Source organism: Cervus canadensis, chromosome 22 (assembly GCF_019320065.1).
Source record: "Cervus canadensis isolate Bull #8, Minnesota chromosome 22, ASM1932006v1, whole genome shotgun sequence".
Taxonomy (NCBI): Eukaryota; Metazoa; Chordata; class Mammalia; order Artiodactyla; family Cervidae; genus Cervus; species Cervus canadensis.
This window is the reverse complement of record NC_057407.1, coordinates 12,661,360-12,731,705: the sequence shown is the minus strand read 5'-3', so window position 1 is coordinate 12,731,705 and position 70,346 is coordinate 12,661,360. Positions and strand designations below refer to the sequence as shown.

General features: G+C 46.1%; 1 protein-coding gene and 1 long non-coding RNA gene across 2 annotated transcripts; one reads left to right on the top strand and one right to left on the bottom strand.

Annotated features, from left to right (window-relative positions):
- The first annotated feature begins 9,815 nt into the window (after nt 1-9,815).
- Nucleotides 9,816-48,734, top strand: RFT1 (RFT1 homolog). Its single transcript, XM_043442933.1, has 13 exons — nt 9,816-9,922; nt 13,307-13,392; nt 15,107-15,223; nt 16,405-16,594; nt 17,830-17,931; nt 21,918-22,055; nt 27,632-27,710; nt 33,414-33,464; nt 34,356-34,486; nt 35,641-35,785; nt 41,565-41,670; nt 46,611-46,860; nt 47,185-48,734. Exons 1-13 carry the CDS (start codon nt 9,860-9,862, stop codon nt 47,350-47,352), a joined length of 1,626 nt encoding a protein of 541 aa, XP_043298868.1. The 5' UTR covers nt 9,816-9,859; the 3' UTR covers nt 47,353-48,734.
- Nucleotides 48,735-57,869: 9,135 nt separating this feature from the next.
- Nucleotides 57,870-59,870, bottom strand: LOC122424764. Its single transcript, XR_006264526.1, has 3 exons — nt 59,726-59,870; nt 58,884-58,983; nt 57,870-58,033 (listed from the first exon to the last, which is right to left on the bottom strand). It is a non-coding gene; the product is annotated as an uncharacterized LOC122424764 (long non-coding RNA).
- Nucleotides 59,871-70,346: the final 10,476 nt, after the last annotated feature.

The following is a 70,346-nucleotide window of genomic DNA, read 5'->3' as shown; positions in this document are numbered from 1 at the left end:
CATGTGTGCACACCATACAACACAAGTGAGCATACACACGTACTCATACACACATTCTCACTCAGACACACTCACACACACATACACAGATGCTTACTCACACATGCACACATATGCACTGGTAAACACATGCATGCAGTCATACACTTTCACACTCCTACATGCTCACACTCATTTGCACGCTCTCACATGCACATAGACTCACAATGCTTACGTATTCAGTCACATGCTTGCACGTGCTCACAGACTTCACCTTATACACAAATGCACCCACAGACTCAGCCTGCATATACTCACACATACACTCGCACACATTCATGCATATCCACTCTCATACTCACACATACTCACAATTACTATCACACATGCTCAGTCATGCTTAAACTCAGTCATACACACATGCACACACTCACACACATGCACACACACCATTCGGTTGCACAAGCCCAACCTCCACCCAACTGTAGCTTGCCTTTCCAGACCCGCCCAGGCCTGGCCCCATCTGATGGCTGCTCACTGCTCTCTCTTTTTCTTCTTGGTTCTATTTATTTTTCTTAGCCACAATGAGCATATTTGGAGAAGGATCTATTTTCACCGTATCTGGAAACATACTTCCCCTCGGCCATGAGCTTGTCAGATCGGTGAGACGGCGCCTGGCTGCCATGGCACAGGCTGAGGAGAAACCGGGATGGAGACCAAGAGCCCCAGAGGCCAGACAGCTTCCTAGGATGGTCTGGCTTTCCATGAGGCTGAGGCCACTGCCTCTGAAATTCTTTTTGCGTAACCCTGAGCTCAGGGTGGCTCCTCCCCACAGCGGCAGCTGTGGCTGGGAGTCTGGCCCACCTCTTTGCTCCTTTCATATGACATGAGGGTGCCCCTGGCTCCTTATGACCTCTCTTTTCTAGGAAGGAGTCAAGCATGTGTAGATCATCTTGTCCCTCTCAGTTTTCAGATGACATGGGTTATATCTAGTAAACATTTCCTCTTTCCCAATCTGTGTAAACCCCTTTGCATACCACATTTCATTTCAGCTTCGTAAGGGACTCAAGAGACTGTGCTGTCTCCCATTTCACAGATGAGAAAACTGAGGCTCAGTTTTCTGTCATGTGCTTTAGGCTTGTCAAGAGACATGCCTAAAGCACACAGCAGTCTGGGCCAGAGCAGGGTCCATTTATCTTCCTATTGCTTAGGCTCCAGCAGCCTTGCTGTCCCCAGCACTCTCCCTGCAGAGCTGCTTGGAGATGACCAGGGTCTGTGTGGGAGCTCTGGCTGGGTGGTCACGGGTTTAAACTGGGACTCCCTGTGGGTGCTTACCCAGAGGGTGCCTCCTCTGTTGGTGACCTGGGTGGCTGCCATGCCCAGTCAGCTTCTGACTGCCAGGTATCAGTCACACTGGTGTTGAATGTGGCAGGGCAGCCAATGGGCCAGGCAGGCCCCTGGAAGGGTGCATGGCACAGACAGAGCCTCTGAAACCCGAGGCCATTCTCCAGCCTGTGCTTCCTTCCCTTCTGGATCAGAGTCCCTTCTATCACACACATGCTCCAGTGGGACAGTCCTGGGAGGGGAGCAGGGTAAGCCTTCACGCCCCAAGCAGAGTTCATGGTTCTGTGTGTCCCTGCCCATCCCAGTAAGGCAGTACACAGTAGGTGCTCAGTAAATGTTAGCTAAAGTCAAAAGAATTTTTAAATGGCAAAGGATTTTAAGAGACATGTCTCTAAAAAATATATACAGATGGTCAACAAGCACATGAAAATTTGCTCAACATCATAAGCCATTAGGGGAATGCAAATCAAAACCACAATGACATATCACTTTACAACCCAAGAGGATGACTGTGATCAAAAACATGGACAATCAAATGTACTGGTGAGGATGTGGAGAAATTAGAACCCTCATACACCGCCATTGGAAACGTAAAATGCTACAGCCACCATGAGAAACAGGTTCACCACAAGACCTCAGGTAACACATGGTCACCACAAGACCGCAGCAATTCTGTTCCTAGGTACATAACCAACAGAACTGAAAGCATACGTCCACACAACTGTCTGTACACCAATGTTTACAGCAGCGTTACTCATAATAACCAAAACGTGGAAACAACTCAAATATCCATCAACTAATGAATAAACAAAAGATAGCATACCTGTAAAAGGGAATACTATTCAGCCACAAAAAGGAATGAAAAATGATACCTGCCACAGCATGGATGACTCTACAAAACATTACTGCTAAGTGAAAGAGTCCAGGTGCAAAATATCTCACTCTATATGATTCCACTTATAGGAAATGTCCAGAACAGGCAAATCCAAGGAGACACAAAGTAGATTGGTGGTTGCCAGGAGCTGAGGAGAAGGGGTAAAGAGGAGGGTCTGCTAATGAATAGGGGGTTTTGGGGTTTCTTTTGGGAGTGATGAGAATGTTCTGGAATGAGATAGTAGTGAAGGTTGGACAATGCCGTCCAACCATGAAAATGCTAACACTCACTGAATTGTAAACCGTATTTTTTATTTTTTAATATTATGATGTTTTACTTTATTTCATTATTTTCTTAGTTTTTATTGAAATATAGTTCATTTACAATTACATTGTACACTTTATTTTTATTTATTTATTTATTTTTTACATTGTACACTTTAAAAGGGGTGAATTTTATGGTACAGAATTATGAAAATAAGTTATCTTTTAAAATACTCAAATGAGCTTAACCAAAGAAAACTCAAGATAATCTCTATGGTGGGGAGGATGAAGGTCCAAATGCTTTTCCAAGGTCACAGGGAGAAATGATGTCAGTGCTGTCGATGCAAATGCAATGAAAATGATACTCCTAGCAATTTGTTGAGCATGCTCAGGCTATGTGCCTGGCAGTTTGGAAACCTCTGCATTCATTATCTCATTTAACTCTCATCATAATTCATGTGGAAATATTATTATCATCCTCATTTTATAGATGGGAAAACAGAGGCTCAGATAAATGAACTGTCTTGCCTATGAATTTAGGCAATTTAGGCAATATGAATTTAGATCAGTCATCTCCAAATGGTTGAGAAAAATGATTCTATGTGACTTATTTTTTAAAAAATTATTATTGTCTGTTTTGGTTTTTATGTGGCACTTGTACCCTCAATGCAAGAAAAAAAGACAAGAATGCAAGTTGGTGCCACTGTCACCAACAGGCTGTCAGGGCCAAGAAGGGCCTGCCCTGGCTTCCAAGTCCATTCTGGTCCCCAGGCTCAATCCTTGCCTTTTTCAGGGACGGGTGCTGACAAGCAGCCTTCAAGAAACCATGCTAGAAAAGCCTGGGGGTAACTCTCCGTGCTGGGCTGCTGTTCCAGAGGGCAGGAAACACACCATGTGCTCAGGCTAGGGGCCTCCACTGGCTCTGGCCCAAATTCTTTGGGGTTTTGGATAAACAAAGACTGCCCCATTTCACCTCTGTGTGACCTTTCTACGTGTGTAGCTCTGGGTCTCAAGACCCAGGTCCCAGGAATAGCCCCTTCCTACCTAGCATATGAGAAGCCCTGAGTGTCTGTGCCGGGTCCAGGCCAGGGGCAGGAGGATGCCCAAGGCATTTCCTCCCTGGAGCTTTGTGAATCGCTAAGAAGCAGCTTGCAGAAAGTGAGGTCTGATAGTCTGAGCTCAATCCCAGCTCTCCTGCCTTTTGGCTGGGTGACTCTGAGTAAATCACTTTACTTTTGTAAGCCTCAGTTTCTTCATCTGTGTGTTGTTTGTTGCTGTCATATCTGGCTTTTTGCGACCCCAAGAACTGTAGTCCACCAGGCTCCTCTGTCCATGGGATTCTCCAGGCAGAAATACTGGAGTTGGTTGCCATTCGCTTTTCCAGGGGATCTTCCCCATCCAGGAAAGAACCCACATCTCCTGCATTGCAGGCAGATTCCTTACTCTCTGAGCCACTAGAGCAAGTCACTTTACTTTTCTAAGCCTCAGTTTCTTCATCTGGAAAATGGGGTAATAACTCAGAAGATGATTAAATAACTGTTATAAGCCCACCATGTAAGATTGTTGAGAAAATTAATTGAGGTGATGCATGAAAAGTGGAGGCCTGACTCAACAACATTAACCATTAATACTTATGGGGGCCATAGACCCAGAATCAGAAAGTCCAAAGGCTGACTCCCTGAGGTGGCACGCGTACATGTATACCTACATGCACGCACACCTTTGTTTCCCCATATGTTCACCGGCTGTGTACAATACATGTGATCTAACACTCAAGTTTTCACATTTGTGCTCACACATAAACACACAAGCACATGTGATGCATGTGTGTGCACAGACTTTGTCTGTGGGCAAACAGATAAAGTCTGTCTGAGGGCAGACCCTGGCAAATACATCTACACCCATGAATAGATGCCCACTCACCTCCTGTCATGCATGTGAACACATGTGCCTGAATTTCATTCACACATGCACGTTCACATCCACGAACTTGCTATTCTCAGTGCCACCAACTCTGCACCGGTCACAGACCAGTGAGGGAGGACCTCACTGGGTCCCCCAGTGGGCTTGGCAAGTCTCCTCCTCTGTATTCTCTCTGCCTGCTTATCCTTCTGTCTGACTATGCCTTCCTGCCCTTCAAGGTGCAGCTCAAAACAGGCTCCTGCAGGAAACCTTCCCTTATGCCTCGGCATAGATTAGTGGCACTGGCATAGACACTGAGTTGAAATGAAGCAGGCTGATGAGCAGACATTGCGATTTATTCTCTTATCTCTGCACAAATCAAAGCCCACAGGAGCCAACAAAGCCAGGACCCTGTGGCTGCTCACCCCCAGGCCCTGGGCAGGCCCGGGGACCCAGGGGGTGCACTGTGCACCCTTCCTGGTACAAATCTTTCCCAAGTGGGGACGTCCCCAGTGGTCCAGTTGTTAGGACTCCGTGCTGCCAATGTGGGGGGTGCAGGTTCGATCCCTAGTTAGGGAAACAAAAAGACCTCGTGGACATGCAATGTGGTCAAAATATTTAAAAATTTAAATAAGTAAGTAAAAGGTGAAAAAATATCTCCCCAAGGCCCTCACACAGGCACTACCTCCAGTCCCTGCTGCCTTGACCCCCGAACTGCACCCCAATCCTGACAGCAAGACTCCTTGTGGGCTGGACGGGCCTGGGAGCAGATCTCAGGACTCAATTTGCTTGCTTTCAGCAGACAGAATTTTCCAGCCCACCAAAGGAGGTAGATTTTCCCAAGGTGCCTGGAGATCTGCCCTCAGGCTGTGCTTCCCAGAGTTTGGTCCACTGTATCAGAACCACCTAGGTTAATGCATATTCCTAGGCCCACCCTAGTCTTTTTGACTCAGAACTGCTGAAGTGAAGCCCCAAAACTCAGCACTACAATAAACACTCTGGTTCAGTCCTGGTTAAGGGTCTGAGAGTTACACAGCCCAGTGCAAATTCTGGCGCCGCCATTTACTAGCCCTTAGGCAGGTCCTTAACCCTACTGAGCCTCAGTCTCCTGGTCTGTAAAATGGGGATAATAGCAGTGTGTACCTTGTGGGGCTGCTGTGGGAGTAAAATGAGCTCATGAAAGAGAAATGTGCAGCACAATACCTACCTGGGCTCAGCAAACATGGATTATTAGTAACACAGCTGAATCCTCACGCCCAGGGACTTCTGAGTGAGGGACTGATTCTTGAGTTTCTCTTGCAGGGAGGGCCCTGGTGGAGGTCCACTGGGCAGCAGGAAGCCTTGGCAGGGCAGGGCTAGTGGCTGGTATATGGGACCATGCCCTGCTGTCCTGCCTACACCCAGCTGAGGTCCAGGGCTCCACTTGCTGTACCTTCTGTCCTGCTTCCCCACCCAGCAGCCACCTCCCTCTCTGTTCCGATGCCCCAGGAGTCTAACTGGCTTGGCGACAGCCCTGGCACTCCCTCTAGCTTTGTAATAAAATAGCCAGCTCAGGTCAACTTTCCCTGGCAGGGAGGCTACCTGGCACGAAGAGCAAAAAGGAGGGGGGAACCCTGGGGAAAGCTCCTTCAATGACAACTAATTACAGCCTAGTGTTCTGCCAGGGGTCACTTGTCCCCCAAACCAAAGGACCCCCAGGAAAGGACTCTTATCATCATTATCATTAATCATTTTGGACCTTGCCATGAGCTAATTAAAAAATTATTTTATGTATGCATTCATTCAGTCAGTATTGAAATGTCCACTGCATGTTGGGCACCAGAGCTCAATGTTGATCACCAAGAGTGGCAAACATTTTCTTTAAAAGGCCATATAGTAAATATTTTCAGTTTGTCAGGCCAAACTACTCTGCTACTGTAGTAGGACAGTACCTATAGACAACAAGTAAACAAATGGGTGGATGTGGTTATGTTTCTATAAAACTTTATTTGTGGGGAGGGCCAAGATAGGGGTGGAGATTAAGAGGTACAAACTACTATGTATAAAATAAATGAGCTAGGACTTCACCGGTGATCCAGTGGGTAAGAATCTGCCTTGTAATGTAGGGGACATGAGTTTGATCCCTTGTTGGGGAACTGAGGTCCCACATCCCTTGGAACAACAAAGCCTATAGGCTCTGGAGCCCATGTGCCACAACTAGAGACTCCATGGGCCACATGATGCAATGAAGGCCCTTCATGCTGCACCAAGACCTGAAACAGCCAAATAAATAAATAAATATTATAAAAATTAATGAGTTATAAGGATATATGAGAAAACAGGGAATACAGACAACATTTTATAATAATTATAAGTGAAATATAACCTTTAAAAATGTGAATCACTATGTTGTTCACCTGAAACTTATATAATATTGTACATCAACTATACCTCAATTAAAAAAATAATAATTTGAAAACAACATTGGAAATATACAACATGATACCAATTTTCTAATTAAAAAAGAACCTTTATATGTGGAGCTGAAATCTGAATTTCATGAAATTTTCATGTGTCATGAAATAGTCTTCTTTTGATTTTTCCTAACCATTTACAACTCTAAAAATTATTCTTAGCTTGCAGGTGGTATAAAATAGGCAATAGCCAACAGGTCTTAGCTCACCAGCCCTGAGCTTAGCCCTCTGCATAAGAACTATGGAGTGTGCCAGGCCCCGTTGGTGCCAATACCTTTAACAGAGGGGAGGCCTTTGGAGCAGCTCAGTGCTGAGGCCGGTGACAACTTCAAGCTCACTGCATCTCAATCTCTGCAGTTCTCCCAGAGTCCTGATCTATAACAACTACCTCACGAGCTGTTGAGAGAATGAAGGGGTTAGTACATGCATGTACAGTGCTCCCATGAGCACCTGACATGGAGTTAGTGCTCAGCGCTCACTGACTCTCATCACAGTTCTTTCTCTCCCACACACTCTTGTACCACACATGACTCTGTGCACAAAGCATCTGCTCAGTGTCTCCTTGCTAAATCCTACCCTCTGGAATGACAGAAAAGGGCCTTTGACTCCCTGCCCAGAAGTCCCTTGGAGTCTGTTCCTTGGACTCCTGGGAGACTTTGCACTTTGGACTTACCTTGGAGAATTTCCTCCTTGGCTTCTTTGCCCCCAGTGAAATGATTCCCTAGTCATTCAGCCCACCCAGATGACTAGGGTTAGAGTGTGTTGACATGAAGAGCTCTTGGCTGGTTGTGCTCCGAGGAGGAGCTGTGGAGGAAGCAGCTGCTTCGCTGGGGATAAAGGGAGCCAGGGCCTACCTCACCTGCCAGCCTAAGGTCTGAGGGGGTGGGCAGGCAGCCTAGGTCAAGGCCTTGGACATCTCAGCCCACAGGCCAGATAGCTCAACCCTTCAGCATTTTGCTCTCCTCTCTAAGTGGATGTTTAATTTGCTCTGCCTTCCAGAACAGCACTCTTCCCTTCCCTTCTAAGAGCCTCTATAACCTTATTTCATTTTTTCATAGCATTATCACTTTGTGAAATTGTATTATTCGTTTACAAGTGTTTTTTTCCCCCAGTCTTCCTTCCACTAGAATTTAAGCTGCTGAAGGGCCAGACTTTTGACTACTTTAATCCTTACAATTGCCATCACAAGACAGATAATATCCCCTATTTAATAGCTGAGCATATTGAGGTTACCTGGTTCATGAGTGGTAGAATGAGGATTCAGGGCCAGCTCTAATAGTCAAAAGCTTACATTCTGAGTCTCTGCCATAAGACGGAGCTTGATTAACCTGGCAAGATGGGAGTGAGGAGAGTGCATAGGTCTTGAGCTCCATAGTCTGTTTCCAGCAGCAGTAATAGGTCAGGAAGCATTCATGGGTGTACTAGGGACTTTCCCTGCCGCTGCTTCAGGAGGCAAAGTCAAATGCTCTTCATTCCTGCCTTCTCAGAGCCTATGGGATGTCTAGACATAGTTTAGTCTCTTCACTGCAAAGCAGACTGCGCTAAGCTGCTAAGGCAGCTGCTTCGCTGGAGATAAAGGGAGCCAGGGCCTACCTCACCTGCCAGCCTAAGGTCTGACGGGGTGGGCAGGCAGCCTAGGTCAAGGCCTAGGTTACAAAGTGCTTTACAGGTGCTATCTTAATCTGCTTAGGCTGCTGTAATAGAAAAACATAGACTGGGTGGTTTAAACAATAGGAATTTATTTTTTGCAGTTCTGAGGGCTGGGAAGTCTAAGATACAGTGCTGGCTGGTTCAGTTCTTGGTGAGAGCCCTCTTCCTGGGTTGCAGCCAGCCACCTTCTTGCTGTATCCTCACAGGGCAGGGAGAGAGTTCCTCTCTCTTCTCTTCTTGGAAGGTCACTAACCCCATGCATGAGGACTCCACTCTCATGACCTAATTGCCTGCCAAAGGCCACACCTCCAATTACAACCACATTGGAAATTAGGGCTTCAACACATGAATTTGGGGATGACACATTCAATCCACAGGAGGTGCTGTTGTACTCACAAACACTGGAGTCTGGGAGGGTAGGTGGTGCAAGGAGGGCATTTTGGGCAGAGGTAGCAGCAGAGCAAAGGCCAATTAGGGCCTGTAAGGGATCTGAAAGGATAGAGTCTAGAAAGTTTCAGGGAAAGGGCAGTGATAGTGTGAAAGGTGGTTGAAAGGTAAGTTGGGGTCAAATCATCTAGGGCCTAAAAGAGATAAATAGGACTTTCTATGGCCTGCATAGCAGATGATAGCATGGACAGAACAACTGATGACTGTGTTGGGCACTTTACATTTTCTGAAGCACTTCTCTGTTCTCACAGCTGGTAGTATGTAGATAAGAGAGGCAAGTTTAGGATCAGGAGTCTGGGGTCTGCTCTACACTGGTAGAAATTGTGTATACATGAACAAGTCACTTCACATCTCCAGGTCTCACCTTATTCCTCTCTGACAACAGGGTCCAATTTTTCAGCACTTGAGAAAGCATTACACAAAATCACACATGTGAAGATGTTGTATTTAACTTCTAGTCCTCAGTGTTTTCGCTGTAAAACTGGGACAGTCTTGTCCAGTCTGATTCAGGGGACCATGGCCGTGATGTTGTAAGCGAAGGCCAAATTATCAAGACTCTTTTTACGCAGGTCCTTGAATAGCTTGTTCCTTTTGGCACATGAAGCCAGGGAAGGTAGGGTTTCTTGGTTGATGGCTGGGAGCTTTAGAGAAGGGGCTTTGGCTACTTTAACAGCGTCTCTTAGTATGGTCACAATATTTAATTTATTTCGGACGCGTAGGGATAGATACACAAACCACCAATTACTACAAAACTGAGCGGCGAGGCGGCGCAACTACACTGACGCAGCCGTACTCCCGTCCCCTTAAAGGGCCAGATCTTCCAGTGCCCCGCCTCCGCCGTACGAAAACTGCCAATCAGCGAGCGAGTCCCTCGGTGACGCCATCTTCTCGCGACGAAGTCGGGTATCGGAGGCGTTTCATGATGACAGAGCCCGTGCGCCGAAGCTATGGGCAGCCGGGAGGTGCTGGGCCAGGCGGCCTGGTTGGCCTCCTCAGGTCTGCTCCTTCAGGTACTCTGGGGGGCCGGCCCCAGCCCGTCTTGCAGCGGGATTCACGGGGAGACCCTCAGGCCCTTGAGAACCCATTCCGGCGTGGACACAGCTAATACGGAGGGGTTTGGCGAGAGGCGGTGGCGCCTGAGAGGGGACACCTGGGCACAGAGCTGAGAGATTGCAGACAAATCACTTTCCTTTTGAGCATTCTGTTTCCCATATGGCAGTAAGGGAGGGATGCCTTGGGTGCTCTCGAATTTGTTTTTTTTAAGCCAGGGCTTTTTGTTTATTTGTTAATTTTTTATCCATGTCCCACTCCTTACCTCAAACTTTTTTTCAAACTTTGACTCCCACTGAGTTCAGAGAGACAGTATGGCATAGCTAAGAACAGGGACCTGGGTTGAGACAGGCCTGATTTGGAATCTTGGTTCTATCATGTGCTTGCTGCATGACCCAAGACTCCTCCTCATAAAATGGGAGTAATAACAGTACCTAGGTCATAAGGTTGCTGTGAGGCTGGGTTGGGCTTATCTGTATAATTGTTACTTAACACAGTAGTATATTGACTACATCTTCCTTCTGGCAGCGTGACCATGGACAAATCACTTACTCCTCTTGGCACTAATTTTTATCATCTGTCAGATGTGGTACATGCCAGTTGATCCAAATGTCATCATTAAGATTCTTTTAACCCTAGAGCCAGGTCATTCTAAGTCATTTAGCCATGAAGCCAGGTGTTTCATGTTTTCTCTGTCTTGCTCCTGAGCCTTTCAACCCTTACTCACAAAAGCCCTGAATCTACTCTCCGCCTTATTTTAGAGAGGCAGCTTTTCACATGGAAGTTGAGAGAAAGAATCAGGCAGACCAGGGCTCACGTTAGGGCTTTGTCACTTGCTAAGTGCCTGCCTTTGGTGAAAATCTCTTGACTTCTACAGTCATCAGTCTGTCCTCTTAAATGAGAATGATAGTGCAACCTCACAATGTCATTAGGCATATTGTAAATACTTACTAAATGTTAGCTGTTTTTATTATGGTAATATGAACTTTTTAAATGATCATTGTAGGAATGAAATGAGATGAGCTACGTAAGGCACGTAGAAGAATTCCTTGCACAAATATACACTTAGTTAGCTGTTCATGTAACCCTTAATTAGGTGAATCCCGAGTTACTTAGTTGTATTTCTTTTCTATTTCACCACATTGATAGCTATTTGAATTCAGTGTTTTATCCACAGTGTTGATTGTTCAACGTCTGACGATATCTTAGTACTGAGATTGGCTTCATAAAAAGAAAACAAGTCATAACAGAAAACCCACTAGTCTAGGAGTCTGATGGACTTAGCCATAAGGTCAAGCTGGGTCATTTGCTTTTCATGTGGCAATCCCTTTGCTCTGAGACTTACTTGCTTCCTGTGCATTTACCTGGTTGCTTTTAGGGATCAGCTATTTAAAAGATGTGAAAGGGCTTTTTAGAAAAAACTATCAAGTCCTTTACAAAGTTAAATGAAGACTATGTTGCTAATAAGGCCCACAATATGGAGCAAATATGGGGAATGTGAACAACTTCATAGCTTCATTAGCTCAAACCTTAACTTAAGCCAATTAGGTGTGGATATGGCCTGAGACATTAAGTTTATTAGCAACAATAACTTTGAAGTTAACATAAATGTGTTTATGTGTTTGTTTATTTTTTTGGTTATAGCATGTGGGATCTTAGTTCTCCAACCAAGGATGGAATCCATATCCCTTGCACTGGTAGTGTTGAGTCTTAACCACTGGACCACCAGGGAAGTCTGTGTGTATGTGTGTGTGTGTTTGTAATAGCCATAATGTTTAGGTTTCTTGGAGTGTTTTAATTCAGTCTTCTGTGCTTTCTCAAATTACAATGCGGGCACTTGAGGTACAGTAGTTTTGCAATTACACTCTGTTCTGCAGGAATTTGGGAGTTTATTGCCTGTCTTCACTCTGAGCCAGCTATAGTGAAGTTATTAATTCCTTTTATTTGGATGCATTTTTCAAAAATGCTTTCATTTTTTTGGTGTTGTTTGGTCCTTGTTATCAACTCTGTGAGACAGGTAGCCTCATTTGACATGAATGAAAATTGAGGCTTACAAAAATTCGAAGACAAGTTTAGCTAAATGGTGAGTTGAAATGCTGAGCTGAGAAAATTTTTTCTGTTAAGAGCTGCGTGAATTCGTTTCAAATCTCTAAAATTGAATACAGAATTTGGTGTCTTATGTATGTACCTGCATGTTTCTCAGGAGAGGCTACCAAGCTTTCCTGAGATTTTCAAAAGGTCATCTTGGACTCCATAAAGATTAACATGGTGATGTCTTGGCTTTGGAGACCTTGCTGCTTTGTGACACTTTGGGGACCATGTTAGACTGTAGTCTCTCTTTTGGTCATACCTTTTCCCAGAGATATACTGTGGGAAATGTCACTGTGGTCCATTGGCATACTTCGGTTGAATATTCCAGATAGTAACTGTTCACGTGTAACTCAGAGTGCTTGACACAGAAGTGATCTGTCATTTGCATCATTTGCTCCGGAGTGCCTTTGAGTTGCCCTTGTGGGGCTGCCAGGTTGCAGAGGTGGGTGGCACTTAGTGAGGCTTGCACCCCAGCCATTATCCTCATTTGGCAACTTTATTTAATCGCGACCTGTTTTTCTCTGTCTCATGGGAAGAATTCTTAGCTCAGGTGGTTTTTTTGAATTGACAGGCCTAAGAATCTTGGGGCATTTCCTTTTCCAATGGCATTAGCTAGACTGTTTTCCTTTTTCCTCTGTTTTATATTATCTTATTGCAGTTGTTTAAAAGATATTTCATCTCCTCTCTGGAAAGTGGCAAATATTCAGTAAATATATATAGCCTTTTCTGCTTCCCAATTGACAAAACTAAAGTTCAAAGAGATTCAACATCAGTATCAGGTGCTTAGGTATTACTAGGCAGAAAAGAAGGAGAAATTAGACTCCATAATTCCTGGTAAGTCTGCTTTATCATGCAGGCTTTCACTTGCTAAGTGCATGCTCTTTCTAAATAGGTTAGAAAGGGAACGCCATTGTGAAGCACTAGCTAGAATTCCCTTTTTGCCCACTGGAGTGCCTGACTTTGAACCTGAAGAAATTCAATGAATCTGTCACGGCTTCCCTCTTCTTGTCAGTAAACTAGGGAAACTTACAAGCACCTTGAGTTCTTTGACCATTGCACACGAGTGCCAAGAGACCCCAAGGAATGAGATTTCACAAGCAGTACAGACAGCTTGAACATTTCAGAAAGAATCTCTCTGACAAAGCTTCTGTATGTCATTACATTAAGAAGAGCAGCCATCTTGTGTTCATTTCAGCAAAGTAAACCTTCCCAATATAGTTTATTCTTATGTATTTGTCTTCTTTTTTTGGCAGGTGTTGTTTCGATTGATCACCTTTGTCTTGAATGCATTTATTCTTCGCTTCCTATCGAAGGAAATCGTTGGCATAGTGAATGTCAGGTAAGAAGGAGTATACCCTGGCATTGTCCACAGCTTACATCCCTAGTTGGGTTTTCTTCAAACTCTGTACCTGTGTGTCACCCTCAAATTCTAGGAGCCTGGACCTTTACCGGAAGCAGAGTGTTTCAGCAGTGGGCAGAAGAGGAGCGTGCTGGGTTTGGGGGATGAGCAGGCGATGTTGCTTTTAATGGACCCGTGGTGTGTTTTCCATTAGCTGCCTCCAAATGCACATTTCTCTGCCAGCTCTTCTGCTGTGCCTGCTCTTAGAACTCAGCAGAGGAGTGGGAGTAATTCACTGCTAACTCCAACTCAGGTATAATCCTGTGTTCTTGTCCTGCTGACAGCAAAGGAAGCAGGAGTTCTGCAGATCGTGAAGATGTGCTTTGTAATTGCAGGGCCAGAGCAGCCACCTTCCCTCCCTCCTTAGTGAATTTTATAATTGGAAAGTGGCAGTGGGATGAGAACTGAGTCCTTGTCATTAGTTCCTCGGAGGCTCTTAGAAAGCCAGCTTGCTTTGTCTTTTAGACTGTTTCTTCTACTCTCCTCCTGTCTGTTCATGGACACCCACACATATTCTGTCTTCACAAATGACACAAAAGTATAGGAAGCGATGTGCGTGCTCAGTATCGCTCAGGTTCTTAGGTGTGTCTTCACATTCTGGTAAACAAGACAGTATGTTCCAGACAGCATTTTACATCTATAATAATACTTACTGAACATATGCTCTTGGTGCTGTTCTTGGAGCTTTAATGAAGGCTCTCAAACTTTGGTGGGCAAAAGAATCATCTGGTGAGCTTTGCACTAGATGGGACTGAGGAGGTGCCTGGGAACTGCATTTTGACAGTTTTTTCAGGTGATTTTGAAGTAGGGGCCATACTTTGAGACATGCTGTTATAAAAACAGGAAGGAAGAGGGCCAAGGTCTCAGGTACTCAGACTTTAAAGCAGTTGGGGCCTCTGTCCAGCTGGCCTTCCCCAGATTGCCAGATCCCTGCTCTGACAGCCCTTATCTGGCCTGCCCAGCTGCTTAAGGTATGGTTCGCTCTCATTTGGGCGGATGCACTGCGTTCCAGGATGGTCCTTGGGCAACCTCAGGTACCGTTGCCCTGGGCTGTCCCCACTGCGGCTTCATCCAGGTCACTGCCTGCCGAGGAAGGGGAACCATCGTTACTCTCTGCTGAGGTGCAGGAGGGTCCACCTAGGTGCTGCCCTCCAGGAGGGATGCAGACAGGCCTTGCTCATCTGGGTTACAGCAGCCCCAGTCATGGCTGCCAGCCTCGTTGCTTGCATTGAGATTCTCCACCGAGGAGAGCCTCGCTTCTTTCACAGGGGCCATTAGGTCACCAGTGTCAGGGTAGCCAAGAGGCCCTCTGGCTACCATTAGGGGTCATATTTTGTCCTTTTTTCCTCCTTATGGTCAGAGCCACACCTCTGCATAGACACAAAGATTGTAGCCTTTGGGGGCCACTGTGGCAGTTTCTCTCCTAGGCATAACTCTCCGTGGGCACACACTCATATGGCCCTTGTTGAGTTCCTAACTCGGTTACTGTGTGGGTCCGATTAGTTGGGGAAGGGGCTTCTGTAAGAAACCGTTGCCCCTCCATATCACCACCAAGATAACTGAGACTTTTCCTCCTCCCGGTTGCTGGAAAATCCCTGAAGTTGTCTCTATGAAAAAACTGCACATCATATTATTCTCTGCTTTTCCTTTATAGGCTAACACTGCTTTACTCGACCACCCTCTTCCTGGCCAGAGAGGCCTTCCGTCGAGCATGTCTGAGTGGGGCAGCCAAGAGAGACTGGAGTCAGACTCTCAGCCTCCTGTGGCTCACGTGAGTTGTTCTTTGGCCGCAGACAGTTTCCTGGAGGCAAGTGTAGTAAGTGAGAAGTTAAACAGCATTTCTTGCCTAAAGCTGAATAGTCTCCAGCTTGGGTTTTGCAATGGGCTTCTGGGCCATTGGCATGGGGCAGGAAGGGGAGGACGTCTGTGTGAAGGAGCTTCCCTGGCTGTTTTCTCTCAGGACAGCCAGGAGCCAGGAGGAGGCTTTGGGTGGGGGTTTCTGTGCCACGTTTCTAGCCCCATTTCTACCCCCTTCAGCCTCTGTAGGCCATTTCTGCTGTTTTGATTCCCACTGAGCCTGTGCCATCCTTTTTATTCCTAACCATTTCTTTTTACAGCGTTTTCTGATCTTTTAACAGCCACTTATTATTTTTTGAAAGCCTTTTGAAGTGTTTCTTTGTATCTTTCCTCATTTTGTCATGTTGATTTCACTTCTGAGCCTTTTAAAATATTCTTGAGGGCCAAGTAAAAAAATAAAATAAAAAATAAAATATTCTTGAGGGTCAAGTATATCAGCTAAAAATTGTAATGACTTTTCTGCAGTTCAGTTCCTGCCGGGAGGGCTGATGGTTCAAATGGTTTTGCAGTCCTTCCCTTGCATAACTCTTTATTACCTCATGGAGATGACTGTTGTAAGGGCTGGGACGTGTTTATTTTATTAGAGGAATGACTGTTAGCCACCCAGTCATGCTGAAGAGCCTTCTGGTCACACCTGAAGGGATACTGTGCACTGGACTTCCAGTTATTTGAAGTATAAGACCAGCTCTATACCATCCTTTAGTCGTTCTAAGTGCAAACAGCAGGCACTTCTGGCAGTTTTACTTGTAAGTCAGTGTAAAACAGTGGATAGGAGCAGGCTTTGGAGTTAGATCAGGATTGAGTCCTGCTTCTGCCCTTGACTAGCTGTTTAAGACCTTGGCCAAATATCCCCTATGCCTGTCAGCCTTAGTTTCTTCATCTTGTAAGTGGGGGTAATGACAGAGTATTATGGTGAGGACTCAGTGAGATAAACGGGGTGAATCATAGTGCCTGGCATGTAGTAAGTGCCTGAATAAGTGGTAGCTGTTTTTATCATGACCATATTTCTTTTCTGTTCAGTGTTACTATTTTAACATATATTTATTTTTATTGTTATATTTAGCATATTAAAAGACATTTTTTTCCCTTTTCTAGAGTTCCTTTGGGTGTGTTTTGGTCCTTATTCCTGGGCTGGGTCTGGCTACAGTTGCTCGAAGTGCCTGATCCTCACGTTGTCCCCCACTATGGAACTGGAGTGGTGGTTTTTGGCTTCTCAGCAGTGGTGGAACTTCTGGGAGAGCCCTTCTGGGTCTTGGCACAAGCACATATGTTTGTCAGGCTCAAGGTCGGTGTCCCTTCTGCTGTGAATGAGAAATGAGAAGAATAAATGAAAGAGTGGTTTTTTAAAAATGCTTTTATAAAAGAGAATGCTCTTCAAATTTGCATGTAAAATGTATTTGAAAAAAGGTAACATGATCAGTTCAGTTCATTCACTTGAGATTTGTCAGATGGGCTTGGTTGAAATTTACCTCTCCTGCACTATTAATGAAGAACAGCTTTGCTAATAGGGAAGTTACTAGTTTAAATAAGACTTTAAGAGGACCATAGAGGTTTTTTGGGTTTTCCTAGTGATTCTATTTAGTTGTATAATAATATTAACTTTTTCATGTTTAACATACAAAACAATTTAGTATATAATATATAAATCTTAAAGATCCATGAACCTACTACCCAACCCAAGAAATAGAGCAGTATTTTTCTTTTTAATTAGAAAATTTTTTAATGTGGACCATTTTTAGTTTTGGGTAGCCATTCCCTTCTACAGGGTGTCTTCCCAAGCCAGTGATTGAACCCAGGTCTCCTGCACTGCAGGCAGATTCTTTACTGTCTGAACCACCACCAAGGAAGCGATACATACGAAACAATATAGTATATAGCATATATATAAATCTTAAAGATCCATGAACCTACTACCCAACCCAAGAAATAGAGCAGTATTTTTCTTTTTAATTAGAAAATTTTTTAATGTGGACCATTTTTAGTTTTGGGTAGCCATTCCCTTCTACAGGGTGTCTTCCCAAGCCAGTGATTGAACCCAGGTCTCCTGCACTGCAGGCAGATTCTTTACTGTCTGAACCACCACCAAGGAAGCGATACATACGAAACAATATAGTATATAGCATATATATAAATCTTAAAGATCCATGAACCTACTACCCAACCCAAGAAATAGAGCAGTATTTTTTTTTATTACAAAAATTTTTAATGTGGACCATTTTTAAAGTCTTTATTGAATTTGTTAAAGTTTTGCTTCTCTTTTATGTTTGGTTTTTTGGCCAAAAGGCATGTGGGATCTTAGCTCCCCTACTAGGGATCAAACCTGCTGCACTGGAAGGTGAAGTCTTAATCATTGAACTGCCAGGGAAGTCCCAAAGTAGAACATTATAAATACTGTGTCCAACCATATTACTCACCCACCCCTACCACCAGGGTAACCATTATCCCAGATTGTCTGGGGTTCCTTTGCCTCTTTAGTTTTAATAATGTCTCTAAAGTATACCCTTTACTATGGGTTTGCAGGTGATTGCTGAGAGCCTGTCAGTAATCCTCAAGAGCATCCTGACAGCCCTTCTTGTGCTGTGGTTGCCTCACTGGGGGCTGTACATTTTCTCTTTGGCTCAGGTAAGAGTTACGACTTTTAACTTTGGTATAATCTCTGTTTCTCCATCTGTGTTTTACTTCTTGTTCCTGCTACTGCGTGGTTTGCATTTGCAGTATTCATGCATGTGGAGAAGGCTATAAGTTCTAGAAAGATGGTCTTGGCACTGCTTCTCCTCTGGCTGCCATGCCTGTCCAAGGCCGGATGTGGCCCTCACCAGGTCCCCACTGTGAGGGGGACATGAAAGTTTGTTCTCATACATGAAAGCTTCTTTAGATGTTCTGTGGGCAAGCCTATATCAAACTGATCTTTGATTGTCTGGTAGTCTTCTGGAGGAGAAAAAACAGCAAGGGGATGGGGTGGGAATCAAATTGCCTGTTATTTTCCCTGAATTTCAATCAATTGTTTTCAGAATAGCAGGAATCTCTGCCAAGCCTCTTTTAAACTTAGATTGAAATCTCTCCTAATTCAGAGGGCGTGAATCGAGTCATAGGAGGTATATTTTCAGTTTTAGCAGTTTTGGCTTCAGTTCTATCCCATTCTCTAGTTCTAATTCATCTTTCTAGTTCTATTAAAAATATAACTTATTTTTGTTGTTGTTGTTTTTGTTGTTGAGTTGTTTTTGTTGTTCAGTCACTAAGTCATGTCCCTGACTCTTTGTGACCCTATGGACTGTAGCCTGCCAGGCTCCTCTGTCCATGGAATTTTCGAGGCAAGAATACTGAAGTGGGTTGCCATTTGCTTCTCCAGGGGATCTTCAGGATCCAGAGATCAAACCCATATCTCCTGCTTGGCAGGTGGATTCTTTACCACTGAGACACCTGGGAAGCCCCCCATAGCTAGACTGTAAGTGCTAATTTACAAAATGAAACTAAGATCAAATAGTTATCAGACCATCTCATAGTTGAAACTAATTTGTAATTTTTCTTAATATATTGGAAAGCAAGTTAAAGTTCTTAGTAGTGATTTATGTGAAAATGTTTTCCTGTGTCCTAGGCAAAAACTGCAGATATTTCTGTGAAACATAGAAAAGCTAGATTTAAAATTGTAGATTAAGAATGAGAATTGCTTCCTAAAAGCAGCTTGCAACAATTGCATGTTTTAGAAATGTTACTTCTGATTATTTTTGCCACTGTTTATTAAGTCTAGAACTGCCATTCTCAGTGTTCATCATTGTTTGCGATGTACTCTCCCTAATAGGGTAGGAGGGTCATAGAGATGCCCAGTTACTGGTTGACTCTTCTTGGGAAAGTTACTTGCATTATGATTTTCTGATTATTGTAGCTCCCACCCAGGATACATCATAGATCATAGGTCAGCTAGGCCAGTTCTGAGTTTGAAGTTTTATTGGCATCCTTATCATAAGACTTGTGAAAGTTCTTCTCTGGGACATTGTCTGTCAGTCTCTGTGGGAAAGGTTAAAGAGCTAACAGCATCTCATATCACCAGGGGAGCCCCACCTATGGTGCTGGGATTCCCCTTTCTCCAGCTTGCCTCTTGAAACAGGTCCCTCAACTCTTGACATCATGACTCAAATAAAAAGAGTCAGTCTAGAATAATAAAGAACTCTCACAATTCAATAACAAAAGACAAACCACCCCAGAAGTGGGTCAGGGACTTGAATAGATATTTCTCCAAAGAAGATATATAAATAAGCACACGAAAAGATGCTCAGCATCATTAGTCATTCAGTTCAGTTCAGCTCAGTCGTGTCCGACTCTCTGTGACCCCATGAATCGCGGCACGCCAGGCCTCCCTGTCCATCACCAACTCCCAGAGTTTACTCAAACTCATGTCCATTGAGTCACTGATGCCATCCAGCCATCTCCTCCTCTGTTTTCCCCTTCTCCTCCTGCCCCCAATCCTTCCCAGCATCAGGGTCTTTTCTAATGAGTCAGCTCTTCGCATCAGGTGGCCAAAATATTGGAGTTTCAGCTTCAGCATCAGTCCTTCCATTGAACACCCAGGACTGATCTCATTAGGCAGATGTAAATCAAAACCACGATGAGATACTGTTTTGTACCCACTAGGATGGCAGTTATCAAAAAGATAGTAAATAGCAAGTGTTGTTGAAGATATAGAGAAATTGGAACACTCATACATTGCTGGTAGAAATGTAAGATGGTGCAGCAGCTTTAGAAAACAATTTAGCAGTTCCCCTAAATGTTAAATATAGAACTGCCACATAATCCGGCAATTCTACTCCTAGATATACACCCAAAAGCATTGAAGACAAGTGATCAAACAAAAATTTGTATACAGGTGTTTGTAATAATACTATTCACAATAGTCAAAAGGTAGAAGCAACCCAAATGTTCATCAGTTGATGAATGGATAAACAAAATATGGTATATCTATATAATAGAGTATTATTCAGCTATAAAAATGAAATACTGATATGTGCTATGATGTAAATGAACCTTGAAAACATTATACTAAGTGAAAGAAACCAGGAAGTAAAGGCCACCCATTATATGATTCCATTAATATATAATGTCCAGAGTAAGTGAGTCCATAGAGATGGAAAGCAGATTAGTGGTTATCAGGGGATGGAGGAATGGAGAGTGACTGCTTAATGTGCCAAGAGTTTCCTTTTAGAGTGATGAAAAATGTTCTGGAGTTAGATAGTGGTGGTGGTTACACAACATTGTGAATGTACTAAAAACCACTGCATTATATGCTGTAAAGTGATTAAAATGGTCAACATTATGTGAAAAAGAGGAGCAGGGACCCTGTAGTTAGGATATTCTGTGAAGAGACTGTTGCTCCTCCCCAGACTCTGGTCAGCGGGAAGGTGACAGAGGCAGGAAAAGGGGCTGGAGAAGGTGTTTGTTACAGAGGACATTGGCACTAGATGGTATGGCTCCCACAGCACTGCTTGTGTCTTAAAGGGTTTGAGGCAAGAAAGGAGGAGGGTGGGTGGCAGGTCTGTCCTCAGGCGTGGATGGGTTTGGAAAGCAGAGGGCCTACACCTGCTAAATCCAGACTCCTCTTAGTCCTTGATGTGTGCCTTTTTTACATGATAAGCCTTGGTGTTTCCAGATTGAAAGTGGTACCTGGAGATCCCAGTCCTCCTTGAGCTACTGCGCAATGCTGTTCTCAGGCTGAGAGAGGAGAAGGGAACTTGTAAAAAGGGGATCTTGGGATAGTCCTCCCCAACCTGCAGACAAAACTCCAGACTGTTGCTCCTCACCAGAAGCCATCTTTCTGTCTCAGATGGGAAGAGGGAGGGGTTGTGGGGCCTTTTATCACCTCTTCCCTCCCAGTCCTGTGGTAGCTCTTGCCCTGCCCATGTGCTGGGCAGAGAAGAGAGACAACAGCTCAGTTTTGCTTTTTAATCATAACATCACAGGTTTCCAGGGTTCGTGGGAAATCCCCAGCCCTAGATGGTGGCACATCCCTGGATATTAGCACAGCCAGGACATGTGGGTCCTCATGGTGTGCTGTCTAGGTGGGAAAGCCGTCCCTTTGGCCAGATACAAATCTTCTGAGAACGTATCTGACATTGCTGTGTGGTTGCCCTAGTGGATGTCTGTCATGGAGGTTATGTTCTGCCTGCCTGGAAGAACTATTCTCCCAGTCAGGTGGAGTGTTGTGATGCCTTCCCCAGCGATGCTGCAGTGGACCTGAGTGTTAGTGACTAGTACTGTTTTCCAGAAGGTGAGTCATTGCTCAATAGAAAGTACAGTTAATTAAGACAGTTCTATTTCTTGACTGGCCTTTATGGTCGTATCTATAGGCACATCTTAGTTATGGTGATAGTGGTGGGTGGTTTAGTTGCTAAGTTTGTAGCCCGCCAGATTCCTTTGCCCATGGGATTTCCCAGGCAAGAATCCTGGAGTAGGTTGCCATTTCCTTCTCCAGGAGATTTTCAGGACCCAGGGATTGAACCCTCATCTTTCTGCATTGGCAGGTGGATTCTTTACCAGTGAGTCACTGGGAAAACCCCTTCTTAATTATGCTTACATTAAAACAGTGCAATTAAAACCCACTATTTTCTTTTTTTCAGCTTTCCTATACTACAGTTCTGGTGCTCTGCTATGTTATTTACTTTGCAAAGGTATTGGGCTCCCCAGAATCAGCCAAGCAACAAGCTCTTCCTGTCTCCAGCATGACAGATCTGTTACCCAGTATGACAAGAAGTAGAGTAAGTAATGTATTTTGTCTCTTATCATTTTAATCACAGATGCTGGTTATCCTCGAGGGAAAGAAATGACAATTTATTGTTTATAGTTATAATAACAAAGATAATTTGATAACTCACGTTTATGAAGTGCCTGTTATGTGCTCAGCCACGGTTTCTAAATCTTGGCACTAATGACGATTTGTGTTGCATGATTTTTTTTTTTTAATTAAAAAAAAACTTGTGTTGAAATGTAGATAATTTATAATGTTGTGTTAGTTTCAGGTGTACGGTGCAGTGATTCAGTTATAGATACATATGTATATATGCACATATATATATATATATATATATATATGTTGTTTAGTTGCTAAGTCGTGTCTGACTCTTTGTGGCCCCATGGACTGTAGCCCACCAGGCCCCTCTGTCCCTGGGATTTGGAGTGAGTTGCCATTTCATTCTCCAGGGTGGGTCACATTTGTTGGGGAGAAGGGGGGCTGTCCTTTGCATTGTAGGATGTATAGCGGCGTTCTTGATCTTTACCCACTAGATACCAGTAACTACCACCCCTCAGTTGTAACAACCAAAAATATCTCCAGATGCTCCCCTGGGGGGCAAAATTGCCCCCAGTTGAGAAACTCTCTGCCACTCCCTGTGCCAGATGATTTACATACCGTATTTAATGGTTACAGCAACTCTTTGGGGCTGACATTATTATCTCTCTTTTAGGGTGGAGAAGCTGAAGCTTAGCAACTAAATACCTGCGTGGGGTGGGGGTCAGAGTGAGGACAGGAGCCGGGTAGGCATGACTCCCAGCAGAGTGCAGGCTCTCACCCCATGCTCACTGTCTCTGTTCTGCTGCTGTGTCTTGGTTTTTCCTGACCTCCAGCACAGACAGTCTGGAGGTGCTGACATAGCCGAAGGCCCCTGCAGGGTTCCTTTGTCTAGTGTCAGGCCACTCTCTCAGGTGATCCGCTTCCCCAGGTAGACAGTTGAGGCTTCCAGAGGCTGATGGGTGGGAGTGAGGCATAATCTCTTTCTACTCAACACTTCAACTCTCGGTCCATTTAACTTTTATCTCCTGACTCTTGTGGGGTCAGAGCTAGAGTCTCCAGCCCAGGAGTCACGCCCGTGGTGTTTTACCACACTGCATCTGTGCGGTGGCTCTGTGACCTGCTCCATCTGGGCTGATCCACTTTCTCTTTTTCTTGTACTTGCTTGTTTGCTGGAGGTGGTTCACTGAGTGGAGGTAAGGCTTCAGCTCTGCTTCTTCTTAAAGCTCTTCCCTGATTATTTGAAAAATGTAACAAAGTATTTGGAATTCAAGTCTCAGAACGTTAGGAATCTTGTTGTACAACTTTTCAAGAAAAACCAGATACGATGTAACAAAGCCATGTATGTTCTTTTTAGAAGAGAGCTCTCCATTCTGATCAACTGGATCTTACCTTCCACCTCAATCAGCATCACAGTCTTTGGATGCCAGGGTGCCTTATCTGCAGGCTTAGTGGATCAGGACTCCAGATCACTTCTCTTACCTGGAGCTCCTTGCCCACAGAGCGCATCTGAGAGTACAGAAAAGTTCCTCTCCTCGAGTATTCCCCAGGGCCCACCTGTACCAAGCCTGGCCAGCTTGTCGTATTGGGCCAGTGCCTGCGCCCAGCAGTATTTTCAAGTGCAGCTTTTGGACTGTTAATACAGGCAGAGAGAAAAGAGGAAGAGTCGGACAAGTGTGTACTTAACCCTGTAATGGGCTCAGAACTCTGACCTTCAGTTTCCTTATCTATCAAATGGGTGTAATAAGAGTTGTTCAGTCACTAAGGTGTGTCCACCTCTGAGACCGCATGGACTGCAGCACACCAGGCTCCCCTGTCCTTCACTAAGTAAGAGTGCCTCCCTCCTAAGAGGTTGTGAGAGCCAGGTGAGATGGGGCACGTAAGGTGCTTTACGCTGTGGCCTGGCATGAGTGCCCATCCATAAATGACAGCCCGTGCCGTCACCAGCACCTCACTGCTGCGCTCAGAGCCGAGGTAGCTCCTCTGCAGCATCCCAGGCAGGCAGGCCCTGATGACTGCTGAGGGTTCAGCGGCTTCATCCGTCCACCTGTCACGAAAGTACCCGTGCTCATACTGTTGCAGGCCTGAGCATGAGAAGGTTGCGTGTACCTTCAGTCTGTGGCAGCGCTCCTCCTGACAGAGCCCGGCCCCTGCTCTGGGTGGGTGCTCTCTGGGTACAGACACGTAGGAAGGTGACTGCTTAGCCTTAGGGAGCTTCCTGTGCGTTTGGGAGGCAGCAGGTACACATCTGAAGCCTGCAGGACTCTATCCAGATCTCCGAGTTCTCACTTCTTTTTAAAAAAAAATTATTTATTTGACTGTGTCAGGTCTTAGTTACAGCATGCAAATTAGTTCCCTGACCGGAGACGGAACCCGGGCCCCCTGCTTTGGGAGCATGATGTCTTAGCCACTGGACCACCAGGAGAGTCCCAAGGGTCCTCACTTTTAGGTGAGATTATTGGTCTACATGACCCCTGACGCCCCTGTTAAAGACTTACAGAGTTCTGTGGAAGTATTTGAACTTTGACAAAGAACTGTTTGTAATAACTGCCATTGACTGCATACTTACTCTGTGCCTGGCCCTAGGCTAAGCACTTGGACTTCTGTCCTTAAACCTTACAGTAACCCTATGAGGTAAATACTATTGTCTCCCATTTCACAGATGAGAAAACTGAGGTTCAGAGGAGTTAGGTGATTCACCCTAAATCACACAGCTGGCTTTGGGCCCACTTCTTTCTAACTTCTGTCTGTGAAAAAACCTTAGTCTGTGTGTTTAATCTCTATGCTCTGAATTCGTCCAAAAGGAATTAGTTTATTGCCCAAAGTAATTATTTGTTTTACTTGAAGATTGGGAGGCTCCAGGTAGAGCAATTCATTATTTTTGTTTTGTTTTTTTTTTTAAAGAAAAGAAGTGAGCTGAATCTGAATGCAGTGGGTGCCTACACGAGCCTAACTTGACTCTCTGGAGCAGCTTTCTGTCCTTACAAAACTGGTCAAACAAATTACATTTACTGTCAACTTGACCAAATTAGGAGATTTCTTTCCTCTTCTTATAGAATTCCATCTTCTTTAAAGATACTTATTTAGCCTTAAAATAATAACACCTCAAATAATGGCTGACATTTACATCTTTTGTACTCTTTGACACTTCTGAGTGATTTAATATACAAGATCAGCTAGTATTCAGGTAAAGCTGAGAAATTTAACATAGTTATTACCACTTGCTGAGCAGTATCTGTGTTAAGCACTGTACAAGGTGCCCTGGGTAGGGTAGTGCGCTCGGAATTTGCACTGAAGTCCTGAGATAGGACTTCCTATCCCATTTTGTAGGTGAGAAAACTGAGGCTTAGCGAAGTTAAATATCTTGCCCATGGCCTTCATACTCCGTAAATCAGGAGCTGTAGGGAATTCCCTGGCAGTCTGGTAGGTAGGACTCAGCTTCCACTGTAGGGGGCATGGGATCGATCCCTGGTTGGGGAACTAAGGTCCTGCAAGCCACTTGGTGAAGTAAAAAAAAAGTGTCAGGAGCTGTAATTTGAGTTCTAGTCTCTGAGCTCAGCTGCAAAACCTGAACCCTGCCACAAGGAGAGAAAAGGTTTAAGATCAGGAGAAGGCAGTGGCAATCATCTGTCATTTTTCAAGTGATGAGGACAGTGGAGGGTGGGTGGAAATGGGAGTGTGGACAAAGCCAGGGCAGTCAGCAGGCCTGCAGCAAGAGGGAGAGAGAGGAGTGCCGTGTGGGGTGTGGAAGTGATGGAGGGCAGGGGACAGGACCATGGCCCCAGTGATTCTTGATAGTGTGGTAAAGATGCAGCTGGTTGGACCATTGTAAGTCAAGGGGTTTGGGAAGTGGAAGAGTAACTTAGGGTAAAATACAGTGAGCCCCAGAGTTGTGATTCCAGACCTTCTCCAGAGGTACTGCCCATCACCTTTCACCATCCGTACCTCAGTTTCTCCATCAGTACAGGGAGGCAGTGGAATTGCTTGTTGGTCAGGGAATTCTAGAGAAATTCACAACCGGATAGACCAGCTCAGCTAGCTTTTGTGGAAGGGGCCTCTTTGACCTTTCAAAGTGACAAATCCATTCAGAACAGTAAAATCCCAAAGAATGCACTTCTTTTTCTACCACTTAGCAGATGCCCCTGAGTAGAAACCTAATCTCTGCTCAAACTTTCTGCCTCTCTATCATTAATGAGCATTTTTCAGTTAGTAAGCAGTGTGGCTATTCCTTCTAAACCATGGGTCCATTTAAACTGAAGGCATTAGGAGGAAGGAATGTTCAAGTATGAGCTTGCAGATCAGATACACTGTCATGATAGCACTCTCCTAAAGAACTTTTTTTTTTTTACTTCAGCTTCCAAGGAACTTTTTTTTTAAGGGCTTAGCCACCCTCCCAAACCAAATCACAACCTGACCAGGAAGTTGGCTTCACAGAAGCCTTGTGGACGCACTGTAACTGTTCATTTCCTTTGAAAAGAGCACAGTTACTACTTTGTAGACCACACACCTTACCCCTCCAGAGGGCCATCTGGCATAGAGAGGGCGGAGTGTGAGAGAGAGAAGGTGCTATGTCCTGGCTCCTGTGAAGCCAAGGATGGGCAGGATCAGTGTTCGTCATCAGAGGATGATGTGGTCCACAGTGTCCCCTAGTGGTCTAGGGAGGTGTGGCGCTCTGTTCTGGGAAAAGTAAAGGTTCAATTTCCTTCTCAGTTCAGTTCAGTCACTCAGTTGTGTCCACCTCTTTGCAGCCCCATGGACTGCAGCACGCCAGGTTTCCCTGTCCATCACCAGCTCTTGGAGCTTGCTCAAACTCAGGCCCATTGAGTCGGTGATGCCGTCCAATCATCTCATCCTCTGTCATCCCCTTCTCCTCTTGCCTTTAATCTTTCCCAGCATCAGGGTCTTTTCCAGTGAGTCAGTTCTTTGCATCAGGTGGCCAAAGTATTGGAGTTTCAGCTTCAGCATCAGTCCTTCCAATGAATATTCAGGACTGATTTCCTTCTCATGAGGAATATTTACCCCTGGACTATAGCTGCCATGGCATTGGCTCCCGGTCCAGTGATGCACTGAAGTCAGTGTGGTTTGGAAGGATTCAAAACTACCTTCCAAATAGGAAAGAAAGGTTCTGAAACTAAGGGATGAGAAGATTTGAGGACTGGAAATGACCCTTGCTTTCTAAGAAGCATTTTCATTAACTTAAACTGATGACTTTCCAAAGGTAGGATTTCAGGGGGCTCTTTAGGAGGAAAAGGGTGATTCATAAGGGCAAGCCCACCGCATCTCTCCAAAATGTCGACTTTAGCTATGGAAGCTGGCCCAAAGGCAGGCCTGGAACCTGTCCCAGTCACCTTTGTCTTCACATTTAGAAATATAAATTCTTTGTCAGTATTTGTTGGATGTTTCTGTGTGCTTAGCAGTAAATGAAAAATTAGTGGGGACTATCCAAGTTGGGATTTAGAGACCAAACTGAGTTTGCCTCCCGTGTAACATTTATTGTATTCTTAGACTTGCAATACCTAGAGGTTTTTTGTTTTGTTTTTTTTCTAGGCTTTTGTAAATTGGGAAGAGGCTAAATTGACTTGGAGTTTTTTCAAACAGTCTTTCCTGAAACAGATTTTGACAGAAGGTAAGTAAAAGGTTGCTCTGAGCAGTCAGGAAACTGAAGTATCAGTGACGGGGAGCTTCCTGGCTGTCCAGTGGTTAAGACTTCAAGCTTCCATGCAGGGAGCACATGTTTAATCCCTGGTCAGGAAACGAAGATCCCACATGCCACGTGGCATGGCCAAAAAACAAAAACACACAAAACCAAAACCAAAAACACACAAAGTATCAGCAAGGGGATTCTATAGAACTGCTGGTTGCCTAAATGCAGACCACCTGCTTCCTAGAGCCCCCGGGTCAGACGACCCTCAGAACTGGGAGGGTTTTAAATAAGGAGAGGAAAACTAGCATTTATTAAGTGTGATGCTTCAGTTGTCTAATTTAAATCTCCCCACAGCCTTGTAAGAAAGATATTGTTCTTTTTATTATGGATGAGGAAACTGAGGGTCAGTGAAGTTACATTACTTCTGCAGGGTCCTACAAGAATTAGGAGCAACTTACTTTGAATCTGAGTCTCATTCCCGAATCCCACTTAATAATAATGTAATATTATTACATATATTATTATATATTACATATATATAATATATATTATTAAATATTACATATATATAATATATATATTATTAATATATTACATATATTATTATATTTCTATAATACATTATTATTACATATAATATATTTAATATATATAATACATATATGTAATAATAAATGTATTATAGAAATATGCTATCAATTACAGAAAGTTTAGAAAATACAGAAAGCTATCTATAATCTCTCTTGCCTAGAAAATTCCATGGATGGAGGAGCCTGGTGGGCTACAGTCCATGGGGTCCCAAAGAGTCAGACATGGCTGAGCGACTTCACTTCTATCTATAATCTTATTTTCCAAACATTTTATGCACTTTTTCTGAGCTTTTTTTAAAAAATAGCTTTTTAAAATTTATTTACTTTTGGCCATGCTGGGTCTTCGCCGCTGCTCAGACTTTTCTCTAGTTGCAGTGCACGGACTTCTCCTTGTGGTGGCTTCTCTTGTTGCGGAGCACAGGCCCTAGAGCACAGGCTCGGTAGTTCTGGCACACGGACTTAGTTGCCCCACAGCATGTGGGATCTTCCCAGATCAGGGATCGAACCCATGTCTCTCGCATTGGCAGAGATTCTTTACCACTGAGCCACCAGGAAAGCCCCTTCTGACCTTTTTAAGAACCCAGTTTTTCTCATTTGGAATTGAGATGAGCTGTAAGTGCACTCAATACTTATTGGGTTTCAAAGAATTAGTATTAAAAAATAACATGAAATGCTTCTAGTATTTCTTTTCATGTTGCCATGATAATATTTGGGGTTAAATCAAATATATTTTCTTTAACAGTAAGATTCACCAGTGGGGTAGTTTGGTCAACCTTCCAACTTCTCAGAACTTCCCAGTTTAACAGTGACAGAGCTCTAATGCAGAGGACAAGCCAGGAGCTGAAAGTACATCTTATTTTATATATATGTGTATTTATACCCAGCTTAATTTCAAAGAATGAGATTGGAGGCAGCTATAAGCTACTGAAGGTAGTAGTTTCTCTCTATAAATTTCATGTGTCTGTGCATTTATGTATTTATTACTGAACATGTTTTTAAATGTCTTCAAAAACTATCTTTTAGTTATAAAAATAATATAATCCCATTACAAGAATTTTGGAAAATAGGAAAAAGTTTTCTAAAACTCTAGCATTCTAATACAAACATCACTGTTATTGTCTTGTTTTTCTTTGTCCATCTTCTTTACTTTTCTTCATTATACTTACAAAGGGAAGCCCTAAGCCTCACGTCCCTCATTTGTGAGTTAAAAGATAGAATCAGGAGGTGCCTGAGGGCTCCCCGAGCTTTGAGAACACCTGTTTCTAGCCTGAGGCTGTAACATTTCCATCACAAAAGTGAAACCGTTCACAGGACTTCTGGAGGAAGTAAAGGTCAGAAACCTTCAGAGAGTTGAGTGAAGGTGCCTTAACTCTTGGGAGCAATGGAACATGCAGTTCACCACTGTCTCCCTGACACCCTGCTAGGCCTGGAACATTGATAGGTATTCAGCAAGGTTTGGGTTTTTATAAATATTTATTTGGCTGCACGGGGTCTTAGCTGTGGCTTTTAGGATCTAGTTCCCCGACCAAGGATCAAACCCAGACTCCCTGCCTTGGGAAGACAGAGCCTTAGCCACTGGACCACCAGGGAAGTCATCAGCAATTATTTTTTGGTGAAGAAAGGTAACCATAGTGAAATTGTATATTGTGATAGTTCACATTATTGTTAGAATAGGCAATACAATGGAGGGAGTTTGAGGAAGGGTAGTTACTTAAATACACTTTTTTTTTCTTTCAAAAGTTTAAAGGGCAGTTTGAATGAGTTTAGGAGTGGCCCTGACTGGGTTGTCTGGACTGCTGTGACTAGTCCTGTGTGCAGGGGCAGGTTGTCAGCCACATGTTCGAGCGTCCTGAGGGGGGCCTGCTTCATGTTCAGTCCATCCTGGCCTGGCTGGCAAAGGGCCCCTAGGAACTTCCTACGGCCTCCCTCTCCATGGCTGTGAAATCAGGAAGGGGCCTGACAAGGACACCTAGATTCTTTTTCTCTGAAAGCTACAGCTCTAAAAAATTTAAAATCATTTATTGTTATAGCAAAAGTGTGTGTGTGTGTATACACATGTATATGTACACACTCACACACATATATGTGCTGTTACCTTCAACCCCCACATTTCCTGAGCACTGTGTGTCGTGTGCTGGGAATACACATGACTGAGGAACAGGACGTGACTTCAAGGAGCTCATTCCCTCCGCAGAGACTAAAGCATTTGTGTGGTTAACTCTGATACGGGGTGTACTTGGAAATGTCAGCTCATTCTCCAGGCATCTCTTGAGTGCTCTCATTTCCAGGAGCTCTGCTAGGCAGCCAGGGGCATGGAGATGGCCGAGACATGGTTCCTCAGGGAGCTGTCAGAATGTGGGAGGGAGAGGCCTTTTGTGCCAGAAGCCAGGGAGGTCCCTGCAGAAAAGCCATTGCAGGTGGTGAGGATACCAACAGCTGAGCCTGGGAGCACCAGCCCAGCCTGACTCAGAGGAGTTGGAGGGGTGAAAACCTCCATGTAGGGTGTAGCAGAGGATGATAGAGTGATGGTGGGAGGTGGGGGTGAGGCTGGTGAAGCGAGGCTGAAAAGATAGCTTTAGTCAGTCAGTCAGTTCAGTGGCTCAGTTGTGTCCGACTCTTTGGGACCCCGTGAATCGCAGTACACCAGGCCTCCTTGTCCATCACCAACTCCCGGAGTCTATTCAGACTCATGTCCATCGAGTCAGTGATGCCATCCAGCCATCTCATCCTCAGTCGTCCCCTTCTCCTCCTGCCCCCAATCCCTCCCAGCATCAGGGTCTTTTCCAACGAGTCAGCTCTTCGCATGAGATGGCCAAAGTATTGGAGTTTCAGCTTCAGCATCAGTCCTTCCAGTAAACACCCAGGACTGATCTCCCCCAGGATGGACTGGTTGGATCTCCCTGCAGTCCAAGGGACTCTCAAGAGTCTTCTCCAACACCACAGTTCAAAAGCATCAATTCTTTGGTGCTCAGCTTTCTTCACAGTCCAACTCTCACATCCATACATGACCACTGGAAAAACCATAGCCTTGACTAGACAGACCTTTGTTGGCAAAGTAATGTCTCTGCTTTTTAATATGCTATCTAGGTTGGTCATAACTTTCCTTCCAGGCAGTAAGCGTCTTTTAATTTCATGGCTGCAATCACCATCTGCAGTGATTTTGGAGCCCCCAAAAATAAAGTCTGATACTGCTTCCACTGTTTCCCCATCTATTTCCCATGAATTGATGGGACCAGATGCCATGATCTTAGTTTTCTGAATGTTGAGCTTTAAGCCAACTTTTTCACTCTCCTCTTTCACTTTCATCAAGAGGCTTTTTAGTTCCTCTTCACTTTCTGCCATAAGGGTGATGTCATCTGCATATCTGAGGTTATTGATATTTCTCCCAGCAATCTTAATTCCAGCTTGTGCTTCTTCCAGCCCAGCATTTCTCATGATGTACTCTGCATAGAAGTTAAATAAGCAGGGTGACAGTATACAGCCTTGACGTACTCCTTTTCCTGTTTGGAACCAGTCTGTTGTTCCATGTCCAGTTCTGACTGTTGCTTCCTGACCTGCATATAGGTTTCTCAAGAGGTGGGTCAGGTGGTCTGGTATTCCCATCTCTTTCAAAATTTTCCAGTTTATTGTGATCCACACAGTCAAAGGCTTTGGCATAGTCATTAAAGCACAAATAGATGTTTTTCTGGAACTCTCTTGCTTTTTCGATGATCCAGCGGATGTTGGCAATTTGATCTCTGGTTACTCTGCCTTTTCTAAAACCAGCTTGAACTTCTGGAAGTTCTCGGTTCACGTATTGCTGAAGCCTGGCTTGGAGAATTTTGAGGATTACTTTACTAGCATGTGAGATGAGTGCAGTTGTGTAGTAGTTTGAGCATTCTTTGGGATTGGAATGAAAACTGACCTTTTCCAGTCCTGTGGCCACTGCTGAGTTTTCCAAATTTGCTGGCGTATTGAGTGCAGCACTTTCACAGCATCATCGTTTAGAATTTGAAATAGCTCAACTGGAATTCCATCACCTCCACTAGCTTTGTTCGTAGTGATGCTTGCTAAGGCCCACTTGACTTCACACTCCAGGATGTCTGGCTCTAGGTGAGTGATCACACCATCGTGATTATCTGGGTCGAAAAGATAGGGTCAGCCTATAAAAGGTCCCAAATGCAAAACCAAGGCACTTGGACTTTTTCGCAAACACAATAGGGCCATTTAAAGGAGTGAAAGAAGAGATGACTTAAGATCTGTATTTGCAAAAGCTGGAACTGTTAGCAATGAGGATGGATTAGAGAAGAGCAGAGATACTGATGGGAGTCCGTGTAACCCCTGGGGGGCCCATGCCTGGAAGGACCTGCAGAGGTCCCTGCCACAAATGGGACATTGTAGGGAGGAAAGGATCGCGAGAGGGACTTGAGAGAATATCACATTCTCGTCTCTTACTGCTGCTTTCTTCTTTGAGCAAGTGTCTAGGAGGTGAGAGTTGGCCCTTCAGGGCTGTGGCCTCCTCAGTGCTCCGCCTCCATAGCGGTCATTGTTTCCCATTCAGGGATAATAAGAATATTCATGGAAGTGGGGAATAGGGCTCAGGGCTAATGTCTTCACCTTGAGTGTTAGACTGACAGATTTGAACCATGAACTAGGACTGCTGAGAATTGCTGGCCTCCACAGAGTTTTCTCCACTCAGAGAGGAAACTTCTGATGAGTCTGTATGGTTTATCATGGACCTTTCATTTCACAGAATTTACACTCAGATTATTTGACCTCCCTGAAAACTTGAGATTATCTTCTATTATTAACATTTCTCTAACTCTTCACACTTTTAAGAAAACTTATCAGGCTGGTTTGATTGATTTTTGTTGTTTTTAATTGAATTGGTTTGTAACTTTGCTATCAATAAAGCCACCAGCACTTTCCAAATTGTTATTATTTTGAGATTATTTTAAATCAACATTAGGACAAGGACCATGTCATTAGCCAAGTATCTAACTTTTCTGCTTTGACAGCATTTACCAACTGGAAGAGACAATAGACAACAAGAGAAAAGGAAGCAATAAAATACTGTGTATTTGAAATGCTAATTGTTTTGCTTTTCCATTTATAGGCGAGCGATATGTGATGACATTTTTGAACGTGTTAAATTTTGCGGATCAGGGTAAGATGAAATTCTGCAGTGTTTTAATTAAAGATGAGCTATCTTCACGATACTTTCTAATATTTGCCTTTGTAGTTTGATTCTTTTTAAAATATCTATTTATTGATTGATTTTTGGCTGCACTGGATCTGTTGCTGCATGCAGGGGGCTATTCCTGGTTGTGGTGTGTGGGCTTCTGAGATAAGTGGCTTCTCTTGTTGTGGAACGCAGGCCCTTGCATTACAAGGCAGATTCCTAACCACTGGACCACCAGGGAAACCCCTGTAATTTGATACATTTAATGAAAAAACAAATCTGAAGGTTATAAAAAATGAATCCTGAAGATTGAAAATTGTAGGTCTTTATAAATGTGTATCTGACTATTCCCTCCTGTGTGTCTTGGGTGGCAGGTTCTCTGTTGGGATTCCCTGCCCTTACCCAGTTTTCTGCAGAGCTCTGGGGCTCATTTTGGAGGTCAGGGGTGCCAGGGTAACAGGGAGGTCATCACAGTCATGAAGATTTGGCCCATGTGTGTGGCTAAATAGGTCTTAATATTTTTTCACATTTATTTTTGAATACTGTCCCTAAGTAGTGAAAATAAAAATAGAAAAAAATCAACTTGGCATTAATGACTTTTATAAAAAAGTACTAGTGATGCAAATGTTCTGTATCCTGACTGAATTTATGTCAGTTGTGATCTTATGCTGTAGTTTTTCAAGAATTTACTGTTTGGGGGTAAATGGGTAAAGGGTACATGGTTTTCCCTTTTATTTCTTACAACTCCATGTGGATCTATAATTATCTCAAAAAGTTTAATTTAAAAAATTATATTAGAAAAAATGTTAATAGTGCTATAAAAATTCAAGTAGAAAAACCAATAAGACTGTTATTTCTTTTTTTTTTTTTTTGTAGGTGTGTATGATATAGTGAATAATCTTGGCTCCCTTGTGGCCAGATTAATTTTCCAGCCAATAGAGGAGAGTTTTTATATATTCTTTGCTAAGGTGCTAGAGAGAGAAAAGGACGCCACACTTCAGAAGCAGGTAGTCTTGGTTTTCATGTCCCCATCTTCCAAGTGAAGTAATTGTCTCTCTGTGTACCGGACCAACAAGACAGAAATGTGGAGCTGTCTGTTTCCCTGTGTTTGATCTGAAATTTTCTTCTAGCTTTCATTCTCCTTTCACATTCTGAGTGATGGCAAGATCCTGAGCTCACTTCTTCTTTCCAGCTTCTCCTTTTCCTCCTGACCAGCCCTTTCTTTTCACCCTTTGTCCTTCTCTGTGACCTTTTCTTTGTCCCAGCCCTCTCAGAACTCTTCAGCTGTCCCCATTGCAGCACAGACCCCCGCCCCCCGCCCCCAAGGTCTAAGGTTTAAGAATGAGACTGCCTTCCCCCTCCTCGGATTCTCAACCAAAGATGAGCCGAAGGTTGCAGAGACTGGGGCAAGGCTAATTGAGGGCATGGAGAGGAAAACACGGGGCATCTGGTCTCTCTCGTCACACCAGTTGTTCAGCTTCTTAAGGATTGTGATGTGCCCAGAGCTCCATTCTGACCCTGAGAATCTACATTGTCTGGCCAGTAAAAACAGAAGAGATTTTAATCCAGGGGCATTTGCATGTAGAAACTTCCCTTTTCCTAGAATCATTGAAAATGTCTGACTTAGAATTAAAAGCAAACTAGTTGGCCTCTTTTGTGTCTTAGAATACATTTTGCAGACGACAGTTCACGCATAATATCTTTTCAAAATGAACCAATCTGGCTCTTAGTCTGATTTAGGAATGTTTTCTCAGTGTCGATTACAGAAACATCAGAATTTGGGTTTGTCAGGAGAAGCACACTGACAAAGCTAGCTGGTGATGTAAAAACTTGTCCATTTAAGAATAAATGTCAGAGGGGAAAGTGAGTGTTTCCTAGGCAACATTTGAGACAATTTATCCTAAATGAGTTAAAAACTAACCCTCCCCTGCTTTCTTCTTTTTTTTTTTTTTTGTATCCCCTGCTTTCTTAAGGAGGCACACTTTGTCTTTTTCCCTCCATTTGTTAATTGAATAGAAACAAACTCAGGCTATAGGAAAGCAGCAATGGTCCTCAGCAGTTGAAAGAGTGATCCATGAAACAGCAAAGGGAGAAAGCCAGACGGGAGGTTTCTCTCCAGCTCATGATTCATCCCACTTCCTTCCTTCTCCCCCGGCCCCAGGAGGATGTTGCTGTGGCCGCCGCGGTTTTGGAGTCCCTGCTAAAGCTGGCCCTGCTGACCGGCCTGACCATCACCGTTTTCGGCTTTGCCTATTCTCAGCTGGTTTTGGACATCTATGGAGGGGCCATGCTTAGCTCAGGATCAGGTATGCACAAGAGTGTTTTTCCAGATCTGTTCTAATTTCCCAGCCGAAGGAGAGGAGTCATGAAATTCAGATACGGTTGACGTATGCGTCTGTGTAGGAAAGATTACCAGTGGCTGGGGCACCTGAGGTCACACCAGCTCAGGGTGCATTTGGGGCTCTGGCACCAGGTTGATCAGTCCCCACAACCTCACTTGGAGAAGTTGTTAGGAATCCCTGGCTTTGCTTTCAGGCCTCAAATGTGTTTTGCCAAGTGCTTCCCTGTGTTCCCTGTAGGGTAAGTGAAGAAGGCAGAGAGCAGGCTCTAATGAGTCTCTGCTTGGTACTAAACACATCTGAAGACAGTAAGTGCCACATAAATCTCACGGCCTGATGCATAAAAGCCTCTGAAGGATAACCCAGAGCCATTTGCAGAGAATGAAATTGATCTCAGCAAATAAAATGGTATATTTAATCCAGTGACTCTTGGGTTTTGAAAGAGAAAAGTATCGAGTGTGTCTAACTTGGAAACACCTGGTGCCCAGGCCACTGAGTGTCTCACAGCATCGCTAGGCCCTGGGGACTTTACCAGTTTCAAGATGCACTGGGTCACGGACTAGCAATCCACTTACAGTGTTTCCTCTTGGGTTGTGCAAAGATGTTTTTAATTCCTCACATCACTAGACAAGATCCTTGAAGACTTTTTTCTGCTGCCCTGTCTCAAATGTAAAGGGCCCTTTCAGATGCCATTCTGCAAGATCACTGGCATGTTTTTGTCTCCACTATAATGGGCCCAAACATTTAGTATTAGGAAAAGAAGGGCCGAGTTTCTACACAAGAACAAAGGTCATTAGGTTTGGACAAACAGCTGCTGTGAAACCAATGATGTGGTTTGTAGCACCCTGGGTCAGGCAACTGTAGGAAGCCATCAGCAAGTCATTGCACAGAGAGCAAGACAAGCTATTACACAGCAGCTCTGCCCGTATAGAAAGGTAATCACCAAGGAGCAGCCTTTGTAATGCGGCCACAGGCCAGTGCCACAAGGAAAGGGCTGTCCCATCAACGTAGTCTTCACTTGCCTGAGTCATTAATCATTGAAGATACATCAACAAACCATTGTCATTGTGTGACCGTTTTACTCAAGTGAGATGCTGGTTCCAGTCTTGAGCACTGATGATAGATTTGTCAGCTAAAGGGGTCAGTGTTAGTTGATAAAAGAAGGTAATGAATTCTGTCTCTGATGTTTTATGTCAAAGTTATTGATCATTTTAGACTCAATAAGATATTCTCTTGGTCTCATCTTCAGAGAGAGAAGAATCTTGAGAGTGGTCTGGTTCCTCAGTCTCTGAAAAGGGTGTATGGTTTGCTGTAGTCACTGCAGCATCTTTAGGACCCTTGTCGTCTCTTGCCTGGCCCAGGCCTCCATCAGCATCCCTGCCCCAGCGAGGTCTTCCAGCATCTGTCTCCTCATCACCGCTCCCTCTCATTTTGACCACATTTCCAGCTGTGTGTGCCTTCTGGGAGGGTGAGTGTGTCTCCCCAGGGTACCTGCTGGCTTTCCTTCCCTGTCTCCACACCACCCCTCTTCTCCTTGCCCTCTTCCCAACTCTCCGGACTAGTGCTGCAAATCCAAATGCCTTTCTAGTGCCAAAGATATTAACACTGCTGCTCTCTACCCCAATACGCCTCGCCACAGTCTTTTTTTTGTTCCCTTAAATACTCACAAAACATTGACTTTCTCCAGAAAGTCTTACTGAATCAGAAAAGAATGAGGAACTTTCCATGGCTCAGCCCAACCACTTAGTTTTGAAAGTGGAACTTGCAACACTGCTGTCCTCAGTTGCCCCAGTTGCATGTTGGTCTTTGTCCTCGCCCATGAAGAGGACTCACCTGTGACCAGACCTGCAGTGGCCCCTTTAGAGACCTCTGTGCTGCTTTCCTAACGTGGGACTTGGCCGCAGCAGACTTTCGTGGAGCACTGAGGGTTTGCTTTGCAGTGCTTGGGCTCAGCCCTGTGTGTAATTAGGGGCTGTGGAAGTGGTCTGAGACTTTGATCAGACATTTTCCTCATATCTAGCTTTTCCATCCTAAAGGAACATACAGACATTCAATGAACTTACCTGAGACTTCTCACATTCATCTCTTAGGTGCTTCTCTCTTGCCCTTTCTTTTACTTTTTTTTTTTTTTCTGGAGAAGGAAGAGCTTATTATTTGCAGCCAGTAAGGAGAACACTTGCTTTCCCAAAGCAGTGTCTCCTCTTTCACTTTTTAAAAATTTTTTTTCTTCTCAGGCCCCTAATATTAGTTTCTTACGGCTGGGATCATAGTGTGTCAGGAACTAAGTGGCTTGTAAGAACAGAAATTGATTGTCTCACAGTTCTGCAGAAGTCTGAAATCCAGGAGCCAGCAGAGCTCTGCTCTCTGTGGCAGCTCTAGGGGAGGCATCCTTCCTCGCCTCTCCCAGCTTCTGGCGTTGGCTGGCAGTCTTTGGCTGGAAATGCATTACTCCCATCACATAGCTGTCTTCTCCCTATGTGTCTTCATATCATCTTCCCTCTGTGACTATCTCTGTGCCCAAAATTCTGCTTCTCATAAGGACACCAGTCATAATGGATTAGGGCCCACTCTGATGACCTCATTTTAACTTATTACAAAGATGCTATTTCCAAATAGACCATACGCTTAAGTTACTGGTGATTAGGTCTTTACATTACTTTTGTAAAAGTGTTAGTCACTCAGTCACGTCTGACTCTTTGCGACTCCATGGACTGTAGGCCACTAGGCCCCTCTGTCCATGGGGATTTTCCAGGCAAGAATGCTGAAGTGGGTTGCCATGCCTTTCTCCGGGGGAAATCTTCCCAACCCAAGGATCGAACCCAGGTCTCCCACATTGCAGGCAGATTCTTTCCCATCACATTACTTTTGGGGGCGATATAATTCAACTCATACTACCACTCAGCTCAACCCAGAATTTAAGGTTCCACCTGCAAGTTCCCCAATTCCAACCTCTTTCCCTAAAGTTGACTCAAAGCCCTTCTACTCGAATCACCATTTCATGCTGGTGTCTGTGTTCTCCACATTGCAAAGCAGCGCGCTGTCTATGTGCCGTCAGCTTTCAGTTACCAAGTGAGAGGTGCAGGCTGTGAGAGGAGCCCCGCTCCTCCCTGCTAGAGAGGGGAGGACGGAGAGCAGCAGGAAGCACATTGAGCACAACCTCGAGCCCCCACTGGGCAGACCCTGGTCGCTGCCTCCTCTGCTGGAGTCGTCCCACAGCTGTGGTCGGGCCAAGCCACTTCTGCAGCAGTCTGGGGGAATGGGATGCACCCTGACATGAGGAGAACGTGGAACCCAAGAGAGGGCCATCAGCGCTACTCTTAGTACTCCTTTTGTCTTTGTTTTGTTTTTTGGTTGTTTTACCCACAATATCTCTGAGGTATGCTGGTTCCCAACTCCAGTCTAATCTAGCCATCCTGACCTGAATGGGGAGAAAAAAACTCAGAAGTACTTGGGAAGTTCACAGTCCAGAGGCATGCTCGCTAAAGATTGAGACCTAATCATAGGACCATAGAATGCTTCTCCTCACCCATAGCTCACTATCCCTTTCCTAGGCCTATTTAAAACAGTTCTTCTTCTTCTTCTTTTTTTTTTTTTTTTTAACATTTTACCTTTTTCACACAATAGTAGGATGCAAATTTTATTCAAGTTCCCATAGACTATAAACTGGGAGACCCTGAAACATCCAGGGACAAAACAAAGTGCAAAAATTTCGGAGTATAAAGGTATTGAAATCATACAAGAGTCTATTCTCTTATTACTATAGCAGTTCTTTTTATCCAAACCAAATCAAATCAAATGAATCCAATCAGTCCCGTGAAATCAACTCCATTAGACCACCAACATCAGGCAAGCCCCTCCACCAGTAAGATTATAGCTTGCTGAAGGCTCAGATAATGGGTAGCTTTTTTTAGCAATATATTATTTTAAATTAAGGTAACTACATTTGTTTTTTTAATACCACATAGTGCTATTGTACAGCTAATACAATACAGTATGTTGTCATAACTTTTATATGCACTGAGAAGCCAAAAAAATCCATGTGACCTTTTTTATTAAAATACTCACTCTATTGCAGTGGTCTGGAACCAAGCACGCAGTGTCTGTAAGGTGTGCTGATTCCCAACTCCAGTCAAGTCTAGCAATCCTATCTCATCTGAGGGGGGAGGAAAAAAAACTCGGAAATACTTGTGAAGTTCACAGTCCAGAGGCAAAAGCTCACTGAAGACTGAGACCTAATCTTAGGACCACAGCTATGGTCAACACCAACAGCTCACCACCATATCACTTCTTTTTGTTATTTTTGATGGCCATAAAACTATTTAGTGTCCCTGTGGCACGGGGACCTTTCATATTAAGCTGCTTTCATAACCATGAATAAGTTTCAGATTCTGAAACTCTGGAACTCCCCCTGTCCTGCCCTTTTCTTTTAGTGGTTTCTTTTTTTCTTTATTGAGGTCTAATTTACATAAAGTAAAATACTGTACTCTTAAGAGTTTCAACAAATGTCTCCACCTTGTAACCAATATCCAGATTAAGATACAGAACATTTCCGTTACCCCAGAAAGTTCTCATAGGGCCCTTTCCACCCAGCTGCCCCACTGTACCTCAGAGGCAAGAACTGCTCTGATTTCTTATCACCGTAGGTTAGTATTACTTTTAAAAAGAATTTCATATAAGTGAAATTACACAGTGTGAGCATTTTCATGTTTGGCTTCTTTCCCACAGTATGAAGTTTTTGAGATTCATGCATGTTTTCACATGGATCAATAGTTTTTTTTTTCTCCTTGATTGCTGAGAAGTATTTCTTTGTATGGATGGCCCACATGTTGTTTATCCTTTCTCCTGTCAATGATCATTTTGGGCTATTAGGAATAAAACTGCTACAGATATTTTTGTACACGTGTTTTTGTGAACATGTACATTTATTTCTGCTGGTTGTATACCCAGGAGTAGAATTTTTGGATAGTAGGTTGCGTACATGTTTATTTTATTAGAAACTGCTTGACTGCCTCTCGGTAATGGCCCTCTTAAAAGAGGAACTCAGGGAATCCCCGTCCTGTAGGTTAGCGACTCTACACTTTCACTGCTGACAGCCTGAGTTCAATCCCTGGTCAGGGAACTAAGATCCCACAAGCCACACAGCATGGCAAAAAAAAAAAAAAGAGGGGATCAACTCCATTTTAAGGCTCCTGATCTTCTGTTAGCAGATTTTCCCAAAGCTTGTTAGTTAGCTATAGAACTTAATCACTTTGTTTTAGAAGAAAATAACCTTACGAACCCTGATTCTCCCTGCAGAGTTGTGGGTGTTCTATCTCCATAGTTTGCTGCTCCTGAGTCCTGGGCTTCTTCAGGGCCTCTTCAGCTGAGTTTGTCTTCACCTGCAGGGCCACTGGTGTCCCTGAGTTCTCAGACAACAGGCTGCTTCTTGCTGATTCAAAAAGTGAAGTTTGTTTGCTGGCCAGATAACCAGCAAACAAGTTGCTAAGCAAGAAATCTGTGTTTAGTTGCTAAGCAAGAAATCTGTGTATCTATTCCTAACTGTCCATTTGTTTTTAGCTGTTTATTTTGGTCAGTGCCCTGGAATGCTCAGAGTCCTTCCAGATAGTTAAGACCACACATCTGCCCAGTGACCACACCAGCAGGGCTCATGATCCACTCTGGTGTTCTCTGGCCTCTCAGCTGATGTGAGGATGCACGGGGGCCTCCCACTTGGGCTCTGGAATCTCATCAGGTTGTTTCCTTACAGGTCCTGTCCTACTGCGAGCCTACTGTCTTTACGTCCTCCTACTTGCCATCAATGGAGTGACTGAGTGTTTCACATTTGCCGCTATGAGCAAAGAGGAGGTAGACAGGTAGGTAACCTTCAAGACACACCTATAATCATGGCCTTCCACCAAAATGAAGTAGCTTCTTTCTTTTCATTCTGAACGTGTGTTTATAGAAGACTCTTTTAGAGCCTGGAGTGTGGTGCTTTTTTCAGGCACCATTCAGTGAGTCTTCTCCACACTAGGGCTGGGGAGCAGCCACTGTACCTCGCCTCCCTTTGTCAAGGGAAAAATCTAGGCCCTGAAGGGCTGTGTTAGTCCTGCTTGGCAGAGGCAGGCACCAGACAAGACCCCCTCCTCCACCACCTCCTTGCCCAGTGCTCCGGAGGGTTACTCAGGAGCTTCCTCAAGAGGCAGGTCTACAGGTACTTCCGTGATGGTCCAGTGGTTAAGAATCCACCTGCCAGTGCAGGGGGCATGGGTCTGATCCCTGGTCTTGGAAGATTCCCCATGCCTTGGAGTAACTAAGCCCATGAGCCACAAGCACTGAGCCTGTGCCTCCTAGAGCCCATACTCCGCAGCAAGACAAGCCACCGCAATGAGAAGCTTTAGCAGTGCAACCATAGAGTAGGACATGCACAGCAACAAAGACCCAACCAGCGAACAATAAAGAAATAATTTTTTTTTTTTTAAAGCAGACTTATGGACAGTCTCAGGGCTCTGTGACACTCAAGTGCGCATAAAAGTTTTGACACATTTTTTCCCGTCCATTGACCCTGAGGTTGGGACCTCTGCCCTGGACTTCAAGCAGTAGTTCTTAATACTGGTTATGAGTCAGAATGCCCGATGGAGCTGGTTAGAAATGAAGATTCCTGTCTACTGTACTCCCACCACTCTCTCTCCTACCGTACCTACAGTACCAGCAGCCCCTGAGCATGTAAATGTTTTCTTTAAAGCTCCTCAGTGATTCTGATGTCAACTTCTGGTATGAGCCTCTGATCCACACCCAGGATCATTGATCTCTTGTGTCCCAAATGCCAAAAGTAGAAAGGTAATATCTGAAGACATCTCTGTAGGATGTAGTTGAGAAGAAGGATAGCACTGATAGCGGCAAAGGAGAAAGAGGAAGAAGAGAGGAGAAGGGGTGGGAGTAGGAAATGGGGCAAGTAGCCCTCATTATCCCTTTGCCCCTTGAGGTCTGGGTCCCATGGGGGTTTCAGGAGGCCTCTGTAGTACCTTGAATGCTGTTGAAACCCCTCAGGGGCCTGGTAGGGTACCTCAGAGAGGGGGGAACCCTTCCTCTGATTCACAGCAGCCTTTGTCTGCTTCCCACTGTGGCCTATCTCAGAGGTTTGGTGACCTGTGGGCTACACCATAGTTGAGAACTGGAGTGTAGAGCAGCGGTCCCAGCCCAGACTGATCAAATTCCCCTCAGAAGTTCTGGCCCTCTCCCACACCAGCTGAACTGAAATTTTAGGGGCTTGGGCCGAGGAGTCAGCTCCAGGAGATCGCTGATGGTAGCTAGGGCTTGAGGAGCTGCTGACCCAGACCAGCTTTCAGAGTAAAAACTGCCTTGAACACTGTGACCCAGTGCATATTTAGGTGTGACTGAAACGAAGCTTCCACAAAGCAACAAGTACCCCAGTTACACACAGAACACACTGATGATGGCTTTTAATTCTGTTTCAGTTTTTAAAACTGCCATGTCATGACCCACTAAATTGATTTCCCAGCCTACTTTTAGGTCACAACCCATAGTTTTCAAATGTGGTCTAGACATGGTTTTTACTTCAGACAGTTAAATTTATAGCTATACACTGCTTTGAGTCTGTCCTTTTTTTTTTAAGTGGATATAAAGATCCTAAGTTTAATTTTGAAAATACTATGTTTTTAACTTGAAAGGTGCTTCCAACATGAAATAATTTAAAAATATAATTTAAAACATACTAAATAAGGTACTGAAGTGTGTTGGAAAGAACTCTGGACTAGGAATCTATCTCTTTGAAGGGAATTTTGTTACAATAATTGCAGCATTAATATTGAAGGGGAGAAACAAAACTAAGCCTGCTTAAAACATTAAAAATATATATCTTCCAACAAATCATGAGGGAGTACAGACAGTGACTGATTGCTTTAGTTTCTCTTATATTGCATTGAACCAGAGGAAGCAGCTTTTTAAGTTAGTTGTAATGGGACCTAGACAGCGTATTAAAATCTGGAAAATGATTTTCATGGTATTAGTCGTCAACATAGAGAAAAGACAGAGCCATCTTCTCATCTGAAGTAACTCACTTCCCCTAAGAGTAAAATGTGGTTTTAAGCATGGTCTCCAAGTTTGTATTAAACACAGTAGCCCCCTTTTTGTCTGGGCTCCTGGCCCCAAGCCCCAGTCTTGTTCTGAACACATGGAGTACCTGGGCTCATCACTGATCTCAGCCTTTTTTTCCTTTTTGTGAATTTAGTCAGACATAAAACAGTAGTAAGATATTTTTGTAGTACAGTTGAGTAGCTTTTATCTATTTTACTTATTGAACTACAGGTTAATCAGTGTTTGTTTGTTTTTTAATAAAAATAAGGCATTTGGTTGGATGTGAAATAGTAGAATGTCCTTTGAGCTGCAAGTTCCTTTTTTGTTAATAGCCTCATAATCTATATAGAAGACGGATGGCTTTACATTACACCCCATTGAAGAATCTTGGTTGTGTTTTGTTAAGGCTGTCTCTTTTTTTTTGTTCATTTGACAAATTTTTTTGAGTATCTGTTCTCTTAAGAGGCATTGCTTTAAGCTACAGGAGTATAGCCATGAACAAAACAGATGTGATTCCCTGCTCTCCTGTAGCTGACAATAAGGGAAGCAGACAGCAAACAAGTTAATAGATAAGAAAATTGTGCTCTGTGGAGAACTAAAACAGGGTTATGTGGTGAGAGTGGGAGCCCTTTTAGGTCAGGAGGTCTTTCTGAGAAGGTTCCATTAGGCTGAGGCCTCGGTGACCAGGAAGAGTCTGCTATGCATAGATGGGCTAGAACCTTCAGACAGAGAGGACAGTGATGCAGAGGCTGAGGATTGACAGCTCCTTTGTCTGAGTTGTTGGCCCTTGAGTGCCCCACGTGGAGTTGGACTCCATAACTGTTGACTGAACGAAGGACAAGTACTGTCTTCTCACCTAGGCACATAAGAGACCTACGCCATCCTCTCCATGGCTACCTGGGCTACATTGTTATGGCTGTACCTTGATGTTTTCAGCCAACACTCACTGGGGGACACTTCAGTTGCTTATCTTTTGATAAACCTGATTAGAGGTAACTTCCTGTTTATGTTAACCAAATCTTAGAAAATAATCATTGTTGCTGACTAATTTTCCATTGATTTACAAAGTGGCATTTTAATTTTATCTTTAAAATTCTTATTTTATCCTGAAGTGGATAATGTCTTTAAGGCTATAGATTTGTGAACTGTTGGAATGTTCAACAGTTGCAGAGCCTTCTTCTAATGAGAAACCGTAGACTTCCTCATCATTAGGGCCTCCCAAGTGGCTACACCAAAGAAGCCACATGGTGATTTGTCCCTGCTGGAGTTAACATGAATTAGCTACCAGTTTCATTCATTGTTTCCCTTCTGCTTGGAGTTGGGTGAACATGACTTTGAAAGTTTATGAACCCATGGTCTGAAGAAGAACCAAACATTACGCATCGTCTTCTTTTTGGAAAATTGGTCAGAGTACGGGCCCACCCTCAGTGACTTGTTATAAAGTTGGCCATTCTGATTATTGATTAGCATTAGTGAAGAAGCTTCCTCTGTGAAGATGTGGGCTCTTGTACTTCCACTACTCATTAAAAAGAAACCGTGTCGACTGACAAGCAAATGAATTACTTCTCTGGAATTCTAGATGAAAGCACTGTCCCCTGTTAGAGTATAGGTATGCGTGTGTGTTCTTGATGCCACACGCTCCGATAATTACGTCTCCCATAGCACCTTGGGCTTGGTCACCCAAAGGACAGGAACCCAGACATTTGGGGGACCCAGTGGCATTCTCGCCACCCTGCCTTCCTGTGCAGAAGCTGAGTGGTGGTCTCTGAGGTTTCCTAACCCGGCTGACACAGCTTGGGGATCTAAGGGGTTTGGTTTCCTCAACAACTATACACTCGATTGCCTACTGTGTGCTCAGCAGAAACAAGATGCTGGAGACTTTGGTTCATGGTTGTACCACAAGCCTGTTGGAAGACTTTTATCTTTTCTGAGACTCAGTCGAGAGCTGAAAACTGAAGATAACTAAGTGATGTACTGCCCTGGAATCAGAGAAGTGAAAGGAACAGTGTAAGCCCTCCAGTCACAGGACCCACAGAGCTCTAGAATGTGGAGAGCCACAGAGAGATGTGTGAGCGTCTGGGAAACCCTGACAGTGGGCCAGGCCTTGCCTCCTCTTCCCATTCTGTATGGAAGCTGGTCACTTGCTTTGAGTGAGATCTGCTGGCCAAGGTTACGGGGCTTCTGCCTTTCCCAAAGGAAGCAGCGCTAAAGTTTAGGGGCCAGGGGTCAGGTTGGGCTGTTGGTTCACTCCTTAGGCAGATTACTCAGCCTCTCTGGGCCTGGTTTCCTTGTCTATAAAATGGATTCAAGCTCCACAGGAAAAGGGCCCTGTGTTCACCCACCAGCGCATCCCCAGCAGCACTCCCAGTGCCTTTCACAGTGGCTGTTCACATGAAACCGTTAATCCACGTCCTGTTCTTTGCCTCACTTTGAAGGCAGGCTGAGCAGGACTTTTATGCATTTGTTTACAAAGTGTCACTTAACCAGTTACTATCCTTAAACACCATAAATATGTTGAATTGTTCATTTTTTTACTCTTCTATTCAGGGCTGAGGGGGACAGTGATGTTTCCATGTTATCCACTTAGCATTTGATGTAAAAATCTCCTGGATCATGGGATCTCAGAGGTGAATTCACATTCACGGCCCCTTTCCTTGCAGCAGCCCTGCCTTGGGACAAGGTACCCACTGCCCTGCATTGCCTGCCTCCCTCTCCCCAGGTACAATTTTACAATGCTGGCCCTGTCGTCTTCCTTCCTGATGTTATCCTATGTCCTGACCCGTTGGTGTGGCAGCGTGGGCTTCATCTTGGCCAACTGCTTCAACATGGGCATTCGGATCACGCAGAGCCTTTACTTCATCCACCGCTACTACCAGAAGAGCCCCCATAGGCCCCTGGCTGGCCTGTTCCTGGCACCCGTCCTCCTCGGGACATTTGCTCTCAGTGGTGGCATTACTGCTATTTCAGAGGTGAGACTCCCCGTAGCCTTCACACCACATGCTTTTGCAGTCTGTCCACTCTCCCTTGTTCCAGACATCCCCTTCCTATTCTGCCTGAACCAGCTGGACAAGTACTTGCTTCCTCATACCCCTTGCCCTAAGCTTCAGGCCAGCATCTTGCGATAGAAATGACTGAGCAGTGGTCTGTGGGAACAGAGTAGACCCTAGTCCATAGCTGTCAAACCTTTTCCTGACTCGAAGCTGGAGTAATAGAGTCTCCACTCTCCCTGGCTTGCCCCAAAGGAAGGAGATATGACTGGGGGGCCAGGGAGTGACGGTGGTTTCTTTCCACAGGTATTCCTCTGCTGTGAGTGGGGCTGGCTAGCCCGGCTGGCACACGTCGCTGTGGGGGCCCTCTGTTTGGGAGTGACCCTCGGGACAGCATTCCTCACAGAAACCAAGCTGATTCACTTTCTCAGGACTCAGTTAGGCGTGCCCAGACTCGCTGACAAAACGACATGACCTTGTGGAAGCCCTGTGGCACCTGGACCAGCTGTGGGGTGGTCTTGTGGGTGGAACACGTGTTCTGTGGAGGGGAGCCAGGCCAGGGGTCTGCAGTGCAGTGAGACCAACCCAGGCAGGTGAGTCGTCGGAGCGAACCACCGGACCAAACACTTACCATCCATTTGAGGTTTCAGATAGGAAGGGGTTTCATTTCTAAGGGAAGACCAAAAAGTTCTTTTAAAATAGATACAATTATTTTTTTCACCATTTTGCTGTAATCGGCATTTTTCTTTTTGAGTAATGTATTAATTCCTCTTGGGTGTGATTGACCTTAGGAACTACATGTCCCACATATTCTATCTTGGATGTCAATCGTTAATAATCATCTAACTCAGAAGGACAGATATAGCGACTTTACCCTCCACAGGAGTATTTACCATATTCTATAACAGCAGGAAGGAGACTTGGTGTTTTGTGATGTTGTACAACAAAGTTGGCCCTGGAGTTGTGGCTTTCCCCACTGTGGCCTGGCTTTTTAGAGAAGGAGAAATGTTAATGAGAAATCCAAGAAATGAAGACACAGAGGCTTTTAGCTCACATTTCCCACAGTTAGCCAGGCAGAGTCAACATCTGTCCCCTTCATGACTGTCCTCCCAAAGGCTACCACGTGCCTTCCCACAGCAGGGGCAAGCCGGCTCATCTCTGGCCTGGCCACTGGAGAGAGGACACTGTGATCCTTCGTGAGCTGTCTTGTCCCCTGAAGGGAAGCCCGCTTTGCAGTTGGCTGTAAGTTCTCATGAAGAGGTTATACAGATGATAACTAGAGTTGAGTAGAGGTGTCTTTTTTCCATTAGAATAAAATAGGGTAAATTCTATATGGCAGGTATCACTGAACCACGCTCCTTTCCGGCTGACCCCTTACTTCCGGCCCTGGTCAGTGCACCTGAATTCCAGCCCCAGGACAAGGCTGGTAGGCCTCCAGGCCACAGTGTGAGCCCAGGTGAAGGTTTGCCTCTGTGCCCTGCATCTAGCAGGTGAGGTCACCAGGCTTTGTTATCAGGCAGCAAGGCATTTTTCTTCTGTTAATATATTCATTGATACCATTAATGTATTAATTAGATGTAATTGGCCTTTGGAGCTACATGCGCAAACTATATCTTGGGTGATGATAGTTAATAATCACCTAGCCCTGTTGTCCCCAAACCTTCTGTGTTTACACCCAGAGAACAGGGCAGCTTGTATCAGATGGCCGTTTGCCTGAAGTGCACAAATTTAAATCCAGTGACCCAGGAGAATGGACACATGTATAGCTGAGTCTTTTCACTCTCCACCTGAAACTATCACAGCATTGTTAATTGACTATACTTCAATACAAAATAAACTGTTACTTAAATTTTTTTTTAATCAAGTAAAAATAAATCCACTGGCCCAGAGCCAGTGCCAAGAGGCCAAGGATAAAGACCCACCGGTGCCCTGAGACTAGGACCCAGTTACTTGGACACCCGTGTATCTAGTCAAAGAGAGAACACTCTGTATTAGTTGCAGGGATAGTAGCTAAATGCAAGGTGTCACTGAGCAGTCAGAGGCCCTCCAGAAGCATGGGCCTGGTCCTGTGTTGTCAAGCAGGGTCAACCCAGCTCAGAAGAAACTGATTGCTCCATGGGGTAGGGTAGGTGGCACATAGAGAAAACAGCCCTCCCTCGCAAGTACTTTTTTGCTCTCTTGAACACACAGACATGAGCCTCCAGCCCTCACAATTTCCTTCTCTGCTGCCCTTGACCACCCCTCTCTCTGCTAGGACCCTGTCACTCAGCCCTGTCCCACTTAACCCCAGACTCGAAGTGTGGGCCTCACACCACCTTCCTCACAATCTCCTGGATTGCAAGTCAGAAATGTAGGTTTCCAGGACCCCTTCAGACCTTTGGCATCTGCATCTCTGGGGTGGGGCTTTGGGACCAGCTTTTTTGGCAAACCAGGGTTGGCATACCCTGTCATCCTCACCCAAGTCAGGGCCCAGGGCCAGTTCTGCTCATGTTCATGGCATCTGTGCCCAGCTCTAGGAAGAGAGTCACCCTTGCCTGAGTAGCATCACTGACTCCCTAGCTCCTCAGGAGCGTGAGTTCCACAGCTCCCACTCTGCTTTGCTGCCCGGAGAAGCTGTGCATCTGACAGCGAGGGTGCATCTCATCTAGTTTCCAGCCAGCCAGCCAGGTGCTGCCGTCAGCACAGGCTGGCCGCCAGGCAGGGCCAGCTCCTCTGGAGAGATGGCCAGCTGGGATGGTCACCCAGGGCTCTTTGCTGTGGCCTGCTTCCTCGTTTATAGAAAGAGGAGTTCTCGTGGCCCAGGCTTTTGGGAAGCGGGTGTTTTCCCATTACTAACACCTGCCTCCTGGGATCCAGCACTTGAGCAGCAGGCCCTGTGTGGCCCATGGTCTCTGTCTCCACCCCGGCTGCTCCCTGCAGCACAGCTGGGCCCGACCACTGGTTCTGGGGCTTCCCCACCCCTCCTCACCCCCCGCCCCCTAGAGCTGCACCTGGGTCTGGAGGGGCTGGCCTACAAGGGTGCTGAGCTGCCCCACGTTACCCAGGAAGGAACTGAGGGGGAGAATCACACTTCAGGCCTTAAGTACCGCTTAAAATATAAGTGAGGCTACCTCTCCATGGAAGCAAGTCTCTAAAACACATCCATTTATGAAACAGAAACCTCTGATGGTGAGAGCGACCGCATTTCATCTTTCTGTGCTGCCCTGGCCACACATGTGTTGGTGACGTGGGGTTTGGCCTGTCAAGTCCCTCCGTGAGGGGCTGCTGCATGCCACTTAAAGCTTCCTTAGCAGTGACTCGAGGCTCTGGTGGTGTGTATGCTCTGCCTCACCCCCTGCCACTTACCAGCCTGATCACCAAGGCACCTCTTTCCTCCTGCCTTTCTTTCTTTTTTTTTTAAACTTGGGTTTATATTGCTAGTTTCATGCCAATTTCCTGTGTGTATGCTCTGCCCCACCCGCTGCCACTTACCTACCTAGTTCACCAGGGCACCTCCTTCCTCCGACCCTTTTTTTTTTTTTAAACCAGTGTATTCATATTGCTAGTTTCATGTCAAGTTTCCAATTTTAAAATGAGTAAATTATTTTCTCCACATTTGTGTGAAGATCTTTTATATCACTTCTTCTAAAAACGAAACAATTCTTAAATTTCAAAAGAAAGGTGGGCAAGTACCTTAGGTATGTGAATCATTTTTAGTCGTCATCAGAACAGTTCTCCCTGCATTGGTGGACGTGACTGGATGGTGATCCCGGCTTGGAAAGAGTGGCCGGCTCCCTCGGCCCTGCGATGCAGATGTCTGTGTCCCGGACTGACAGGACTGGCAGTTTATTCACTGCTTTTCCCTTCTGCCCAAAACAGTGTTCCGTGTTCTTCCACTGATGAGGCAGTTTCTTTCACCACCTTTCTTTTCGCCCACAGTCTGGGCCCACAGTCTCTCCTTTTGGCTGTAAGCTCTGTTCTGAATGCAGAGCCCCTGAGGAGAAATGGAATTGGCCCAGGTTATCTTCATAGGGTGGCTCCTGTGGGCGCAGGGTCATAAGTGAACCAGTGGAGGGGCCATCCTTGGGGCAGGTGAGTGCCCGGTTCCATCAGCTGTCACCGGGCAGGGGCTGGCTGGGCAGGGCGGTGTGATTCAGCCAGAGTTGCCACTTCGGCCTCGCAGGAGCTGCCTGGGCCTGTGATGTAACGACCAACTTATGAGGGACTCTTCTAGCCCACCATGTACTTGTCTCAGTACCTCCCTCCCTCCTGTTGACTGTCCTGTCACAGTGCTGCCCTGATCTGACCAATGCACTTGGCAGGGGCCTCCTGGTGCAGAGTGCTCAGTGGGAACGGGACCTGAGAACCTGGCAAGCCTCGGTCCTTTAATCTCATCTGCACCACAGACGGGCCTTGGAATGGGGCTCTGACGCTGTCAGCACAGTGAGCGGTGACTAATTAAGACACGACTGCATTAGTCACGTTGGAGGTGACAACTGAGCAGCATGTTTTGGGTCCATGTTTGAGAGATCCTGACACACTTTTCAATTATGTGGAACTAATAGCATGTGGCCTCCACACAGCCGTGTTAGGCGGGAGAGAAGGGGAGTCTGCGATGAAAGCATGCCTCAGTACAGCTCCTCACTCACTTCTCTGCACTCCCTTCTGAAAATCACAACAGGTCACACCAGGGAGCGTGGCACTTGGGGTACCAGAGGGCGTCTTTCAGGAGAGTTACGAAACAACTCTGGGTGACATAGGAGCCACAGTCCTCTCCATAGGTGCCTGTTGCGAACCCCATCATTGACTGTCCTCACTCTCCCTGGTCTCTGGGTACACTCTCGTCTGGGCCTGGCACGGCCGGGCAGGGAGAGCCACAAGGACACAGGAGAACCAAAACGCTGTCACCATGAGGGAGATGGGATGTTTTCCTCCACAAATCTCAACTAAACTAGGGAATGTTGCTAAAACAGCTTTCCTTTTTGTTCCCCCCAGGGCATTGACAACAATTTTAAGAACAAACCAGATTAGCACAGCACCTTTTTTATGTTCCTGAACTAGAGCCGAAGATTCCTTTCTTGCTGACGTGACTTGTGAGAGTCCCTAAGTGGCATCTCTCCAATGACAAGAGGATGTTCTTGCAGGTGTGCAGATGTTAGGCTTTGGGTGGGATGGGGGGGTAGGGGCATAGAGGGGACAGAGCTGCTGGCTTTTCCTTTTTTTCCTTTTTTCTTTTGTAACCTGGAGTGACATCACGCGGGGCTGATGGCAAGATGCCCAAGCAGACTGGGCACTCATCCTTGCCTCCCCTCCCCTCAGCTCTCCCTGCAGCAACCCTGCAAACACAGGGCCGAGAGCCAGGCTCTGCAGGGAGCACCACCACCAGGGAGGTCCGCTTGTGTCCATGTCCGCCTTCTGAAGTACACAAGCAGGGTTTTGCTTTCTAAGCGGCCCACGGTGTCACATGCATGGTTATACCCAAGCCTGGCTGCCCTTTTCTAACTTACTGGGTGACCTTGAACAAGCCTCACTGTACCAACCATGGCACACAGCAGGTACCATCAACCTCTGGGCCCCATTCCTCCCTCGTTCACAAGGGCCAGATCTGAGCTCTTTTGATAACCTTGCGCCCAAGAGGGCAGAGGGGTCATCCGGCTCCTATGCCAACTGGAGCAGCACCTTTCTGATCGGAATGAAAACTGGGGATTACTCTTAAGAATTTGCTTGAAAGAGGAGTTCTTTCTGTTAAAACAACAACAAAACCCTGTCAAGTTTGAAATCTACAAGTCTGAATGTTTTAAACCTCCTCCCTGACCTTCCCTGACTTTTTCTCCCACAGTTCCTCCCCCCTTTCCGAGTCTTCATCTCATCTTAAAGAATTTAAGGTAATTGTTTTTGCACAGCCACTGGCATGAGTAACAGATATTTGGAAGAAACAAATCTGGCCCCAAATTATGTTGCGTTACAAAGAAAAAGTTGTCTCTTCCCCATGGTCCTCTCTCTGTGTTGGAGGCCTTGACCTCAGATGACATCACCAAGGAGTGGGAAGGGGGCTGACTTCAGCCACTCCAGCACTTTGTAACCATAGGCAGATCTTGCCTCTCTGTGCCTTGGTTTCCTCATCTGTCACTAACACACCCGGCATGGCACAGGGGGATGGAAGGAGAACAGAGGCTGGGCAGGCAAATGTAGCTCTGGAAGCTTCAGAGAAAACAGCCACTAGCAAGGCTTCCTGTATGTCCTGTGTACCCACCTCTCTACCATCTTTCTCTTCTGCTCCTCACCCTCGGCCAGTCCTCCCGACGCTCTCCACTCTAACGCCAGCCCAGGCTCTCTTCTCCCCACCTTCGCTCCCGTTGACCCAACTCCAGGCCTGTTTATGGCTGTCCTGGCAAAGAAGAAAGGAGCAAGGACATTACAGAACGGGTGATTTAACCCTTTTCTCCAGCGCTGTCACACCCAGAAGGCACTAAACCCCAAACACGTGGCATTAGTAAACACGCCCATCCCTCTTCCTTGGCTCCTGCCTTGTTTGGTTCTAAGAGTGTGCTCTGGAGCCCAGCAACACCTGTCTGGCCTCCAACCTTTCACCTCTCTTCACCTCTCTACCTCCCGGGCCTCACCCTGTCAGGCTCACTTGCACGTCAGCTCTATCACAGTCCTTTCTCTTTCTTTCAACAGCCCTATTTTCCTTCTCCCCTGAGAATTAGGAAGGCAGGTTGTGTGGGGGCTCCAGAAAGGATCTTGAAGATGGACCCAGCACCACTTCAAACATGACCTTGAGCAAGGTAGTTCATCCCTTTGTGCTTCAGTTCAATTTGTCTAAAAATGGGCATTAGAACACTCCCCTCATCGTGTATGGCAGGGAAACCATGAGAGGTTTGGAGGGGCATCAAGCAGGGGGTGCCCCACCAGCCCATCATTTGCTCTGTGAGTGGAATTATAAACCTGCCAAACACAGAGGAACAGTGGCCTCTGGGAACGTTTGCTTCACCCCTACCTGCTCCCTCCTCCCCACCCAAGCCCAGTCCACAGACATGTATGTGGTTGAATCTTTTTTCCTGCAGTGGCAACATTTCTTTCCCCTTTTCCTGAAGGCAGTGCTGCAGGTGAAGGGGAAACAAAAGCTCTTTTTCGGCCAAGCTTGCCTGGAGGAGCATAGAAGGTGAGGACATGGGTCAGGGAGACCGCCCAGGGTCTTCTGACTCTCAGCCAAGCTCCGGCGGCCCAGCTGGGGGAAGCAGAGCTGTAGTTTCCAGGCAGAGCCCAGCAAATGCCCTCTTTCAGGCTCAGCCTGAACTGCCCCACCCCCCTGGCAAGAGGGGATGCTTGCAAAGCCTGTTAAATGATTGTCAGCAATTTCAGAAATTGCCTCAGCTGGTAGTTTAAAATTTCCCTGCAACTTTAGATTAAAGCAGAAAGAAAAAAGACCCCTGGTGATAGACGAAGAGTGTGGCTTTGTCCAAGGAGGGCCAGCTGCTGTCGGCAGCTTCTGAAGAAAATGGAGGGATCTGAGTTGGTCCTGCCATGCGGGTGGGCGGCCAAGGGTACTGGCTCCCCTGGCCTCAGCTTTAGGCCTCGCCATGGTGACCATGAGGACACTCCCGCACCGCCCCTCCGACACAGTGCCTCAGTCTCCAATTTGCCAGTGTCCTCACCTTGAACCCACTTATCAAAGTTGATCTGAAACTTGAGTTCTTCCTCCTCCTCACCCCAAAAAGGTAACAAAAACAAGCTTTGCCTCTGCCATCAGCCTGCTTGTTGTTTTTTCCTTCTTTGGGCTGTAATGAAGGATGCAAGGTTCAGACCAGTGGGCTTTCCCCTTCCGGAAGCAACTAGAAGAGAAAGGCAGTGCATGGGCTCTCCCTAGCTGCTGTGAGTTGGGGTTACTGCACTGCAGTGAAGACCCAATGTAGCCAAGTAAATAAATCATCATAATAAATAATTTTTTAACAAGGGAGAAGAAAGTTAATAAGACAGCATCCTCTGTCCTAGGTTCTGGCCTCAGTCGTTGGCAGCCTGTGGGCTCATTAGCTGTGGCTTGCTGGCTTAGTTGCCCCGAGGCATGTGGGATCTTCCCAAACCAGGGATTGAACCTGTGTTCCCTGCATTGCCAGGCGGATTCTTAACCCCTGGACCACCAGGGAAGTCCCTAATATTATTTTTTTTTATTATTATTATTTTTTTTTTTTGGCCACATCATGTGGCATGTGTGATCTTAGTTCCCCAACCAGGGATCAGACTTGCACCCCCTGCAGTGGAAGTGCAGAGTCTTAACCATTGGACAACCAGGGAAGTCTGAGGGGGTATTGTCTTGAGTGCTACTGTTAAGATGGGGTTTTCGTAAGCAAGGAAGTGTGTTCTGCTCACAGTTGGGACTCAGGGAGAGCAGGGAGACACCAGACACGTCTGAGTCTGGCCCTGATCCTTGAGTAAGGAGTCAGGCTGCTGACCTTGGTGTCTGGGTCATATCTGAGTGGTGGGGAGTCCTCTTTCTCCTCTTCCTGCTCCTCTTCAAAAGGCTGTGACCTGGGCGTGCTGGTTCTGATCCACCAGAATCGAGGTGCTCCAGGCTTCTTCATTCCCATCAGCCTCTGTGGGCCATGCTCTCCACCCTGCAAGGCTTCTGGTTACCTTCGCAGCTTGGGAGATGATGTTTTGGCCCTAGGGACCAGCTGTTGATCCAGATAATCAACAGAGGCAGAGAGCCTGGAAATTACATTCTAATTCTAGACCCGCTTCTGTCTTCTTGAAAGATCCTCTTCTCCATCTACAAAAGGTTCTGATCCCTACTCACTGTTGCTCTGGGACCACAGTGGGGGCCAAGGAGAAGCCCCATGCAGCAAAAATTGGGGCTGCGTGAAGAGTGGGAGAGCTGGTGGGCCTGAGTGCTCCGAGGCTGGAGCCTGGGGCTGCATCCAGACAGGGGACCAGAGAAGATGTCATCAGAGTCTAAAATATCTCCACGTATTGTTCTTCCTGATGGCAAATGATCTTATCTCCTGAGAGCATTATGTATTGTATTGAATAGGGATTTCATATATTAACTTATAAAGTATCCTGGGGCGGCCAGTACCCTGTAGACAGAAATGCCCTTCCATGGCCTCTTTGCACTTTGCATGTGGTGCATACATTTTCCTGTGTTCACACTGCCCTCTACATCGTTCTGCTTTTACTGCATGGTGTACCAGTTAAGTTGTTCCCAGATTCCCTACACTGAAAACCATGTGGTAGAGAACATCTTGACACGGAGACCTCGTCTGCACTTTGCCCACTCCAGGTTCCATCGCCTCCTCGGCTGCAAATGGAGTGTGTCAGGCACAGGGAACTGCTTCCCAAGGTGTCAGGAAAATCAACGATGCCCCAGGCCTGCCCCTGGAGAATCTGACTAATTAGCCGGGCTGGACGGGGAGCTTGGGAGCTAAAGCTACCAGTAAACAGAAAGGAAGTGAAACAACCCAGGCAGGCATCTCTACCGTCTGCTCCCACTCCTCCCTTGGGGTGACGTGGCTTCCTCAAGGAAGTGGCTTTGGGCCTTGTTTCCCTGCCCAGAGGCATGGGGTGTGGCCCGTTAGGCTCGAGGCCAGTTTGGGTAGCCTTCGTGGGCACTTGGTGAGCCTCCGGCCCATAGGTGGAGTCCATGGTCTTGACAAGGTCACTCCAGACCTGACCATGGATCCCTGATAAGCTGTCTCTCAGTTCTGTGACCCTGGACAAGTTACTCCACTTCTCCATCCTCAACATGCCTCTATCTAAACTCTACCTATTTTAATTTTCAGTTTTTCTTTTGATCAAAAGAACACAGGTACACAGTTTTGAAAGATAACCCCAAACAGCAAGTTCTGCATCCCCCTCCCAAGCTACCCTCTCCTTGGCCCATCATTTTAGTTCTTTTGGTCATTTCTTCTGTTTCTCTTCATATTTGTAAGTAATTTGCTTATGTTACTATTAATTGTTTCCACTTTAGAATATTGACCTCTTATGGAACAATCAGCCCACTTTCTGCACAGTTCCCATCTTCCCAGTGTCAGGATTTGGGGTAAATTCATGTTTACATGTTTAAAACTATAAAAACATTGTTCTCTGCTAAACCAAGTAGTATCCTATTTCCTTTCTACTACAATCATTGTTTATTGTCAGACTATTAATTATCTCATTATTTTATTTGCGTTCTTAAAAATACTTTATGTTCTTCCCTACAAAATCATAAAACTGAGAAAACACCATAAAGCTCTTCTCAACATGACTAACCTCAACAAGTATCACAGATTCTGTGTTTTCCCTGGAGACCTTGCTTAGGGAGCCCCACATCCCACCTCCTCCACTCTCACCGTCCCATCCGTGGGCCCCTCCCTTCCCCAGAGGGAAAAGGCTCAGAGAAGTTAAGGAACTTGGCCCAGCATCGTAACAGTAGTAAGATGGCGGCAGAGATGTGGGTCTATCCCAGGAGACGCAGTTACAGTCAAGAGCCACCACCCTCTCACCTGCCCAAGGATGCTGCAGTCTGGTGGGGTGGGGACCACGTAAAGAGAACCACGTGGTGGGGGTCTAATCCACAACAGGATTGCACATGGTGGGAATTCCCTGGTGGTCCAAGAGTTGGGACACAGCACTTTCACTGCTGTGGGCCCCAGTTCAAGAAACTAAAATCCAAAAAACAAAAAAAAACTAACTAAAATCCCACGGGCTGTGCAATGAGGCTGAAAAAAGGATTGCATGTGGTGTGGAGGTCTCGGCCCTGACTGCAGAGGACAGAGGTGGGTATTCCCGGCAAGACCCCCTGCGTCCATGTCCATCCCTGACCCAGGCTGAGCCAGAAGCCCACCGATAGCTGGGTCCACACTCTTCTCTGACCGCCTATGGCTAACTCCTCTTAAAAGAGGCTAAACCAGCCCTCATCTCACTGCCAGGCTGACACGTGCCTCCCAGGGCCACCGGCAGCCCCCTCATCACAGACCAGTCTCCCACCACCCCAGGTCCCCATCACTGGGGGCCTGAGCTCTGACCCCAGTCCCCGCCCTCTGCACCAGAGGCGTTTTCTCTTCCTCCCTGGTCACAGTCAGCTAAGCTCAGCTCCAGGGAAGGCCTGGAGGTTGCAGTAGTTCCAAGGGCCTCAGAGGATCTGGTCATCCAGTTGTTCACACACGGGCAACTCCCAGCCGTGGCCACCAAGTCCCTAAAGACAGCACACACCTCAAGTAGGCAGAGAACCTTCTGAGTCCAGAGCACTTGCTGGAAAACCCTGTGCCTCACACAGAAGAGGCCTGTGCGTGGTCTGAGGCTTCTGGTAACCACCATCCGCCCGCCCCTGAGGCTGTACCCCAGAGTGTCATCAGACAGAAACCAGGCCAGCCAGACCCCGCCATGGGACATAGGGGCTGGTTCGGGGCACATCTTGCTGGCCTCAGCCATCATGTGGCATTTGGGAAACGAAAGATGCATAGATCTCTCCAAGCAGCCACATGCCTTCTAAACAGACAACTCCCCAGGACTTAATCGGCATCTCACAATCGGTCTGCTAAGTAGGGAAGAAGAAAGTGTGTGGTTGTCATGGCAACACCAAATTGCCCAGGACTGTTGGTCTCTCAGGTGGGAAAGGAGGGAACAGAGCCCAGCCTCTGTTTCCCTGGTGGGGATGATCTAGGGAGCAGGGGTCAGGCTGGACACAGCTGCTTTCTTCCCACCCTGCCAGCTCGGCACTGAGGGCCTGAGCCACGCGGCTTGGTGTGGTGTAAAGGGGGCTGACTGATTCAGGGCCCTCCCCCTGGGGTCTGGGTCCAAGGTTGCTCAGCATGAATGTCTCAGCCCCACCTCAGAGCAGCTCAGACTTGGAGCCCCCTTCTCCTGTCCCCCCAATCCTAGGACTTCCTAGCAGAGCTGTGCCCTCAGGCCTGGTTAGGGACACGCACACAGCTGGCCTTGCTGGATTAGCCTCTGAGTCTTCTTGAATGGCCGAGGGAACAACAGCCTCACCCAGAGCGCCAGCCAGAGTCATACAGAGGAGGGAGTGGAGCTGGTCCACTCACCAGTACACTGCGCTGCCAGCCCAGCCTCCTCTCCACCAGGAACGGGATGAAGCCTCCTGACGGGTTGCCCCCTACAGTCTATGCCAAGCTGGGCGCAGGCCTGTGTGGGGGTGAGCAATAGAGGAGGGAGGTGCTCAAGTGGAAGAGGTGAGCACTAGGAACCTCACCTGCACTGACTCTTCTCTGAGGCCCTGCTGACCAGAGTGCACTTTCATTTCTCTGGTCCCAGGGCTTGGTTGTAGGAGTCGATGAACAGCGCATTCATGAATGAATGAGTGGATGACATATGCAGTGAAAACTGGGAGCAGAGGAAATGGAAAGGCCAGGTCGGGATGAGGAGCTGGAGTATGGCCTCAAAGGGAGGTGTTTGTCGGACTCCCCATCCTCCAGTCTTCCCCAACCTTGGGGCAGCTTCCATCTTCCAGAGGGACCACTGAGGTCCCTGGCAGATGTGGCCCTGTCACTTGATCTCCCTTCAGAGCGGCGGGGACCCCAGGGCCCATCCCCCCAGGGCCTGGCTCACCTGGTCCCTGATGGGGGCCGTCTCCCTGGGACCGCCACAGACCTGACTCCTTTTGCTACAAGGCCTGTGGATTCTCTCGCTGTCCAATTAGTGCTAATTGGGAGCAGGGAGTGTGTGCATGTGTGGGGTGGGCCTGCAGCCTGGATGTCCTTCTTAGAACCTGGAGGCTTCCTGGGACGGGCCCTTGCCCAGAGCCGCGGGGTCTTGGTGGGACTGAGTGGGCATGGTCTGTGCTGCATGCTTTTCTCCAGAGAGCTAGTGCTGTCACTGTTCACCTCCTACCCTGGGCACCAGCTGCCCCAGGGCCAAGCAGGCCTACCTTGTTCATGCCGAATCCTCAGCAGCTGGCACAGAGCCACAACTCAGCATTTCAGACTCCAGGAATGAAGGGAAGGCCTCCGAGGCTGGCAGGAGAGGCATGGAGGGACTGGGGGAATGACCCAGTCCCCACCTCAGCCCAGGATTCAGTAGAGGCCTGGAAAGACGTGCTTAAGTTGATGGCTTCACACTTGGCGCCTCCCTTGAGGAGCAGAGGGTGCTGAGGCCCTCCCTAGAGAGGTGGGACTTCCCCTCAGTTTCCCCTCCTCCCCCAGGTTTCTGCCTCCTTTCACCTGGGGCACAGATGGGGGTGTCCAGAGGCAAAGCACCTTTAGAGGCTGCGATGGGAGAAGCAGGGGCGTGGGCACGTGGGGAGCCTAGGCAGGCACACTCCCCATTCTGGAGCTAAGGTTTTCTCCCTGTCTCCTGGAGTGCTGTGTCGACCTGGTCTGTGAGGGCCCTCCCCTGGGCACGTCAGGCCTCCCTCTTGGTGAACCCAGACCCTGTGACCCTAGGACCCTGGGGTTACCCAGAGTCTGGAAGCATGGCCCTCAGGGGTCAAAGGTGCTCAGAGATTAAGATAGCTGAGCCAGCTCCTGGGACCAGCCTCAGTTTCAGCCCCTGTAAAACGGACTTGTTCCTGTGCAGCAGATGGGGGCAGCCGGCTGCTCTGAGGTCCGGAATCCAAGAGGAGAGACCTGACCGCTGTTGGCCACTAGAGGGCAGGACCTTCCCGTGTGTTTCCTGCAAAGGACTAGCGAGTAGGACAGCCCGCAAGACAATGGCGAGGCAGGCCCTGGACGCAGGCACAAAACGCTGAATGGCTGCTCGTCCGGTCCAGCAGAAGCTGGAGCACTAACCAGAAGTCCACCTGGGCCCTAGACCCCACAAGTCCTCGCTGAGCCTTTAGGCTCTCACCTCCTGAGGGGCCGGTCCTGAGTCTGCCCTCCCCTTCTTAGAATACGAGCGGCAGAGGAGCAATTAGAACAGCCTCCTGTGTGGACACAGGACAGATTGCCAGCATGGACAAACTCTTGCAAGTCTCCTCTGTGGTCTTCCAGAGAGACACTGAGAAGTGAACTCGCAGAGCTAAATCACCCTCCAAACACTTCCATTGCACACCCAGGGTTAGAGGACTGCTGCACTTTGTTGCACTAACAGTTGGATAAAACATCTCCTTTCAGTGTGAATTTCTTTTCATTACTCATCTTGTCCAGTGTGAACATGCATGCATGCTCAGTTGCTCAGTCGTTTGTGACTCCATGGACTGTAGCCTGCCAAGTTCCTCGATCCATGGGATTTCCCAGGCAAGAATACTGGAGTGGGTTGCCATTTCCTTCTCCAGGGGATCTTCCTGACCCAGGGATCAAACCCAGGTCTCTTGCATCTCCTGCATTGGCAGGTGGATTCTTTACCAACTGCACCACCTGGGGAATTCTGAACAGGTGGGGATACTCACCACTATACTACTCATCTTATTTGTTACTTACTAATTTATTTCTTGCTTATATTTAAGATACATAGTTTTATATCTTAAAGGCAGGAGCTGTCTGGTAAGACCTCACTTGAAGTAGTTCCCTGACCCCTGCTCCTTCTGTGAGGCCAGGAGACCTGGAGATGGAGGTCAGTGGCCTGCTGGGCCCTCTCCTCCAGGCTGGACCTGGACTATACCCTGGCCCCGGGTTTCTCCCTGACATCTGACAGCAGGGCTGGCTGGGAGTGTAGCTGGCATGGTCCCTGCTCAGGCTCAGTCTAACCAGGGGCAAACTGCCTTGCCCCAAAGCAACTCACGTGGGAAAGACTGACCTTTCCTGGACTTCTGATTCTGGATGAACAAATTCCAATCTAGCTCTGGCTTCACTTCCTGCTTCTAGCAAATAGGATGAAGGAGGACCCAGGATGGAAGGTTGAGAGGCAACAGGCAGGCAGGTGCTTTGGGCAGTGGGAAGGTGGGGTCTGGGTCCTGGGAGCTCAGTGTAGATTCCACCAGGCCAAGTGCTGGGAGAGATGGAAGTGCCAAGCTTGGGGCTCTCCTGGGCCTGTCTCGGATGTTTCTCCCAGGCTTCCCTGGGAGCTCAGCATGCCTCTTCCACGCTCTCCTCCACCCCCTAACAGATTGCACTGAGGATTTGCCAGCCAGTAGCCACCAAGAGCCCAGAGAAACAGAGAGCAAGCCCATTTGATGGGTTGTTTGAAAGCCCATTCTTGGGATGCACCAGTTTGTCTTCAACCAAAGGAGACCCCCACCCCCTGCCCTGGGGGAGGGTGAGGAGACAGAGAGTGCAGGGGGCAGAGCCTGGATGGGCTTTCTGCTGGGGCAGTGCTTTGGGGCTACACTGGAGAGCATCTGAGTGGACAATCTCAGGCAAGTGACTTTCCTCTGAACTCCTATGTCATCATCTGTAAAGTAGACAGAACACTATCTGCCATATAGGGTTGCAGTGAGAACTGAATGAATCCACACGTGGACAGACCACGTAGCACAGGGCTGCACACATGTGACAGAGATCACAAGCAGTCACTGATCAGACATTGCCCAGCAGTTAGTAGAGGCCCATTGTTATCACAGCACCAACAGTTTATGTGCCCATGGCCTCAGGCACCTGGGCACATCTGTAAGGCCTCGCTTGTTGCTGTGGATCCTCCCAGCATGTGTGTGCACGACTGTGTGTGGTTTGTGTTTTTCCACAGGTAGACAACCACATCTTGCCACAGATGTGGGTGTGGGTCCCCTGGGGTCATTTCTTCTGCAGAACCAGTTCTCAGAAGGTAACAAGTAGGGGGAAGTCTGAGGAAGGGCTGGTGATAGGATGGAAGGTGGAGTGGACAGGCTGAGCTTAGGGAGAACACAGGGCAGGAAAAAATAGAGATGAGGTTAGTCCATGTTGGGTGCAGCGGCTAAGGTCTGTTAAGGTCAATCCCTGACATCTTCTGCAACAGGGTTACCCCTTAGGAGGGGGTTGGGCTGGGCCCCTCCTTCCCAGCAAGGTTGGCAGCCAGGCAGTCCTGGGGCCTCAGAAAAGCCCAGGCTCTAGTGGTGACAGGTGGCCCAGCTGACTTGAGAGCATGACGTGGCCCGTCTGGCTGTGATCTGCCTCCTAGGCCTCCCTGCTGTAAGCTGCCACTTACAAGTGTGTGATCTCATTCGCCAGCCAGTGGGCTCGACTGAGACCAGAACCAGGAGGATCAGTTGCCAGCCAGGATCCTGCAGGATCGGTTGGACGAAAGGAGGGCTTGTGTGCAGACACAGGGTCTCTGCTTGCCTCTTCACAGCTGCTCACCTGAGGCTCCTCATTTTGGAGTGTATTCTGGAGGCTTATTTTCCTATGGCAGAATAAGTCACAGTCAATAAAGGGCACTAATCCGGACAGCCATGTAACCATGACCAGAACAAGCTTCGTCACTGCAGAAAATTCCCTCCCAGTCACTAGCTCCTACCCAAGAAGTAACTATTACTCTGGCCTTCTGACCTCCATCATCAGAAATTAGTTTTGCTGTCCTGCAACAAGTAAATGTAGCTACATAACATGTTCTTTTTTATGTCTAGCTTCTTTTTAAAAAATATTTATTTATGTATTTATTTGGCTGTGCCATGCTTTAGTTGCGGCACATGGGATCTCCGATATTCCTTGCGGTGTGCAGGATCTTTAGTTGTGACGTGTGAACTCAGTTGGGAGTGAGATATGGGATCCAGTTCCCGTACCAGAGATCAAACCTGGGCCCTCTGCATTGGGAGCTCAGAGTCTTAGTTGAGCTAAGATCCAGTTACTGTGGACCACTGGGGTAGTCCTGAAACTTCTTTTGATCAGCATGAAGTTTTTTAGATTCATAGTTTTGCTGTGTCTAGCATTTGTTCATTCCTTTTTATCACTGAGTAGTACTCTATTGTGTAAATGTACCACGAGTTATCTATTCTGTTGACAGGCATCTGGGTTGTTTCCAGTTCGTCTATTATGAATAAAGCTGCTCTGAATATTCTTGTGCAAGTATCTGTGTGTGGGTGTGTTATTTCTCTTGGGAAAATTTAACCACAGAGTAGAGAAACTGGATCACAGGGTAAATGTGTGTTTAGCTTGATAGGAAACTGGTAATAGTAATGGATGCGAATTCCAGTTGTTCTTCATCCTTGGAGGCTTCTCTGCTCGAGATGCTTCGTTGCCTCAAGGAGCCCACCCCATTTCCCTTCTATAAGTGAGCCTGGCTTCTAGAGGTGGCAGCATCCTCTGGGAACCCAGAGTCCTGCTGCAGTGGAGGATCTGGCTGATGTGGGAGCCAGCAGGCAAGAAGGGAGCTCACATGTGGCAAGCACCACCTACAAGCTGGGCACCACACAAGACTTTTACTTGACTGCTTTGACTTAATCCTCTGGTTGCTGGGGTCCCGCCAAGAATGGTGCACAGACATTTACTACCTGCAGAGAGCCTGTCCCTACCTGCCAAGGTTGCCTGTCCCCAGCAGTGCCTCCCGGCTGCCATATTGAATCTTTTAGAGGGCCCAGTACAAAGGCACTGGAAGGGTCTGTAGAGCCTCTCCTTCCCCCCAACCTGCAAGAGGAAAAGCCAGGTTCTGGGAGAGAAGGGACAAGTAGACCCTGATTTCCTGCTCCCAGCTCAGGAGAGGAAATCAGGCCTCATTTTTTGGAGATAGGCCCTTTCTAGGACCCCGTTTCATTGAACCAACCAGGACTTCACTCGACTGGGAGCATTTCTGGGTTGGCCATTTAATAGATCTGTGTGGGTGCCTTGGTCCCACCTGTGGAGGCATACAGCCAGCGTCAGTGAGAGGAGGAATGCATGAGTGATTTAGTCTGACTCTGCCGCTTGGAAAGCTCCTTATTTGAAATAGTGACAATCGTGTTCGCAACCCAATCCCAGATCTTAGAGCTGAAAAGAACCTCTAGACATCTTTGAGTGTGTTGATCTACTTTCAATAGCCCAAATGTTACTAGCCACATTTGAAGAATAGTCATTGATACCAGGAAGTCGAAAGTGACTGTCTCAGTTCTGTGCTCCAGAACTGACTGAAGACAGTGGAGAATAGAAACCGGAGGCCTTAGGAGCAAGACCCAACAGGAATGAAGACCACACATCTCAGGAATCATAAAGTAAGTAATGAGAAAATTAGAATTCAATTGGCTACACTTCATTTTTGTACAAAGCTTCTGAGTAGAGCAGGGTCCACTGGCATTTTCTCTGATGTTGTGTGTATTATGCAGAAATCTCTTTCCTCCCAAATAGGAGGAAACTGGTGCTGACTAGCTGGAAACCAAGTTGGGGTCCTAGAAGTGGCACCATAACATCTGGCTTGAAGCCCAGCTAGGTAAGCGAGACTCTTGTTTATCCGGGAGATTAAGCTTCCCTGTTGCTGTAACAGGTATCAAACAAACATAGTAAATGTCCCTGTTAATGTTTTATAGATTGACACCTATATTCTAATAGCTATTGAATGTAAGCCATATATTAATAAAAAAAAAAATGGGGGGAGGAAATGGCAGCATGGGAAGAGAACAAGGAGTGCAATGGAAGGCTTGGGACAGGAGGGAACTCTTGTCCCCAGTTATGGCAAGCAGGTGGGGGATGCAGAACGGACGTGGCATCAGAAGGGTGCAGGCCACCCTTGCCCAAGTCCAGCAGATGGCTCTGGGGAGAGGCTGGGAGGGTCCGATGTCATGTCTCCCTTTACTTTTTCCTCTCCTGGTGGGCTTGCCCTCCTAATTCCCTTCCAAGGGCCCAGTGACCATTATCTCTTCATGAACCTCCCACCTCTGATCCTCCAGGAGGCCACAACAGGCTTGGAGAATGTTCTATGGCTGAGTTGGCCCTAATCTCTATTCCCTCCTGGCTCCTGGGCTGTGAGCAGCCAAATACAGGAGCCCTTGGCCAGCATAGTGAGCCTTGGTGTCCTGCTTCCAAATGCCAACTCCTCAGCCCCAGCGTGGACCCCCAGGTCTTGGAATTGGCCTCGCTGGGGTGAAGCCTGGGTGGTTGCTGCTTTTTCATGTGATATACAGAACAAGTCAGTAGAGGACCCCAGGGAATGAAGACTAAATGTCCCATCAAAGACATACACATTAGATAAAAGTACATATGAAAAAAGAAAAAAATGTGGACTTCCTTGGTGGTCTAGTGGCTAAGACTGCAGGCTCCCAATTCAGGGGTCCCAAGTTCAATCCCTGGTCAGGGAACTAGATCCCACATGCTACAACTAAGACCTGGTGCAGCCAAATAAAGAAATTAAAAAAAAAGTAAATATGAGTGTTTCTGTATTTACATATATATGTATGTGTGTGTTTTATATATATTTATATATACTTTTTAATATGTATGACCAATGGGACATTTATTATATATTATCATTTACATATTATACATTACACATTTCATATCACACATACATATTCCTGTACATTTAGTATTTCATCTTGTTTTATTATATGTTTTCATAGATCATATGTTATATTGCGCCTGCGCTAAGTCACTTCAGTTGTGTCCAACTCTTTGCAACCCTATGAATGGTAGCCCACCAGGCTCCTCTGTCCATGGATTTTCTAAGCAAGAATACTAGAGTGGGTTGCCATGCTTTCCTCCAGGGGATCTTCCCAACTCAGGGATCAAACCAGCATCTCTTATGTCTCCTGCATTGGCAGGCAGGTTCTTTACCACTAGTGCCACCTGGGAAGCCCCATATGTTATATTACTAATTAATAATTAGGGATATTTCTAATACATTTATTACATAATATATATGCTGTTAACAAAGAGGAATGAAAACAGATGTCCACAGATGGACTTATACATGAATGCTCATAACAGTGTTATTCATAATAGCTTTAAATTGGAAAGGATGCAAATCAACAAAGGGACGGATAAACAAATTGTGGCATATCTGCACAATAGAATACTACACAGTAAGAAAAATGAATGAGCTACTGTTTCCTGTAACAATGTGGAGGGACCTCAGAATCATTATGCTGTATGAGACTACCAACTATATAATCCCATTTATATGAAATTCTAGAAAATGCAATCTAACCTGTAGCAACAAAAGCACATCCGTGGCTGCCTGGGGATATTGGCAGAGGAAGGGCTGGATTGCAAAGAGATGTGAAGAAACTTTTGTGGGTGATGAATATTTGTTTTTTTATTGTCATGATTTCTACATATATTCATATGTCAAAACTAATTGAATTATTAAATATGTAGTTTATCGTACTTTAGTTATACTTCATCAATGTAAAAAAAGAAGCATTCTTAATCTCATTCCTTTTTAAAACAATACTATTATTCTTAATATGATATACCCCTTGTCCAAGGTAAGGAGCAGCGGCTGCGCTTTGCTGGAGCAGCCGTGAAGAGACACCCCACGTCCAAGGTAAGAGAAACCCAAGTAAGACGGTAGGCGCTGACAGAGGGCATCAGAGGGCAGACACACTAAAACCATAATCACAGAAAACTAGCCAACTTGATCACAGGACCACAGTCTTGTCTAACTCAATGAAACTAAACCATACTGTGTGGGGCCACCCATGACGGTAGGGTCATGGTGGAGAGGTCTGACAGAATGTGGTCCACTGGAGAAGGGAATGGCAAGCCAGTTCAGTATTCTTGCCTTGAGAACCCCATGAACAGTATGAAAAGACAAAATGATAGGATACTGAAAGACGAACTCCTCAGGTCGGTAGGTGCCCAATAACGACTGAGCGACTGAACTGAACTGAACTGATTTCTTTAATATCATTAAAATAATAATTTAATACTATTTTGTGAGGACCTAAGTGATGATATTCCATTGATAAAATGAATATTATTTAATGTTTTTAATTATTTTTATTTTACTTAAAAAAAAGATAGATGGTGCTTTTTAAATTAGCTGATTTTTTTATTTGGCTGCACAGCATGTGGGGTCTTAGTTCCCTGAGCAGGGACCAGATCTGTGTCCCCTGCAGTGGGAGTGCCGAGTCTTAATCACTGACTGCCACAGAAGTCTCTGAAAAGTATTTTAAAGTAGTATTTATCTTATCATTACTTCTTCCTTTTAAAATTTTTATGAATTGTATATGTTTACAATGCATGTCATATTTTACTAGATAGACTACTATGTGTGTATAAAATAATGATTTAAACATAAACATAATGGAAGGTGTATGCTCAAAACTTCACTGATGCAGATAAGATGTTTTGAAGACCAGTAGAATAGAGGTGCTGAATCCTCACTCCTTGGGCATTCTGTGTGATTAAAATAATATTGTTTAACCTGAGAAAAAGGAGCAGTTGACCATCAGAGGAAAAAAGGAATACTCTTCTGATACATGTAACAACATGATGAATCTCAAAAACAGACACAAAAGGGTATTACTCTATGATGAACTTTTGTAAGAAACAGACAACACTAACTATGGAGATAGAAATCATATCAGTAGTTGCCTGTGGGCAGGGCAATCACTGGAGGAGGACAGAAGGAACTTTCTGAGTGATGGAACTCTATGTATCTTGATTGTGGTGGTGGTTACCTCTGTCAATACTCAGAGACTACATACTTATAAAATGGGTGCATTTTATTGTATGCACATTAGACTCTCCCCAGGAAAAGAACATTGCAAAAAGCCTCATTGTGCAGGTCAAGGAAAGCACTTTTCGTCCTTGGTACCAGTCACTGCAAACTTTTATCGTTCAACTTTTAAATTGAGAGATTATTCACAAGGGCTTCCCTGGTGGCTCAGTCGGTAAAGAATCCACCTGCCAATGCAGGAAATGTGAGTTCTATCCCTGGGTCGGGAAGAGCCCCTGGAAAAGGAAATAGCAACCCACTCCAGTATTCTTGCCTGGGAAATCCCATGGACAGAGGAGCCTGGAGGCTACAGTCCAAGGGGGTGCAAGGGTCAAACATGACTTAGTGACTAAACTACCACCGCCGTTATTCACATACCTAAAATTCACCCTTTTAAGTAAAGTTTACAGTTCAGTAGTTTTTAGTATATCATGAAATTATGCAACCATCACTATAACTAAATTTTTAGCATTTCACCACCCCAAAGATAAATGCCATCTTTGTTTTCCCTGCATTGCTGAGTGCCCTTGGTCGCCTATTCTGTGCCCTTAAGCTCTTGTTAGCAGATAATAAGTTGAAGAGGCAAAAGGCTTAGGGAAACTAAATGGCCCAATAATATAAAATCGACAACATTGTGCTAATTCATTTTTTTTCCTTCATGAATTGGGAAAAGAGGGTAGTGGAGGTACAGAGAGATCCCTGGGCTTGTGACACTCAAGGATGGAAATGGGGTCAGGGGAGCCTGTGCTTTTCCCAAGGTAGGTGACTGGGGAAAAGCAAGCTAAGTGCCTTAGGTAGACAGAGAAGGAAGTGGAGAGATCTTGGGAGGCCTCCTGGAAGAGGTGGCTTTGGCCTATGCCAATTATTTTTCAAAATTCTGTTGTGCTTATAGTTGGCAAAGAGTATTTATGAACCTTACGGTGTTGGATTCTTAGAAGCCAGCAAGATAGGTGTCTTTATTTGCATTTTTATAGAGATGAAGAAATTGAGGCCCAGAGAGATGAAGGGTCCCATAAAGGACGTATTATTGGGGAATTTCCCTGGCAGTCCAGTGGTTAGGACTCCATGCTTCCGCTGCTAGGGACCTGAGATGAATTGCTGGTTGGAGAACTAGGATCCTGCAAGTCACATGGCATCGCCAAAAATGAATAAATAAAACTCAATTAAAATTTAAAATAGTGCCGCTCATAAATAAGCAATGACTCAATCTGAACTTGACCCCCAGATGTGGGGAGAGAGAACCTTTTTAGGTGAAGTGGGCAAGGAAGACTTCTCTAAGGAGACCACCTTCTTAAAAAATACTGCAACAGTGAGATAGTGCCAACCATGTGAAGGGCTGTGCATGAGGTGGGATGGAGAATGTTCCAGGCAGTGGGAGCAGGGTGTGCAAGGGTCCTGAGGTGGGAAGGGCCTTGGCATACTTTAGCGATGGAAAGGTACAGGTGAACTGCAGCAAGCAAGACAGGTGAGTAGTCCTGGTGAGTTTGTAGGGTGACCAGAGCCAGTTTCAGAGGCCAAAGTAAGTCTTTTGACTTTTTCAAAGTGCAATAGGAAGCCCTGGGAGGCTTTTGAGTAGTGGTGTGCCATGATCAGAAGTCAATTTCCTCCATGCTCCTCTGGCACTGCCTCTGTAACTACCATCCGAATTTCTGAGCAGCAGAGGGGTTGAGGAGCTGACCCACCTAGTTTGTGTTCTAGTTCTGCCTCTCACTGAGTGATCTGGAAGCTCCCAGTTTGTTCTTTGTCCTTAAGAGCATGTCATGACCTATGCTGCGGGATGTTGCAAGGAGTAAAGTTTTCCTGTATGTGCACACATGCCCACACCTACACAGGGCCCTGCACAAGCCAGACTTTTTTTAAAATTTTCATTTATTTATTTTTGGCTGCGCTGGGTCTTTGTCGCTGCTGGTGGACTTCAGTGGCGGAAGGCTCAGTAGTTGTTGCGTGGGGCCTCAGTGGCATGTAGGCTTTTCCCAGATCAGAGATGGAGCTTGTGTTCCTTGCATTGGCAGGTGGACTCTTTTAACTACTGGACCATCAGGGGAAGTCCCAAGTCAGACTCCTAAATGCTGTTC

Coding starts and splice junctions, on each gene's coding strand:
- RFT1 (XM_043442933.1), top strand. CDS start 9,860: ATGGGCAGCCGGGAGGTGCTGGGCCAGGCGGCCTGGTTGGCCTCCTCA. Junction 9,923..13,306: donor CCTCAGGTCTGCTCCTTCAG/GTACTCTGGGGG, acceptor TTTTTTTGGCAG/GTGTTGTTTCGATTGATCAC. Junction 17,932..21,917: donor ACATTTTCTCTTTGGCTCAG/GTAAGAGTTACG, acceptor TCTTTTTTTCAG/CTTTCCTATACTACAGTTCT.